Source organism: Scardinius erythrophthalmus, assembly GCF_964197995.2.
Source record: "Scardinius erythrophthalmus genome assembly, chromosome: 3".
Lineage (NCBI taxonomy): Eukaryota > Metazoa > Chordata > Actinopteri > Cypriniformes > Leuciscidae > Scardinius > Scardinius erythrophthalmus.
In genome coordinates this window covers 44,995,652-45,067,740 of record NC_138223.1, presented here as the reverse complement: position 1 = coordinate 45,067,740, position 72,089 = coordinate 44,995,652, and the positions used below count along the sequence as shown (strand labels likewise).

The window sequence follows — 72,089 nt, the reverse complement described above, 5'->3', positions numbered from 1 at the left end:
TGTGTTTAGAAAACCCTATTTTGCAAACCGGAAGAACTACTGTGACGCTGATTTGTTCTGTTTTCCAGCTCGGAAAATATCCGAAATAAACCAAAATCTTTACTTTTGCATATCACACAACACCTAAATACAGTGTAAGTACTAGTTCGGCTGTACTAGATATTTAATATATTCAGTGCATACATCTTTTTACAACCCTATTCACAGCCTAACGTTTGCAAACAGAAAAAACTACAAATATGGTACTAATTAATATGAAGTGGCATGGCGCGGCTAGAGGGAATTGTAGTTTAAAAATATATGTCTCAATATATTGAAATTGAGATTTGTAAATAATGATGCAAGAATACACTGATGGGTTAAAGGGGATGGGAATCACATTTGTGTAATACAATTTTAAATACCTTACTGTTAAATAGGTGAAAATCAAGTTTGACCATTTTTGATAGCAAAACCTCTTGGTGACTCTACCCATATGAGTATAGTCATATAGCTGAAGTCAACAGCTATTTATAACAGTTGGTTTCATGTCTGTAGCCCTTTCTGTTCCTGAATGACAAGCTTTCAAACATGCACCAAGGTCAAGGTTCAGAGGTCAATATTTCAAAGCAGGAGCCATTTACAACCTTCAGACTGACATATGTTACTCTCCAGGTCGAGCCCTTTCCAACCATATATTTGGTTTAGTCCTACAACAAAGTTTAAATTTTAACTTTACATGGACACAGCCTTGGCTCAGGCATAGTTTCAGTGAGGACTTTGAGGCCCCGACCTCAACTTTTATATATTTTTTTAGAAATTTAGTATTATAACAATACTGCACATATGTATGTACCGCAGCCAAGCAAAAAACAGACTATTTGGGTGTTTTAGCTAGAGTCATGAACTTATGAGCATCAGCATTAATCTAAAAGATGCAATAGGCCCTATGCACAGCTGCACTACTTCCTGAACTTCAGCCAGCTCCTTTGTTTCCTGTCTGCCATTATTGGACAAACTGATTAATCCAGGTGTGTCTGACCAACAACAATAATCAGACACACCTGGATTAATCAGTTTGTCCAATAATGGCAGACAGGAAACAAAGGAGCTGGCTGAAGTTCAGGAAGTAGTGCAGCTGTGCATAGGGCCTATTAGGTGTCCAAATAGTACTTTCAAATGATGTCAGTGGTGAATGACGTTTTCAGATCATTTACTTAAGTAAAAGTACTAATAATTTATTATCATGATATTATTATTCCTCATGTGTTAATGTAAAAGCAGGATTTTACTGTTGTAGTTGGTTGTGGGTGAACAGTTTAGTCTCTGACTGCATGAGATGATTATTTCATTATGGATGAATTTGCTGATTTTTTTTATTTTTATTAATCGAGAGCCCATAGCCCAAAAGTAACACTTTCACACTGCTTGTTTTGTCAGTCTAAACCTAAAAATGTTTAAACATATCTATTAAAATAATCTAGATGAAAATCTTCACATTTCTGAAGCTGGAACCATGAAATGTTTTTACATGACATGAATTAAAAAAATGATCTGTCAATTAAAGTTCTGTCGATCAACTAATGCACTAACTGTTCTTGTACAAACTGTTGAGTACCTAATTTATACTCTTCATATTGTTTGTGCAAAACCTTTGTAACTAAAGCTGTCAGATAAATGTAGTGAAGTAAAAAGTACAGTATTTCCCTTTGAGATGTAGTGGAGTAGAAGTGCCATACAAGTACAAGAGAACAACAGCTTTATCATGCAGTGTAGCTGTGAAAAAAGTCTGTATCAAGTCACTGCTAATGCAAACTGAACATTTCCTGCTGCAGCATATTAAGTTCACACAACAGACAATTCCATCAAATGGGTTTATTAGAGTGGCACAAAATCACAAAATGAGAGCAAGAAAAATTAAGTTATTCAAAATGCTTTACATATAAAGGAGTTTAAATATTCACACTATTGCATTTCAAAGTGCTTTGCATATAGAATAAAAACAAAAAAAAAGAAAGAAGGCCAGGAGTCTGCCTGATTCACTAAATTTGGGGCACCCCTATCTGAGATGGTAGAGATGGAGCAGGTTTGCGGCGCCACTGGACCTTCAATCCAGGGACGTATTCTGCTGGGGTGGTGCTACAACCGCTTTGCTTGCTCTGTGGTAACCAGTGGTGCATATGTATGCATCACAAGTTACAAAGACATTTCTTTATACAGTTTTACAGGATGTAAGTGAAAATTCTTTGGATTTGTCTGTCTGTCTGTATGTACATTTAGATGATGTCATATGGAAAACATAAAAGAATAACATTTATGGTTTCAATGCTATTTGACTGTATTCAGTATGCTATAACTACAAAAAAACTACAAAATAATATGGGTAGTATATGCATATTGCATACAAATATAAATCCACTTATATTATGGAAATACCAAAGTACATTCGAATTATACTTGTTAAAATTACACAGACTGTCATTGAATCTTCATTAGATTTTTCCATGCAAAGATGATGACAATTAATTATTTAAAGCAGCAATAAGCAGTTTTGGTCTGAAATCAGCAAGCTCAAATGTTAGAAGAGATAAATAACTCAATGTTTTTCTATTTTTTTAAATAAAAATACATACAGAATCTACAAAAACTTTCCTGTAGATACTTTGGTACAGCTATTTAAAACAAAGGCAAGGCAAGATTTTTTGTACAAATCTCCAGTTCCTCTGTGTTGTTTGGCAGTGGTCTTTAGGTGTCTTCTTCCTCAGACTCGGGGCTGGTGAAGCCATTGTCATCCCACTCCTCAATGTCCTCCTGTAGGGAAAGGAAATCACATTCCATAGTGGTTATACTGCTGTATGCATTAACAGCCTGTTTGTGTTGACTTCTAAGTGAGTGACCCCTCCGATTGAGGACACTGTTGAGCCCATGTGTAGCATCCTCTGTCAGGTCACCGAAATCTGTAGAGGAATTGTGGGAAAAAATAGAAAGAGAAAGATGACACATCAAACAAAACATGACATTTGTAACTATTTTTGCATTTTACAATGCTGAATTTGCAACTTCAACATTACCTTTTAGTCATTATATTTACTGTATTTACAACTTTTACATTGTGCACACTGGTACCAAATAGCTGGTCAGCTCAGTGCCTGATCACAACTCAATGTATATAGTAGAGTTCGATCGATCGATCTATCTATATATATTATAAATAAATAAACACATGATACTAAAATCTAAAGATCTTGTACATACTACTGGTTTTGATGCACTCCAAAGTCTGTCCTCTGAGTGACTCCACTTCTTGCACTTGCTTCAGAAGGTACTTGATGTGCTGAGACATCTCCTTTACCAGGATGCTCTGCTCCTCCTCCAAGCGTTTCAGCAGCATTACCTGGTCGAAGACAGATCTCTTCAACCTGAAGGTGTTGCCTTTGGTTGGGGAAAGTAATGGAATAGTGGACAAGGAATGTTTATTATTATATTATACAAGCATAACAGAATTATGTTTTCTGAGAAATCTTTTTAGCGACAGCATTGGTTCTGTAGAATATAAACAATTTCAAAATATGAATAAAAGTCACAATAATATAATTTGAATTATATAATTCTCCATTCAAATTGAGAGCTTGTGAAATTGTGATGGTCAAGCATTTTATTTGTGATTACTACAGCAGAATAACATGGTGTTGATCTCACCATTCAATGTTTATGCTCCGTGATTAATATTTCCATATTTTGGTATTCATGATATTTTTTATTTCAATATATCATCCCATTCCTGTGTTGTTGCATGACAAGTAACAAAAAGGACAATGGTAAATATGGAAATATGGAATATAGCAATTCATATATATCATACCATCTCCATGTCTCTCCCATGGTAGGATATATCCCTCTGTCAGACTGCAAGCCAACTCCTCGTCAATCGGATCTCCTTCCACTACGGTGTTGTATTGCAAGACCTTTTCACGAAGCTTCTTCTTCAACTCTGTCATTTTCTTTCTCTTTCTTTGTCTTGCCTGGTTGCTATCTGCAAATCGAAATGAAAAGAAAACTGTCATAATCCCAGATTATTATTGTTTTTTTAAAGTGTTATTGGTTTAAATAACTTGATTTGACAACAAACCATGCTGACGATACAGATCTTGCTTCTTGCGCAAAAGGGTTACAGTGATGTTCTCAATGTCAGCCCTTAGCTCTTCAGTACAACCTGGAGTGTAGACTCTCTCTAAATAGGTGATACAAAACAATTGACAAGAGACACAATTAGTGACATTTTCAAAATATAGCCACCTTTTATTATTTGTATAAAGGTACAGTCCTTAACAGATGTGTGTGTGTGGGTGTGTATATACACAAATACATAGTGTACTTTACATGTTTTACCTGTGACCGCCCATTGTCTAACATCACACACCCACTCCTGATCAAGGTTGTGCTGCTCCTTGATGTTGCTAAGGCTGGCAGCTTCCACCTTTGCCCTCTCTGTGATCTTTTAAATAGAAAAAATAACAAAATGTCCGAAAAAAGCTCTATGCACCACCACAATGCAAAATCCACCAATTTTACTTGAGCTTTCGGTACAAGACTTTCATCAGGACAGGTGTAACATTAAATAACACATTAAATATCTGTGTATACTAGCAAGCAGACCTCCCCTCAGTTACTTAAAATGAATAAAACATGATTATTATCAAAATAGTCGCATATTTTTTTCCGTAACATGATTAAACAATTCATCAACAAATAGTTTCAGATCTAGCTGTAGTTGGTGCATTGAGGGAAAGGGGCAGTGCTTAGGATCTCAATTATAATTTACCCTTACTTTGACATATCTGTGGGCTAACACTTGATGAAGGTTGTCCCTCTTTCTTCTGTTCCAACCCATGGCCTGTCGCGTTAGCATGTTCACTCTTCCTGATGAAAACAATAAGGCACCCACAAGCCAAAAAGTAAGATTTCACATTCAAAAGGCAATAAGAGAAACCCAACAGACATGCCTAAACCCTATCACTAAAAGTTAGTTGAACTGGTAATTACCTTGAAGTAATACAATGATAAATTTCGTAAGAACAGAACAGAGAAACTTTGTTTTTTTTAATTCCCTGTAAAAAGACTATTAAGTATTTATTATTATTTATTTAGGCTACCAGAGCGTGTAATGTAAGTGTAACACCAACCAGCTTTTGTCATGTATTTTGTGACAAGTGCTGCCCTGGAGAGAAAGCTGTTCACCTATAAAGAAAATAATACAATTAAATGTTGGTCTCCATTACATAAAAATATTACCTACACACCATAGATCTTAAACCTGTGGTTTAACAGAAAACATGTCTACTGTATTATCCAAGGAATTTGGGACCCCTTATGCATGCATTTGGAATTGCTAAAAACAACTGAACTGCCTGTTCTTTATTTTAACTCATACATAAAGGATGTACTTTATCCCTCACACCAGGCGTTTTACTTAGATGACAAATAAGTGCCTTTTGGTGTTATGGTTTCTATTAAGACTCTTTGTAGCCATAGTTAAAATACTGACAATAATACCATACCTGCTCCACTTCCTCTCCCACTGTGTTTCCTGCTCCATCCTGGCTTCTGCCACCCCATTTCACCTGCAACACAGAGTGAGAAGTGTTATGTAGCAGTACTTCAGAAGTTTTGATATAACATCATCCAATCAGGCATAACATGCACAAATGTAAAACTAATCCTTTGCATTGAAGATTGCATTAATGCATACAATTATCTCTAAAACATCTCATGACACAAGCTTTTTATTTGGTGGGGAAAAACAAAATCCCTGTCCAACAAATTTGAAAAAGCAGCTGAAAAGCAGTTATTGAAAGATAACACACAGCACGTTCTATTATCCGACCCATTATTTCCCTATAGCTACAGCCATACCAGACTTAAAGTTATTGCATGTACCTCGCATTTTGCTGTATGGGCTTTGGCATGCATGACGCTCAGGAATGGCCTCATTTCTGTTAATGGCAGAAGCTCTGGTAAACCCTCTGCTACTTTGTTAAGGTAGGGCCAGTACCTAAAAAGCAGGAGCAGCATCATGTGAGTGTAACAAAGATCCATTTTTAATTGAAATCTAAAATGACTAACATCACTGTAAAGCTGAGAAACAAGACATTTTAATCATGGAGTTGGATTTGCAATATGACAATGAGGATTACCTGCATGTAACATCCATATAGAAGAAGGTAACATTTGCCTTCTTTGACATCTCTCTTTGAAGAAACATCGGGTAAGCAAATATTTCTCCACGGTAATGGTTCAGTCCTCGTAAAAGAAACCCATGTCTGATAAATCAGAAGAAAATCTAGTGGTTAAGAAACAATTGACCCAGCAAGACCTGGCTTAAGCTCACATCTCTGTCAACTGAGTGCCTATAACAAAATATATGCTAAATATAATACTTGGCTACTACAAAGGATAGATAAATACCACTCTGCAAGCAAGCAAACGTGTGAAAGACTTGGATTGTCATTAAAACTCAAATATCAGACTCCAGGATCACACACACACACACACACACACACACACACACACACACACACCTGCAAACTGCAACTTGAATGCCCTCCTCATCTATCTGAGCACCAGACTTTTTGGACATCTCTCTGCCAGCGGTGAACTTGGCAATACCGCAGACAGCACTGTCATTTGTCTATAAAGTCAGTTTATAACACATTTTAAGATACATAAAAACACAAAACTAAAATATCTGTATAAACAACTATTATTAAAAAAAAAAAAATCTAATGTTCATACACTTCTCATGTTGCCTCTGACAAGATCAACAAAGGTAGCAACTTCCTCGTCCTTGGCCAGGAACAAGCCCTCATATATGGGTGGCTCCTCAGTCCTGTCCATGATAAGATAACATGCGTCAGTAATAAAAAAATCACAAGTACTACATTTACTATTTGTTAAAATGTAAGTTATGATCACTCAATGACAACCCGAAGGGCTACTATTTGTGTTAGACAAGTCTAAAATAAACTTCTGAAAAATACCTATACCTACCCTTTTGACTTGCTGAAGCGGTAATGCTTTCGGTTCCCATCAGAGCAGACAGCCAACATGTCTGGAGAACATGCTGGGCACTCAAAATGATGGACCTGGCACATATCCTCTTCTTTGTTTTCACAGAACGTAAACTCAAAAAAGCTCCGCTGAAATGTATCAGCACAGATACTACCTGTCTGCATATTAAGAAATGATTGGTTAGAATTTTTTGAAGCAATGCCCACAATTAAATATTAGGTATACAGTAATATAATTTTGTTTGTTATATGTTTCAATGATATTCAGGCAGATTTACCCTTCCAGCTTGAACAGATCTGTGCTCCAACATTTTCAGGAAGGCCTGCCTGGACATGGCTGGTGCAGTCACCTTCATATGCTCAAACGAGGTGAAGACATCAAACTTGTATAGGGTCTGGCAGCTGGTGCTAGCTGGCCAGTACCGATAAACAAGCAGGTCCTTCACCTCGGGAGTCCATTCTGCAGAGCATGATGGACAGGATTTCCGAGGCAAGCAGACATTGTATCGTCCTGTGAACAAGTCAATATACTGTAGTAAAGTCTAAAATAATTTCAGTAATCAAATTGCAACAGATTGCCTTCTATACAGAGATACAAATATATGATATATTAGCTATTTGACATGGCATTTGGGCATTGCCTGAAAATGACATGGTTATAAAAAGCTTTGCGTTGCACACAGTGGTAAAGTTCTAGTACAATAATACTTGCACAAAAAGGAGGGCTTTCAGAACAACATACCATTGATGGTGACCACAGAAATATGCTTCCCTGGAGTGATTGTGAGGTCATGAGTGCATTCACAAATTGACCTTGGAGCAGGAACAGGCAGTTGACATACTGCAAAACAGAAAGAAGTTATGAAGGGTGTATTTACAGCTTCTCCTCAGTCCCTTAGATGCATTTCCCAAAACGCTAACCTCATTTTCAAAATAGTGCTTTAAAATCCAACAATTAATCCAAACTGGCCACACCACTATTCCACCTGTAATTGTCATTAATGTTGAAACAACATGTAAATGCTTAAGCACATTTTGAAAAATATTAAGACGCAATTGAATTAGCTGGTCAAAGATATGCTGGACAGAACTGTCAAAACCAATCATACTTTTGTTATTCAGCTATTAAATTTCACACTTGCACTTTAGAGTTTTTAGAATAAGCTTAGAATGAGATTAGCATTTTAGAAAAAATGTCTAAGCCATTTAGAAACACTGTTAAATATAAACATGTGCACTATCTACAACAACATTTGGACAATTACACTATAAGTATGAGACAATTTGATATAATGCTAATTTTAACATACTTTGTTCACAAAACTGAGGCTGGCCATTTTCATTCACCACCACAGCAGTTGTAGGGGGAATGGGCTCAAGAAATCCATGGAACACAGCCTCTCTGTCATGGAAGACATTTCTCTTGTGGGCCTCCATGTCACAGGTAGCACAGAGGAACTCCATGTCCAGTGGTACACAGTCCAGGCACCTAATCACAGCTTCTACAGCACAGCATCTGTGACAGTTTTGGATGAATACTCTCTCGGCTGAGAGCTTTGCATCCAAAAGCATAGGCCTAGCAGTTTTCATTCTCACATCTGTGAGAAGCTGCCTTTGTTCCCAAGCAGAAACCATTCTGTCTGTTCCCTCCGGAACCTGGACTGCAGTTATGGTGTCCCTTAATTCTTGGAGTCTTGTTTCTAAAAAACAAAAATATACATTCACTTGTCCTTAAAAGGTCTTGATTATGATCACAAGTATATATCAGTTATACTGTGAGTCTGTAGTGGAAGCATAGACAAAACATAATGCTTAATTATGATTAAATAAATGGTGGAAATTGGAAAAACTGTAGTGTAGTGTAACTACACTACTGTACTACTGTAACACTCAGTATTCTCACCAAGACTTGCCAACTCTTGATCTTCTATCTGAAAGCCCTCCTCATGCACAGGATCCCTTCTTCTGGCTTGAGAAGCAGCTGCAGAGACAGTCATTTTGCTTAACCCTTTGATCAATTTGACATGAAACCAATTCATTTCCAAATGAAAATATTCCATAAGGACTGGAGGGAGGGGAACTATATAAATTATTAATACACAACACAAGTAAGGATTATCAGTCGCATGCTCTTTAACTATCTTCTATATTAGTAAGAACATTTTTCACAAACATTGCAACACCATTTTGTCAAAGTGGTATCTGACTCTCATTTTATAATACGTGTAACCACCAAAACACTATTTAATGAATTATCTTTATTCTTAGATACAGTAATCATGTTTTAGTAAAGAACAAACCTGATTCAGGGCAGTGTGTTTCCCGACGTTTCTCACGCCTGCCTGTGACCAGTGGATTAGTGAGGGATCTCTTCCTCCTTTTCCTCATTTTTTTTTTAGGAAAGGCAGTTTCCATGGCCATGGCAGCCTATATTGCAGAGCACTTATATCAGCAGCACTTATAATTGAGCATTATTCAGTAGTTGCATAAAAGGGTCTTACTAACCATTTACATCACATCTATAAAAGCAATAGCAATTAGTATTTTCAGACTTAGGCACTATTTGCTTATCATGACAAGCCTTACCCTGGCCTCATGGAGATAAGCATCACTAATTAATGCTGCCATGTGGATCCTGGCATCATTGGGATCATCAAAGATCCTCATGTCAGAATTGAGGGACATCACAAACAAATACAAACAATATAAAAAAAATACACAAAATGAAGAAAGAGAGAAAGAGAGAGATCGAAAGAGACAAGTGAGAACGAGAGAGAGTGGCTCTTAAAAGTGCCGTTGGTTTGATTTGTGTGCGTGTGTGTATATGTGTGTGTTGGTGGAGTCAAAGTGTTGCAATATAGCTGTAAAACAAGAAAAAAGCAAAAGATTGTTAGAATAGCATTTGTAGTAAATGATCATTTCTTAATTGTTAGGACAGAGTAATTGTACTTATTAATTGACTATGTATCAATCACAAACACTACGTACAATACAAATCAATCCTTACTGTGCAAATATCAGATTTGTACCACATTCACTTGACACAAGCAAGTACCAACACAAATCTATTTTTATTTAGGCCTACAAATAATGGAAAAGGTGGTCTTCTACTGTCCTGTTGCATAAAACGCTTCTCATAATATCTACTGCTCTCTCTTCTCAATGTCACACATAACTAAAGTAACAATTATGATTCAGTGTCTTCTAAAATGGCAAAGTCTTACAAAAGTATGGCACGAAAGTGTTACAGGATAATTATGTTAATTACAAGTTAATTATGCATTAATTATATCAGGTATGAACGGTCATTGACATTGAGTCGCACTGAGCAGTCAAATCCTCTGGAAAGACTCCCGGTCCACTTTTTTATTCTAGTCCATCCCCGATTGCGGTAATTCTCCTTAGTTACACTTCTGACATTTACTATGCACTTTGAATAAAACTTTAACCACTGCAACAACACGTTGTTAATTGTTGTCCTCACAACACATGGACAAATACATGAGTTTAAACTGATTTTTGTTGTGGAAGTGCCACATTCCTACTGTGCCGGGGACGGGACAGCTGTCATTTAGCTGGCTAGCTAACGTAACGTAACTACTTCGGCGGGTAGCCGTGTAAATGATAATGCAACACTAACAAATTCAACCTAAAATCCATGGATGATTAAATCCAGCTACAACTAAAGAAATAACAGCAAAGGTTTTACGTGCTTTTTAACAAACAAACACCCCGAGGGGTTGAGATACTTACTGTAGTCATGTGGCGGGAGAAATGAGTGGTAAAAGCGCGGTGATTATGGGTAAGAAGCGTGCGTAACGTGACGTATCGTTGCCGTGGTAACGACTGAAAGTCTTCTGATTCATAATAATAATAATTAATAATATTCGCTGCTATGACAGACAATACATTTGAAAAGAATAAAATATCGTAAATGGTTTAATAAAGTAAAGGGAACAATCTATTTAACACATCCTCGGCCCATTCTTTAAAACTACTCCATCTATAAATGGATAGTTATATCACAAACAATTTACTGTTATTTAGACAACAAAAATCGGAAGTAATACACTACAATAAATTATAAAAGGAGGACGTTTCGTAAACTAGAAAACAACATTTACCGCCGCCCACTGTGAGTCTGTGACGTTGTTGAACCAGGGAATCCGTGTGTCCACCACGACAAATGAACCTCATTGACTTTGTATGGGTGTTGTTTTCGTGGTGCCGACACGTAATTGTAACACATTACGTGCCACCACCACGCAAATCGGGGTTAAGGGGTCGTGTTCATTTCACGTAATTCTGTGAGATCAGGTTGAAAATTACATTCATGTGCAATGGGGAGAGTAGGCCTACAATATTTTCCTATGAACCACAGCGTGTTTAACACACAAACGATAAGTTCAGTTAAATTAAGTGAAAACAGTTTTGTTTTGATAGCTGTTGGCTTTATTCCTTACTCGTCGAAGTTTAGTTTAAATTGATCTGCCATGTTTTTTTTTGTTTGTTTTTTTGCATCTTTTATCCACACTAGTTCACTTTCTGTTAATTTATTGAAGTGTAGACAAAGCTTCCATGCAGGATCTGGGTGCTTGCTGTGTGAAAAATCGATCGATAAATGGATATAGTGCATTTAATAGTGCATATAAATGGAAGTGCATTTAAACTCGCTTGCGCGTGCACGCGATGGGAAGTGCGATTTGTCCGGGGAGTCGGATTTCGGTCCAACACGGTAAATGGCAGTGAGCCCAGCCCACCCATCCGGGAAGTGTCAGCTCTTATTTTGAAAAGGGCTTATTGAGGGGGCGTGACATCACATTGAAGCAATACCCCTGATTGGCTGACTACACGTGTGGATCGTAGTCACACACTCAGCGGAAAGATAGTGCCAAAAAGATCTGTAGACGTGTATGGCGAGCGGATAATGACTTTTCTAAGTCTACCCTGAAGAAGGCGAAGGAGCAGTCTACCCTTCCGTCGCCGTCAGTCCGTGTCTATTTTTGAATGGGATTGATAGAGACGTCAGACGACAGACCGGCGGCGACGTCACGGCGGCGTCACAGTTGTAACGTATACCTTACGGCGACGTGGCGACGGCGTACGTGAGAAATGTATAAAAAATCATAACGTCTGAACCAGGCACGTCGCCTAATAAGACGCCTGATACACACGTCGTCCCTCAGTACGTACGTCGCCTAATAAGACGCCTGATACACACGTCGTCCCTCAGTACGTCGCCTAATAAGACGCCTGATACACACGTCGTCCCTCAGTACGTCGCCTAATAAGACGCCTGATACACACGTCGTCCCAATCTAATGTTATTTTTCCGATGTTGATAACGAAAAGTGAATAGCATGAGTAAGATTGGATTTGCAATAGGCTATATCGGGAGACATGATTTTTGTTTTGTTTTGTAAGCTTTTCTTTAAAGTGAATTTTTGTTTAATATTAAAGCCTCTTTATTTTAAATTTGTCATCACCCAATTGCTTGGATTTAATAAAAAAAGAAGCGAATAGCCTATTCCATAAACAGGCTCTAACTTGTTGGTCTTTCTACAGCAGTGTTTCAATAAATGGTCTATCTTAGACAGAAAAGTTAACAACAAAGTAATAAAAATCTTTTATTTGCAAAATCTATCCCTGCCTCCAGATACAAATGGTCCCCCTTGTATGAAAATATTAATTGGAATAGAGCATGGAGTAACCCACATACATTTTTAATTACAAACAAATTAAAAGAAATATAATTTATTACCCCTGTAACAAGATTATCTCTAAATTTATAGCCTACCGTAGACGAAAAATGCAGCTTTTGCTTTATGGAAACGGAAACGTTAGACCATTTATTCTATAATTGCTCACATACAGAGCCGGATTAACGCAAAGGCAAACTAGGCACGTGCCTAGGGCCCGATTGGCGGGATGGGGCCCAGACAGAGGGACAAAAAAAAAAAAAAAAAAAAAAAAAATTAAATGTCCTATCTACAATTTATTTCAAAATGTAGCCTATTAATCAACTAAAAATAGTGACGATGTTTATCTTAACTATAGACTGTTACATTACGTCACATTAACGCCAGCCCATGACTGTAGAGGCGCCAGCCAGTTTAGTCCGAGGGGACGTCAGAGGCGATCAGAGGCGGTCAACGAACGCATCCATCAGGTGCTGAGTGCGAAGCAAAAGCAGAAATAGGCACGCAAAGAAGCACAGCTCGTAATGCAGGTCATCGATTTTGGTGTGATTGCAATGTATTTTAAATATAAACTTGTGGGCTACTGTAGATCAGCGTCATTTCTGGAAAAACCATTCACCGCTTTATGAGTTTAAAAGAGCGCGCGAGCGTCATTAACGTGCCCAGACGCGACGCTTTGAATTTGCGCGTACAATCAATGAATAACATCGCGTCCAGAGCTGACTAGTAAAAAAGCTACAAAAGTAAAAGACAAGACGTTTGTATTCAAAGTTAAAAAACCAACACACTGCAACATTTTTAAATGTTTCAAATAAAGGATCTCATATCTATGGGTCTATCTTCTATATTCTGATGCTGATGATTAGATAATACCCTGACATCATAGCCTATAGGAATATTAGTTTAGATTTTTTTTCCTGCTCAGTAGCGATCGTGTCTTTCTCTTCCACTTGATTTGTGTATAGCATATTTAAGGTAGCAATGCAATACATAATAACATATTACTGATATTAATAATATGACAATATCTGCAGTCAATATTGATTAAATGGGAGGGAAAAATCCTGCCCATAACGCAGAAAAATGATAAAAGCACGTTCATGATGTTCATCTACTGAAGTGGTATTCTGGAACTGTGAATAAACTGAATAAAACAGCAAAATAACAACAATAACAATAACATCTTCATTAAACAAAAAAAGAGATTAGCTTAGATAAAGTTTGATAGGCTACCAGTAAAAAGTCTGGACCCATTACTATTTTTAATGTTTTTGAAAGAAGTTTATTATTATGCTACAAGCCTGCATTTATTTGATCAAAAATACAGAAAAAAAAACAGGAATATTCAGCAAGGATGTGTTAAATTTATAAAAGTGATATTGAAGACTTTTTTAAAACAACTTTTTAATAATCAAAGAATCATGAAAAAAGTATCACATGTTATAAAATAAATATTAAGCACCATTTCTAACATTTGATAATAAATCAGAATATTATAAAGTTTTCTGAAGGATCACGTGACACTAAATTCAGCTTTGCATCACAGAAATATATTTTAAAGTATAGCCTAGTAAAATAGAAAACCATTATTTTAAATTGTAATAATATTTCACTATATTATTTTTCTGTATTTTTGATCAAATAAATCCAGGCTTGATGAGCATAAGAGACTTCTTTCAAAAACATTACAAATAGTAATTTGTCCAAACTTATGTACTGTGTAAGTAAAAATATACTAAATTTAAAATTAAATGTTGTATAAATAAAAAGGTTAGGAATCATATTTGTTTCAAGTGTGTTTTATTGGGGGTGGGGGGCCTCCAACATGAATTTTGCCTAGGGCCTCCAAATGTCTAGATCCGGCCCTGCTCACATATCTCTTCTCTGTGAAATGATATAGCCTACAATGTTTCATTAATGGCAACATAAGAATAGGACAGAGGCCGCACTATGCATAGACGTTTTTTATTCGTTGCACAAACGCGTTTCGGCGTGTGCCTTCTTCACTGAAGAAGGCACACGCCGAAACGCGTTTGTGCAACGAATAAAAAACGTCTATGCATAGTGCGGCCTCTGTCCTATTCTTATGTAGGCTATTATATTTTTAGGCCAGCACTCTAAAAAGTGTATTATCAAAAATTGAGTGAAGCCTGCTCCTATCCTCATTAATCATTAATGGCAACAACAATGTTTCAACAACTTGGCTCAAACATAGCCTACATTTATCTAATTTTGATATCTTCTTTTACTTTTCTGACTCAAATTTCTCTGTACAATATATAGTCGACTTAATCATTTTGCTTGGAAAATTCTTTATTCTTAAATCGAAGTTTATGAAAAACTACGGTGACGCATTGCTGCCACAGGCTACATATAATTTTTTCCACTCAATTATGTCGTAATAACGAGATCTTATGTCGTTTTGACGACATATTTTTCTCGTAATAACGAGATCTTATTTCATTAAAACGACACATTTTGTAGTCATGAAATATGCCTTTATCCACATAAAATTGATAGCCAATCATAACCTTATTAATAGCAGATGAGCCCAGAATGCGAACATTGTGTTTAATTCAGACTGTAAAAAATAGGTTTAATTGCATATTAGGCTAAGCATAAAGAAACAGCTTAATGTGGCTTAATAGGCTACTTCAGTGATAAAGATCAAATGCTGTACACACCTTATTAATAAACCATATCCTACAGAAAAGCAGATGAGCCCAGAATATGAACGCAATGCATTTAATTATACGTTAAGCGTTTTCCGATAGAAACCCTTTATTATAAGGAAAATAAAGGTGGCTCTTAACGTCTCTTTCTATGGGAGGATGGCATTGCGGTGCACAGCAAATCCTTTAAATGGTATTCAATGCAAAACAAAAATGAAAAATAAAAGTAGCCAATAAAATAAACAAATTATTGTGGCATTAATTAGCCCACAAACAATATTTATTTTAAAGACTAAACGAATTTGTTTAAAGAAAAAAAAAACAGCATTGGGCGTTTATCTGTAGAGTGTTTCAGCCGCCCTTTTCAAACTGGCGCAATAAAATGCAACAGAATTTGATTTGTTAAACATGAAGGACTTATCAGTCTGGCATGGCCGCTCGCTCTAACGTTAACCTAGATAAATGTTCGCTATTATGCGGAATAGCCATATACACCCAGGATTGAATATAAACGTGCGATTAGTCCTAATTGCTTAAATAAATTACTACTAGTCTAGAAAAATCCTTTAGTCTATGGCAACTCTAATCAATAGCCTACATTTAATATTTGACATTATTTAATTAGTAATTTTATCCAGCTCTTTACATTAAATTAGTTGAGTTAGCATAATTAGTTCATGAACAAATAAAATAATAAAATAAAGTTTAAATAATAGCCTACCGGTAACATTTCTATATAGCATTGCTTATTCCACCACACAAAGGACTGTTTATAAGGTGACTGTCCGTTATACATGTGAAGATTGTATATGGCTGTATCTTGAAGATTTTTGTATTGTAGGCCTATCTTCTGTTATAAAGATGAAGATTGACATTTCGTTAATTAAACAAAATAAGAACACAATGTTGTAAAAAATAAACAACTTAGGCTATGTTCTGTTAGATGTGTTTTGACTACTTTTTGTTTAATTATCTCTAGGTAATGAAGATATAGCCTATTAACAAAAATAAATCTTAGGCTATATATAATTAATATATTATATAAAAAAACGTATAGGCCTATATAAATATATTTTTAAAAAGGGCCTCATTGATTCATTTTGCCTGATTGGGGGCTGTTACTATTTGCATAAGCTTTTTGAACGTAGAAGTGTGAAAAAGGATAGGCTGACAATTTTATGTGGATTATAAAGGCAAAAAAAAAGATGTCGTGACATCTCGTTATTACGAGAAAAATATGTCGTTTTAACGACATAAGATCACGTTATTACGAGAAAAGATGACGTTAAAACGACATAAGATCTCGTCATTAGGCTACAACATAATTGAGGGGAAACAATAATATGTATGTGGCAGCAGCTATGCGTCACCGTAGTACTGCTCTTGATGTAAAGTGTAACAATTATCGCCAGTTATCCTCTTGCGCCCTCTGTTGGCATTTGTACATAATATACATATGTTCATTGTTTATATATTTCTTCATGTATTTTAATAGTGTTGTTAAATAAAATAAAATAATTAATTACTTTTAATACCCTACTTTATTTGAACCAATTATATTGCCTCATTTGTAATTATGTATTTAAGTCATACTAAAGGCTATTGTTCACTTCAGATCTATCTTTATGACCAAAAAATATATAGCCTAAATAAATAGTCGACACTGACAGCCCTAGTCTTGAACATTTGACCATGAACCTACATTGTTTTGCATTTTGTGACTAAACGACTATTTCCCTGTCTTATATTTTTTCATTGTTGATTTCTTGAAAATAATAGGCTATTAAAATACTTTCTTGTCACCTTCTCCTGTAAACAATATCGTGAATAGTTTAATTTTGTGTATTTGCCTATTATGGTCAACTGTGTAAATTAAAATTATTACCACCTTCAAAAGTAAAAACTCAGACTGACACATTCCAGAATATTATGTTTATAGATTACAATTAATGAATTTATCTGTTCAACTTTAAAGTTGTTGTTAATAATTGTGCAAAAAGTTGTGACTTTGATGGTGTATAATTTGCATAGCCCTCATATCCAGTAGAAAGTGAGTGAATTATAAAAAAAAAAAAAAACTATGTTCGTAAACCATTCAGAGATGACATTAATGACATACACAACTTTGTATACAATACAAAATTTGTATCAATGATATTTTCAATGTCATCAGAATACAAGAAAAGAATGATTGATTAGAAAGATAACAAAGGAAAGATAAGAAAAGCTAGGGGGGAAATAGATATTATTTTATTGTGATGCGACGTTGGAGTCATGCTGTGGTGAGACGTTGGTGTTACGCGTCTGTGATGCGACGTGCTGTGGTGAGACGTTGGAGTCACGCGTCAGTGGTGCGACGTGCTGTGATGCGACGTTGGAGTCACGCGTTGGTTTCACCCGTCTGTGGTGCGGCGTACCCCTTCTGTCACGTAAAAGTACACGACTGTAGACTTCGGTAAGTTATCCGTGGCATTATCCACTCGCCATAGACGTGTGCAGAGGGATCTGTGAATGCCCTGTGATCTGCAAACGCGTGTATGGGATCTGTGAATGCCCTGTGATCTGCAAACACAGATCCAACACTTGCATGCTGAGCTTTGCACAGAATGTGTAAGAATGTCTTTTTACAGTGGTTTGAAAATACAAGTTAGACTGTGTTTGTTTGCAAATTGTGAGGAGGGCATTTGTAGATTTTTTAATGGAAAAAAACAGCGAAACAGTTGTGCCAAAATTCTGAAAACAAATGCAACACAATCTACAAACAAATAATGACCCTCATGCGCAGACAAATCACTTTGCATTCATTCAAATTCTGGTAGTCAAGTACAAGTCACTGATTTCTATTTGTGAATCATAAAGAGTTTGTTTGCGGATTTTAAATCTATTTGTAGATTGCATTTTATATTTGTATGTCATAAAGAGTCTGTTTGTGGATTTTTTATCTATCTGTAGATATTGTTTTACATTTGCGGATCATGACGAGTTTGTTTGCAGATTTGGAATCTATTTACAGATTGTGTTTTACATTTGCAGATTATGAGGAGTTTGTTTGCAGATTTTAAATTTATTTGTAGATTGTGTTTTGTGTTTACAAATTGTAATATGCATTTTTGACTCATAGTCTCTTCATTTTCAATGATTATGGCATTATTTTGTCACAACAGCGAAACAATAGTGTCAGAATTCTGAAAACAAATGTGACACAATCTACAAACAGAACATGATCTTCACCTGCAAACAAGTCACTTTAAATTCATTTAAATTCTGGTTTTCAAGTACAAGTCACTGATTTCTATTTGTGAATCAGGATATGTTTATTTGTGGATTTTTAATCTTTTTGTAGATCATGCTTTATATTTGTGGATCACAAAGAGTTTGTTTGAGGACTTTGTATCTATTTGTAAATCTTGTTTTACATTTGCAGATCATGAGGACTTTGTTTGCGGATTTTTTATCTATTTGTAGATTGTGTTTTGTGTTTACAAGTTGTAATATCTATTTGTGACTTTTAGTCTGTCCATTTTCAATGTTTTTGGCATCAATTTACCCCCATAGTTTGGGGTTAGAATTGTTGCATTTTTCCAAATAAAAAGATTAAGATCCACAAATAAATGTTAAGAGTTTCACAAAAAATTATAAAATTCACAAATAAATAAAATGAGATTTGCAAATAAAAAAATATTTATAAATGTTTTATTTTATTATTATTTTACAAACATAACTCTGCCTGGCATTTATTTGTGAACTACTTTCTGTGCATTTGTAAATCGCTGCACACATTTGTGAATAGCTTCTTGTGCATTTGAAAATCCCCTCACGCATCTGTGGATTTTGAAACACTTCTATCCTCAACGTGCAAACAAATCCACAAATAACTGGACTCCACCCACCGTTTACTCAAGCCAATCAGATAACGGCCACATTGAGCTTTAAAACAGACGTCACATAGGGAAAAACGTGTTAACAATGTTCAGCGATTTACAAATGCACAGAAAGCAGTGCACAAATAAATGTCAGGCAGTAGGGCTGTGTTGAAAAAATCGATTCACCGATTCTGAATCGATTTTCATATTAATTTCTAAAGATCGATCCGTAACTCAGAGGATCGATTTTCCCCGTGAACTTTAACTTTCCGCGTCATTGAATTCACGCATGCGCGCGAGGTGGAAGGACATTAAAACAAAGTCAGTAACGTTAAGCAAGCGGTTGCTTTGAAAACTCCAGAAACGCTCAAAGCTCCAATCTGGCCACAGTCTATGGATCTGGCACCATTTCGGGTTCAGAATCAGAAGCAATGCAGAGAACGAGCTTGACAAAAGCAAAGGTTTTCTAAAGGTTGGCGGTTGGCGGTTACAGCCGCGGACTCCGCGGATAAACCGTGGATCGGGCGGATGACGTGACGAAAAATTATATTTTAATTAAATTCGGATGGGTGGCGGGCGGTTAACCAATCATATAAAAAATATATGCATACATTAAGCGGATGGCGGGCGGGTGCTGTTTTGAAAATTGGTCATAAACGTTGGTGCGGACGGATGAGTTTTGTGATGCGGTTGAAATAATAGCCCATCCGCACATCTCGTTGTCTGTTTACTGTGAAGCCAGTAACCAACAATCTGTTTACATTTGCACTGGCTTAGAACAAATGTGTTCTAAATGTTGATCATTAAAATAAAAAATAAAGGTGCATTTGCATCTGAACTGTAGGAGCTTTTTGTAAAATTCTTAATGTCATTTTTAATAATACATCAGGTTCGCGTCTAAATAATCGGTCTACTGCTGCTGATATACCTCTGCGTCCTCGGTCGTCTACACCAGTGCAAGTTTGTGAAAGCAGTTGTATCAACACTCTGGAAGGGGGATTGTTCTTTACAACCACTAATATTCCATTAATTTGCTGTTGAATGTCTATAATAATAGTATCAATATGTTGCATAACTAGTACAGTCATGTAATTCAATATGGAAAAAATTGCTTTTTTCAAAAACCATTATCTAAATCTCGAAGTTCAGATCGGATCGAATCGAATCGAATAATGATAATCGATTCAAGATCTTGAGAATCGGAATCGAATCGATTCTTGAAATTTGAATCGAAACCCAGCCCTATCAGGCAGAGGTTTTTTTTGTAAAATAAAAATAAAAATGATTTGCAAATCTCATTTTATTTATTTGTGAATTTATAATTGTGTGTGAAACTCTTTATATATTTATTCACACTGCACTTTTCTGCTTTTTTAAAAAAAAATTTTTTTGCACTTTTGGTTAGACTCAAACTGCATTTCGTTGTCTTTGTACTTGTACTCTGCACAATGACAATAAAGTTGAATCTAGTCTAATCTAATGCTGTTACAGACACTTTTGTCTTGTACAATGTACAACTATTACTACTTGTCTACCAACATAGCCGTTGTCTACCGCTGGTTGATGAGTTGTTTCTCTTTTTGGTCTATGTGTCTCTGGGTCTGAAGGAGAAGGATCTAGCGGACCGCTTCAACGTTCATCAGTCAACTGTTAGTAGAACAATTAGAACCTGGGCTAATTTTGTGTACACAGTTTTGGGTGCTGTGGGCATTTGGATGTCCCCTGATGCAGTCCGTGCCATGATGCCTAGCGTGTTCGAAAGGTACTCAGACACACAGGTGATAGTAGACTGCACTGAACTAAAATGTCAAACCCCTTCCTCACTGCTTTTGCAGAGTGAGATGTACTCCCAGTACAAATCTCACACCACAGTAAAGGGAATGATTGGTGTGTCCCCACACAGTGCTGTCACCTTTGTGTCAGCACTGTACTCGGGTTCTATTAGTGATAAAGAACTGTTTAAGCAGTCTGGAATCATCCCTTTACTAGATAAAAACATGGCTGTAATGGTTGACAAAGGCTTTACAGTTGATGATTTAGTACCGGATAAAGTACACAGACCATCTTTTCTGCAAAGAACTCTCAGCTGTCTCGTGAAGAGATTTTAGCTACTCAGGACATTGCACGGCTGAGAATACATGTGGAGAGAGTGATTAGGCGCATTAAAGAGAATAAATTGTTTGATTCCATCATCCCTCTGACTATAGCTGGTAGTATCAACCAGCTTTTTACAGTAGCCTGCCTTATGTCGAATTACCAGAACAAGCCACTGGTCAAGGCTTGGGCCAAATAGGTGAGTTGTGCTGTGATTCCCCAGGGCCAGGATTGAAAACCACGAGGTGCCTATTGTAAACCAAACCATTGTACCTATTGTAAATACATTTGTACATGAAGCACGATTGACAAATGTTTGCAGAAAATGTTTTTATTCTGTCAAATAAATGTTGTGTCAAGTACCTAACGTCTGTTAAAAGCCAGTTACTTGGGCATATAAATATTGAAATAATAACTGTCTGCCTTCTTTTTAATTACTTTTGTGACCTCTGGGTCAACAACTATACGCTGGACTAGCATGTCTTCTTGGGCACAAATGACAAAGTCACACCATGCCATTCCTGTCAGCATAAGTTGCCCCTGCACCTGCCAGTAGTACATGTGGCTTTCTTTTAACAGCAGTGTTCCTTCTTGCATGTTAAGACACTTGCAGTCAACGTAGCTGGTAACGTTGGGGCACTTGATCTCAACTAGGCCAAAAGGTGGCTGCGCAAGAGGGTCAAATACTAGGCCATCTGGTGAGGTGCCAAGCCATGGGGCGTCAGGGTGAACAATTAGGCCACAGGGCATGTGGAGAGACTCAGGAAGAGATTGCAACTTTTAGACGCACCTGGACGTTTCTGAATGGTTAGTGGACACATTTATGTAGTTGTTGTGGAGTTAAATTGACTTATATGTTTCTGGGGGATTTCCTTTGAAAATAAAATGCATCCACTGCTCTCTAGTCTCATCTGAGGCTGGGACCCTAAATAGTGTTCAGTGCTCGTCTGTGCAACAACGACAGAACAGTTCGCAGGCTTTACTGGAACTTTTGCCATTGCGTTAGAACTGGTTACACTGTTGTCGCTTGCGTAAACCAAATGGTGGCGCCGTGGGTGTAAACGTGCAGATTAAGGGGCTGTAATATTATAATAAGATCCAGAAGGGGAGTGAAATCTGATCGGCTTATTTTTGACATGCTTGCAGAGAAAGGCTTACCAAAACAAAGTTATTTTAAGTATTTAAAGTTACTGGGTTGTCACTTTTCACATTTTCGGGGTTGGTAGATGCACCGGGGACCCGATTATAGCACTTAAACATGGAAAAAGATTTTCATGATATGTCACCTTTAAAGGGGTGGTAATGGCCCTTTTTACAAGATGTAAAATAAGTCTCTGATGTCCGCCGAGTAAAGGTCTGCTACCCGAGCCCGACGCGTCCCAAAAAACTCACGGGTTTCGGGTCGGGTTAATGTTTAGTAAATAGTCTCGGGTTCGGGTCGTGTTTGGGTTTGTAAAAGAAAAACTTTATAAGCTATACATACAGTTTGTGTGCCTGCTTGCTGTGTTGTGACCGTAGAGCACACAAGAGAGAAAGTATGTGCGCATTATGAGAAAGTATATGCACACACACACACATATATATATAAATTTAAACATGAGTAAGTGACATGACACGTGCATATATTTTGTTTCCAAGTGCATTATTTCCTTTTAACATAATTTGATAAATTTATTATTTATTAATTCTTTATTTCAGACCCATGGGTCCATAGAAATAACTTACAACATCCATAGACAAAAACAACATACATAATTTAAAATACATACAAGCTTTCTCTCCAATGCTTCCAGAAACAGGAAAAATACCTTGTTTCACTCAACACAATATTATTTAAGTCTCTTATGATACTATTTTTAGAATCATTCATCCGACATATGAAACTGTACATATGCTTCCTTAAGACAGCATTCAACATGGGTATATTATTAGCCACAAACATTTGACTTGCACTTGACCACCTTGGGACCTTAAGTAAAATTCTAAGAGCATCATTATATGCTACCTGTAACTTTCTCATCTTTGCTTTAGAATATTTACACCACAGGTGGGCTGTATAGAAAGAAGTACAGTATGCTCTGAATAGAGTTATTTTCACATCGTCTGAACACATAGAAAACTTACGAGCCAGCATATTGGCTTGCCCATACAATTTACAGCACTGGCGCTGCACATCATCATCATCGTTTAAATCATCTTTAATGATGTGGCCTAGGTACTTTACTTTAGTTACTACATTTAAAACTTTATCATCTAGATATAAAGAAGGAAAGTTAATCTTTTGGTCCTCTTGGGTTTTAACAATCATGATTACACTCTTTTTAATATTAAATTTTATGTCATGCTGCTTACCATAATTTGAGCAAATTCGAAGCAATTGTTGTAGGCCTACACTATACGGAGACATAATGACAACATCATCCGCATACATCAAATGATTAAAAATACTATCACCTATCAGACATCCAGTCTTACAGTCATTTAGCTCCACAGAAAGACCATCCATGTAGAGATTAAAAAGAAGGGGTGACAATAGCCCACCCTGCCGAACCCCATTTGTCATATAGAACGGTTCCGAAACGGAATTACCCCATTGTACTTTTAAGGTTTGATGTATATACCAAAAGAGTAAAATTCTTATAATATAAGGGGGAACTCCTCTTTCTCGTAGTTTTAAAAAAAGCTTAGAATGATTTATTCGATCAAACGCCTTGGAAGCGTCTAAAAAACACATAAAAACAGTGGAATTATGAGTATTATACATACTAACTACTTCTTTTAATGAATATATGCATAGATCAGTGCCAAGCTTACTTTTAAAACCAAATTGGTTATCCGTAGTTATTAAATATTCTTTAATCCTATCCATGAGAATTTGCTCAATTATTTTAGAAAGCACACTTGCCAATGCAATTGGCCTGTAGTTTTCTGTCACAGTTATTTTATTTAATTCATGACATATAACTTTAAACCCTATTTAGTTAGAATTTACTTTTAATACATTTATATTATTTTCTGTTTGGTTATCTTAAACCCCCAAAATGTTAGGTTGTGCAATTGTCCGCACAAATGAACAGACTAAGAAACAATTTAAAATCGTGTCTTAAGAATAAAAAATGTAAAACTAAATGTATGCTATGGCATCATTTCAGGTTTAAAACTGTAGTCTCCACTATGGTTTGCAGTGCTGCATAAGGATGATCCAGTCGCTCAGAGAAAGCAGTATGAGTGTATAGTTCATTTTACCCACTGACATGGAGAGGAGAAATTATGCTTAAGAACCCTCTATTGACCCACACTGTTAACCCTTGCTGTAAAAAAAGGCGTAATTCTGGCAATATCATACCATTTTCCATTAAAACAGTAATATACCGTAGAAAACAAAACTAGCCTACAGGAATATACTGTGAATTAACAGTGCTCAAAATCGACACTCAGAGGCTGTTTTCCCAATCACACCCTATACACTCATTCACTATTCCCTACATTAGTTCACTAATATAGTCCCCTTGACAGAGTGAATGAAAAGAAGTGAGTGAATTGAGACACTGATGAACACCTGATAAGCAGAATCACTGAAGGACAGAGAAACAAGAACAGAAAAAAGAGAAACACAAGAACTACAACTGACTTCCAGCAACACTGAGTGTGAAAACAGTTTACAAACCAGTTTACGATTATTTCTTTCATACATGTACAAAAGTTCTTGTTGAGAATAAACAGAGATTTAGTTAATAATAAAGTTTGTTGTCACCATGATGGAGATCAGTATTTGCTTTAGTTGGTCTCTTGTCCCTTGACTTTTTACCATTCATCTCTCTCTGGCTGCTGTAACAGTGAGTTTATAAAACACATTTGTTATGGCAAGAAAAAGTCAAGAGGAAGATGATCAGGTGTTTTTGGACTTTGGGATGATGTCACAGTCATCTAGGATTATCTGATTTTCAGATTTTTTCTGTATATATTCATTGAATTTATGGGTATTTCATATTTAGCATAAATCTGTGTATCTACAAAATGATATCAAAATTTATGTAATCATGTCTTCTGAAAAATAACAATCATATAGTGCATTCAATTTTATTTTACTCCTGCTTGACTCAGACACACACAGATATCAACAATCAGCACATGAATCTCAACAATGGTGAAAAGTTTCATGTCGCAATGCATGCTGGGTTCCAGGATAATATAAAACTCCCAGCATGCACTGCTGCATGAATAAAAAAAAAAAATAAAATATTGCCACCATTGTTGAGATTAATGTGCTAAATTGTGATATCTCTGTGTTTCTAAAACATAGTGTAGCTTTTTTTTTAGGTTTATGCATGATGTGTTAAAAAAAATGAGTCATAGTAATTTATTGCTGTTGTTTCACAGTGGTGCTAATGCAACACTTTTGATCGAGGATAAAACTCTGAATGAATAAGAATTAATTCCTTAGTGAATGAACCGGCAATATGATGAATTTGTCACCATAAGCATTACAACCACAATCATTCATAAACTGTGTGCGCACAAGTGTGACTTGCAAAAACACAGTAGCAAAAGAAAAATGAATGTTTTAGCATCAGCATCCCTACTAAAGCAAGCACTGATCTCTATAATGGTAACTTCAAACAAACATTTTCAATTAAACATCTCAATAACAACTTCTGTAGATGTATGACAGAAATAAAGTCATACTGGTTAATAATAAGTGTAATAATGTGTAATGGCTGGAAGTCAGTTGTAGTTCTTGTGTTTCTCTATTTTCTGTTCTAACAGCAGGTGTTCATCACTAATGCTCAACAATCACTTACATATTCCCTTAATTATCTCACTGCAACACTGTCTCAATGTTACTTTTACTCTTTGTAGTGTGGATTTCCCTGTGGGGTTGAAAGGGTTAACAGTGTAAGATAAAAAAAGACACACCCACTGAATGTATTTTAACAGTAATAAACTGTAAGTTATAAAACTGTTTTATAACAGTGTTGCCAGTAGTTTACTGTAAAATCTAGTTTTTTGGGTCACCATTGTGCAGAAGAGTAGAGCCTGTGCTTCAGTCCAGGAGAAGATCTACAAACATTGATGATTTGCTGCATGTTGCTTTATTTAACAGGCGGTGACTGTGTAGTTGCTGGTCCAGTGGAAATCTCTTTATGTTCAATAGTTTTTTAGTGGTCTCAAATGAAAGAAGTTCACAGTAATACTTTGCTCACATTATTAATGCATCATAAATTTTAGTTAATACATTTAAATGACAGCTGGTCAATTTAAGGCAGTCAGTTTCTGCAAGTGTAATTAGTTAACTTGAATTAGAATTTAGTGCATTTTTACAGAAACAAACTAGATTACAGTAAAGAACTGTACAATTAACAGTATTTTACTGGCAACAGTGTTGCCAGTATTTTACTGTAAAAAAACCCGGTAAGGTCTAACAGTGCAGACTGTGACAGGTGTCATTCTGGATCAGCCACTCTAATCCATGTTCTGGACTTTCTCTGCTCTGTCTCCCTTTCGGAGGCTATTTTTGTCTCACTGTCAGCCATTTGCTCTGTATATCCCATATGTCCAATTACTGTATTGGGATTGTAGAATTGTATTTTATTGCACTCATAAAGCATTTTTCTTTTTTCAGTGATTTTTAAAAATATTATGTATTTAGCTTATTTTGGGAAAGTTAATTTGTTGTTGTTTTTGTTATAGCCTATATCTTAAAATGTATAAATAAAAAAAATACATAAAGGCGCCATGTTCCCTCGTCCTCCTGACAGACGATCAACTTACCTCAATATTAACACTCGAAGTAACGTTCAAACTGACCCTTCCGTGGTCAAACTCAAGAAACGTAAACTTGAACATGATGTTAAATCAGTTCTGAAGCTTTACTTTTTTTTAAGGAGTTCCCCGTCATTTTAATCGGAAAAACTCAAACTGCAAATCATCTGAGTTGTGGAGGAGTGAAGCTGCGCGCGCTCTCAGTCAGCCGCTGTCACGCGCTCAGACGGTTTCAGCTCCGTGGTTGAGTTTAACAAAACAGCAGTTTACCAACAAAGTTTAAACATTTTGGTTATTATTATTTAAGAGAATTTGGGTTATGAGCACATGACTAAAATTATGAAATACAATTAATTATTAATAAATCGAAGAACAAATCGCTCTTTCTTCATAGACGAGAATGGATTTAGCTTTTACACTTTTTATTTAGGTATGGTAGGTTCATTTTTTACATATTTTTAGTAATTTGCTAAAGACTCAGTCACACAAGAAGTACCTGATATTAACTGACAAATTGTACACTTTTTATTATCACAGGAAATGGCAAATACATTCTGTAAAGAGAGCTTTGCAGGACAGGTGGAGCCTCCTTTGCACCGCTATCAGGTTGTAACTTGTGTTTGCTTGTTTGGCTTTGGTTTACAAGGGATGCAAATGCATTAGATTTAACTCATTTGGAGCAGATGTAAAATGTCAAAATGTAATCATGATTAAAAGAAACACAAATACTAAAGCAAGAAAAGTTATTATTATTATTATATAAAAGTTATTATTAGCAAGAAAAGTTATCTGGTTTAGATATGTTTTCAGATGCTGTTTTCCAAAAAAAAAAAAAAATGTAAGTCTGCATTATCTGACGCTGCTGTAAATCACAGACAAATCCTTGTCTCGGCTTGCAGGAGATCTGCAAAAATGACAAATACATATTTAACTGAGAATGAGAACAACACAGAGCGTAAAACATGCTGAAGCCAAAAATATATTTTTAAAGGTGCTGTGCAAGGTTTGGCTTTTAATAGTTGTATCTATTTTATTAATGTGCTATTTTCTGTAAAGACATTGTGAAAAGTAGGCTACTTTGCGAATAAAGCTGACTAATAAAGCAGAATAATTCAGTTTTTCCTCACTTGGCTTCAGCAGCAGGATGGTGAACTGTAATGATGGCATACTGAATCTCATCCTCCTCAGGTTTCTTTGTGTCTTTATCTCTGCAATCTTGAATAGAAGCATTTTTACCAGCACCAGATTCAGAGGTCTTTTCTGTAGACGGCTGCAATATAATCATGTGGCATACATTTAAACTTACAGCAACCTGTAAACATTCATCCCTCCACATTTAATGATAATATAAGTGAATCACAAGTGTATGATAATTAACATGCAACTCTACAGAACGTCATGTTACCATTCATGCATTTATGTGCATTAATACCTTGGTATTTAATACATGTTGATTGGCTAGTAAAAAACAAACAATATTCAAAGTATATCAATGTAAAGTTTTAGTGACATCAATGATCTATTGTCCATGTTGTACAAAGTTTACACCATAAAAAGGGACAAAAAATGTCAGCAGAAAAGTCTGTGATGCATGATCAATGAAATATGAAGTGATTTAACATCAGCTAGAATCTCACCTTTTTTTGCTCAAGGTCTTTAGGGTCATTATTTCTTCTCTTAACCCTGTTGTTAAATATATAAGGATGCATGCATATATGACAGTTAAAACCGTAACAGACTGCTTTTGCTGCAAAAAAAATGGCTTGCCAAAAAATATTCACATTTGTTGATAAACTATAAAGGCATATGCTTAAATAAATATTTCTCACTAACCTTATGAACACAATGATGAGAAACAAGAGCCCAAACCCAGCTGCAATTGCAAAAGTGGCACAAATAGCAATGACATGCCAACCCAATCCTTGAACACCTAAGAGGAAAGACAATGTCAAGATCATTTATTTTGACTAAAGTCTATGACATGTAATGATAAATTAGGGGGTGAATAAAGTTCACCCTTAATACATTTAAACATGATGAGCACAGAAGTGTCTTGAATACCTTTAACAGTGAGTGAAACAGACGCTGATCTCTGAGATCCATGTTTATTCTGAGCCTCACAGTAGAAGCGTCCACTGAAACTGGAGTTAAAGCTGGAGATTCTGAAACTCTGTCCAGATCCAACAGCTGAGGGTTCATTCTCCTTAAACCAGCTGAAGTTCAGAGCAGGAGGGTTTGAGTCACTGCTGCAGTTCAGAGTCACTGAATCTCCCTCCACTATTACACCAGACGGACTGACCGACACTGACGTATTTTGGGGGGGATCTAGAGGTAAAATAACATGGTCACTTTATTCATGCCATTTTGTGGAGACCGACTACTTGATATATAATGAATGTATGTATTTGTGATAAGAACTCCATCCATGATATTTGTAATCAGTTGTCTGATATAAATTAATATCTACTCACACACGACACTGATGCTGACAGCAGGAGAAGGCAGATGTTCATGTCCTCTGACGGCACAGCTGTATCTGCCAGAATCACTGCGGACTGACTGAAACTGAACGATGTCGCCGGTGAAGTTTAAAGCCTGTCCATTTTTGTACCAGATGAATCTGTCTGTCAGATTGCAGGTGGTTCTGCATGTCAGATTGAGCGTTTCTTTCTCCAGCACCAGCTGTGGAGCCTGAACCTGAAGGCCTGGAGGAAACACAACTTTCTCACCATGTTCTGAAACTAACAACTTTTTGTTAAATAAATAATGGAAATGAAGGATAGAAGTGGATTACCAGAAACATTAAGTTGAATTCCTGGTTTACCAAACCATTTGTCTAAATTAGTTATGAATCTGAAAAAATACTTTTTCTCATCTTTTTCAGTGACGTTGTGCAGTCTGAGGACGGCAGATTTGTTTTGTCTGTCTTCAATGTATTCAACCCTGTCTTTATACTCTGGATATTCTTTTAAACTTTTGATCACATCTGGGTTATTGATCCAAAATGTATCCTTCAGTGTATGCCCCTGAGGGTATGTATATGTGCAAGACATGTTTACTGAGGATCTTTTGAGAGCACATATTGATTTAGTTTCATAAATCACATTCCAGACTTCTCCAAAAACTCCTGAAACACAAAATACAGAAAATCAGTAAACTACTGCAACACACACACACACAGACACACAAACATGTGTTTTTGCACAAGTTAAAAAATATCAATGAGTTTTTGTAAAGTGAGTGAGTGTTTTAAAATGTCCTGCAGACGACTATGAAGGGTGTTGCAGAAAAGCAGACATGATCATTACGACACAGAAAGGTTAAAACTGAAAAGAGCAACATCAGCATGAAGGCCAAAATATGAACTCCAACTAAGACTCCACTATAATCAAAGGAGGAAAGAAAATAATCATTAAATTTGTAAATGTCAACTGTTCTGCTAACTCCCACCATTACACTAACTTTAGCCACACCCCTTTTCTTAAGCCCCGCCTTCTAAAGACATGTAAGCCAATCTGATGTCAGCAGGCATTACAACACACAGTGATTGACAGGCTGAGAGCATTTCCGATTGCTGAAAACGTCAAGCTCCCCAAGTGAGCTGCTGGAATAAGGATATTTTATGTGTGTTGTTACACAAAAATATATAATAATAAAGTGTTGTAATCAGGGACTCACCAGAATTCATGAGTAGAAAGATGAGAAGAGCAAGAGCCATTCTGACCTTCACCACCACACCAAACTTCACAGATGATAACTTAACATAGTTATTAGGTACAGTATAACAATCACTATGTTAGTATAGTTATGCACATTAGTATAATAATAGCAGGAAACTCAACTCATTTATTTATTGAAATGAATCTGTTGTCCAACAAACAGAGGCTTATGCGTCTATTAAATAGTTTTATTATATCAGAGATCCGATGACCTCTTCATGAATAACAGTGATCATATTTAATCCTGTACTGTGACTCTGTTGCGTTTAGCAATAAAGCTTTTAAAAAAGTGTGCTATTGTCTACAAAGGACAAATCTGTAATCATCATAACAGTTCTGCTGAATGAAAGCTTTTCAACTTCTTATGAAGATCAACCACATTATATTCATTACAACATTAAGCGTCTACATATTTACAGATTTTAAACTGAATTTTAAAACTCTTTATTAATATGTAAAAACTCTCATACCTTGTCACTGTAGTTTTCATCACTAGTACACAAAGAGCAAATGTTGAGTTTGGAGACTGAACATGTTAGACGAGTTACGCTGAATAACTCTGAATATGGTTATAATAACTTCCAGTTTCTATGCAAATGTGTTTTCCATGTAACTTACAGAGACAAACACTTCTCCATATTCACAAAATGACCTTCTGCCTTTACTGTAAATGTCACTTCAACACCATTTTATTTGTAAGGCACTTTTCACATCACACATTGTTTTAAAAGAAGCTTTACATGTTTGTCTTCAGACATCCAACATCCAAACGGGAGATCTGGGCCGTTTTATATGAGTTTCGGGCTTTTTAAGATACAAACGTAATTCTGTTTAACCATTAAGCTCATATTCTACTGCCTCTTCCTGTCGGTCTGAAAGAAAGAAAGAAAGAAAGAAAGAAAGAAAGAAAGAAAGAAAGAAAGAAAGAAAGAAAGAAAGAAAGAAAGAAAGAAAGAAAGAAAGAAAGAAAGAAAGAAAGAAAGAAAGAAAGAAAAAGAAAGAATTAATGCATTAATAAATAATTTACTTCAAATTTCTGCTTGGTATAATATGTGATATAAAATATTACACAGTAAACTAAAACAGTCAATTCAGTTCTGCTTAAATGTGAAAACCTTTAGAGAAGCTTGTTCTCATGTGAATTACCATATAATCAACAGTCATTTGATATTTTCACACTGACACTGAAGAGCATTTAATGACTTCTGGCTGAAGATGAGGAGGGTTTAGTCTTTTATGAAGGAGGAACACTTACCTTTACATTCTCATACACAGGTTCACTCAGCTCAACATCACAAGCTTCACGTCTGTCACGACGAGGGCTGGAACGGTTCATCTTTGCCATTTAAAAACAGAATAGAGAGAAAATAAATAACTACTGTCTAAATACAACACAAGGCATGACTTTTAGAGTTACCAGCTCAACTAATGTTGAACCAAATCCTTTTTTCTCACCTGAGGCTCTATTGTGATGTTTCTCTTGTTCATCAACTTGCTTCTCCTTAAAAACAATGAATAAGTTACATAAAAGTTGATAGAGTTAATACGTTCTTGTAGAAATGTTGTTTAGTTGGTGTTTTGATGCCATGCCAGAATCCTTGGCTATTTTCATGGCGAGTAACAGGTTTTAAAAAAAAACATTATAAAAGAGCAATTTAAAACCCTATTTGAGGTTAGACACCAAACAAAGGCATTTATATGCCACAAATTTGCCTGATTTTGCCTATATGCCTGATTTTGAGGGGTATTTGACTCAAGTCTGTATATTTTATCTGCACTGTATTTTGTATTTCTGCTGGTGCCAGACTTGTGGAGCATCATTGTTGCATTTATGAAGTTGATTTTCCTTTGGATGTTGGAAAATCAATAAATAGGTTATAAATGCAGTTAATTATTTGCAATCAAATACCACACACACACACACACACACACACACACACACACACACACACACACACACACACACACACTCTCTCTTACCAGATCAGCAACAGCATGATGATGATCACTGCAGCTCCACAAATCACTCCAATGGAGATATATATATATATATATATAATATCATCAGATGTCCTACAACTGAGACAAAATATGAAACATCCAAAAATATTCATTTTGGGGGGAATCTAGAGGTAAAACAATAGGCTATTTTTTCATATGTCATCTTTGTGTGTTGGGTCAAAAACTGATTAATTTGTATACTGCACGATTCACTTTCCCTAAGTTGGACTTGAAGAAAACAAAAATGTCATAAATGTTTTTATTAATCTGGTATTGCAACAACTAATGACTGGATTGCAGCCACAAAACAACACAGTTTAGATGTAGATTTTAAATGTTATTGTAAGCCATTTTAGCTTACCAGGACCTTGAGAAAGCTATACATCCATTTTCATGAAAAAGAATTGGACTCTGCAAAAACATCTATACTATAATAAAATATTTGCAGTATGTGTTTAGTTAGAGTACATGGTTAATGAATGTATAATTGTCTGTCAGATGCAGTCAGATCGTGTTCCTCCAGCAGGGGGTTTACGAGACCAAGCTAAACAGCCAAACTGCTCTCTGATTGGCTGGTTTTCAGGTTAAAGACATGCAGGCCACTCCCCTAACACTTTACTGCTGTTGTTCACAGACCTAGACCTACTCACACACGACACTGATGCTGACAGCAGGAGAAGGCAGATGTTCATGTCCTCTGACGGCACAGCTGTATCTGCCAGAATCACTGCGGACTGACTGAAACTGAAGGATGTCGCTGGTGAAGTTTAAAGCCTGTCCATTTTTGTACCAGATGAATCTGTCTGTCAGATCGCAGGTGGTTCTACATGTCAGATTGAGCGTTTCTTTCTCCAGCACCAGCTGTGGAGCCTGAACCTGAAGGCCTGGAGGAAACACATCTGTCTAACCATGTCCTGAAACTAATAACTTTATAATAAATAAATAATGGAAATGAAGGATGGAATTGGATTACCAGAAACATTAAGTTGAATTCCTGGTTTACCAATCCATTTTTGTCCTTCAGTTGCATTTATTAATCTGAAACAATACTCGATCTCATCGTTTTCAGTGACGTTGTGCAGTCTGAGGACGGCAGTTTTGTTTTGTCTGTCTTCAATGTATTCAACCCTGTCTTTATACTCTGGATATTCTTTTAAACTTTTGATCACATTTGATATCCAAAATGTATCTGTGAGTTTATACTGCTGAGGGTATATATATGTGCATGACATGTTTACTGAGGATCCTTTGAGAGCATATATTGATTTAGCTTCATAAATCACACTCCAGTCTTCTCCAAAAACTCCTGAAACACAAAATACAAAGAAGATAGATGGTCAGGTATGAGTTATGTGTAAATGCAGCTAAATAATGTCTATCACTTGTTGCTGGAGAGATGACACACAGTGAGAGAAGTGTGAAAAGTCCTGCAGAAGGGTGTTGCAGAAAAGCATAAATGATCACGCTGACACAGAACTGTGAAAAGCGAACACATCCACAGGCGCTTTAAGCGATTTCAGCCATTTTGTCAGCGTAACCACACGCCCGCTCTCCCCAAAGCCCGTCTTCTACGTGTCAACCAACTCAATGTCAGCTAAAATGACTGACAGACTGAGTGTGTTTCTGATTGGTGGACCATTAAAAAGATAAATAATGCACTGTTTAAAAAACACACAAAAAATCTTACAGCTCTATAACAACTGTGACTCACCAGAAGTCAAGAGCAGAAAGATTGGAGAGAGAAGAAGAGTCATTCTGGCGCTCACGACCACAGGAACCATCACAGCTCTATAGACAAACATATAAATACACACATACACTTCATGCACTCCATACCTATAATAAAGCTTCTGAAAACAGTTTGTTTCCGTCTTTGGTTAGTACAAAAATAACAATTCTTAAGTGCTGCTCATAAACAGTTTTAGTGACTCATCGACACCCAAAGGACTGATAAGATCAGGGTGGCATGGAGGTGTTGCTCTGATGAACTGTGGTCACATTGCTCATGCATGCTAAGAATTAGTCTCAAGCGAGATTAAACCTTTTCTCTGGACAACAATTTCTCTTCTTATAGCAACATCAGATTGTTGTGTCTTTAGTGTTCCCACAGCATGTCTACACTCGAGACTGTCTACACTGGACGGGATGAAGCGACCATTGCTAAAACCATTTGTCCCTCATGTCTGGAGTAGCACGTACTTGTCAGAAATAAAATGGGGCGTCAGTTTACTGTTGGAGATTGGTCGTGTCACGATGCTTCATGCCTCATCCAGTGTAGACAGTATGGCTGATTATTATGGGCCCACATCTTGTACACTTGGATTCCACACGGCCCAGATGTGGGCCGGATCTGGGCCGACACAATGTTGCTGTCTGTGTTCTACTGGCTTTTGTTGCTTCACATCTGGTGTAACAGTAAGTCAACAGGACTCAAACACTTACAATGAATGAGGGCTTTACAGCTTCTTACATTGCCCATCTGGCATTCCACCAAATCATATACATCATAATACTATATACATGTTTGCATACTTCACATTAATCAATTTAGTGTCTCCTGAACTTATTTACCAAGCTTAAAATGCAGCATCCTGTGAAATAAGGGTCCACTAAGGTCCTGTGTGGTTTAACCTGCTCCGAACAACACACAAACATTTTGTCCCAAAAGCTATTAATTTCTTCTCTTTCATACTCCTACATTTTACAAACTCATCAAGTAATATGTAAAAACTCTCATACCTTGTTCGCAGCAGCTTTCTTCACTAGTACTCAAAGTGCAAATGGAGAGTTTGAAGACTGAACAGACGTATTAAGCAGGGGTTGTATATGATAGCATTTGCTGACTCTATGCAAGCAAGGGTCAACTTTCATGAGATAAAAAAAAAACCCTGTTCACACACACAACAGGCTTTTTACACTTGAACAAGTTCATGGGTCATTCTAAACCCAGCGTAAACTGAATCCTGAGTTATCTAGTTTAACGTTTAAAGCAACACCAGAGCACTTTTCCTCTTCGGTCCCCCTACAGGTTGGAAGCAGAATTGTCCATTACCGCTGTCTTAAATAATTTAGCCTACCGTCGCTCGCACGCTATTTGTTTATCCAACACCGGCTTTGGAAATAACGATTTCCACATGATGTATTGTGACATCAGAAACGAAGAAAAACAAAATAATGACATTGCTTGCTATTCTTTTTTAACAACAAAGCCAAGTGACCGTCAGTCTTGCATCTTGTAGCCTCCTTCAGCTCTCGCCAACGAGTGTAAGCCGGTCCAATGTTCACTCTAGTTCGAGCTCTTTCTCTTTCATGCTCACGTTTTCTTTTCTTCGCCTCCTCCGACATCAAACCCTTCCTTTCATTTGCAGACTCCGTCATGATGACAATTCAAAAGCTACCTGGCTGCTAGGTATCTTCCATTTATATGTACCTGCCGAGTACGCTATTGTAACGCTTGCCGTAAAGCAAGTCAAATTTGTAGTTTCTTATGTCTCATTCGAACTACAGATCCGCGACCTGATCTGGCAAACTTGCATAGTGCGGTTATAGCCGGTAGAGGGTCGCAAAGCAAATGCAGAAGTGCCGTTTACCCTGTTACGAGTTAATGAACCACTGAAACGATTTTGGAAACATTATTTTAAGGTAAAAAAAGAATCTTTGGTGTTGCTTTAACACTGCTCATACTGTACCCGGAGTTAACAATTAAGAATAACATTTTTATTTGCATATTTGTGGTGTCAATGTCTTTGAATGCATATTGTGCATCTTCATCTTACATATGCTGCATTTCGGGATGACAAAACGTGACGTTCTTGGAGCTGTTCACATCGTCGGACAGGGAATTATGTGTTTCTATGGCAACATTACGAGCTCTATAAAGACGTGAACGCTTTTTAGGGGTTCAAGTGCTTACCACCTAAACCCTATTGTACTTGTTAGGATTTTCAAAGATCAGCATCCTGCCCTAAAAGTGATCGGGCAGATCAAACTGTAAGTCGTAGAGACATGAAACTTCGAGGGATGGTAGTAAGCACCCCATCTACAACGTCACTAAAGCTCACCCTAATCGGCCTGATGGTGGCGCTACAGTGATCAAAAGTATGAAATCGCTCATAACTCCTAAACCGTTAGTCGCAGACTCAATTGTCTTAAATCATCGGAAACATTGGCTCAATACGAACAAGCGTCTCATGTTCATGTCTCGAATTCGATCGTCATCATTTTTGGGTGTTTTGGATTTCCTTTTGCTTACAACTACAAGGATTTAGGCACGGCTGGAACCAAACCAGTACAGAAAGATTTTCTGGAGTCTGATTGTCCACAATTATTAAAAAAAGTAGATATTTTGATTCACATCCTTGATGGGACGACAAAACATGCGAAGTGGGTACGGCCACTTTTACTAAAATGGCTGTCACTCTTGAACGGAATGAGATAATTTTACCAAACTCGGTACACCTGCGTATTGGCTCAGTCTGTGGTCGTGTGAAAAAAGAAGCAGCGACTGCCCACTTGGTGGTGCTATAAAATTATTATTTTTAAACATGAAAACGTCTATAACTATGCAACAGCCAGTCCGATTGACTTGAAAACTGGCATGTGGTGTCTTGGTCCAAGGTGCCGTGATTGTCTCTGAGGACGTTTGCGTATCACGAAAAACATGGCCGCCATCAGCCAATGACGTTTGAGCACCATTCGGACAAGGTTATCAGAGCCCGACTGGAAGGAAACTCTCAGGGCCTGTTTGACTCGCGGTGACGGCAGTTCCAGTTCCTGAGCTTTCAGTATGTTCTGTTGAGGCCAATCAGGCCATTAATGAACTCTCGGTCTCATCGACTGCCTTTGAAAACCCTGTCTGTCCTGCCACAAATACGAAGGTCATCTTTGAGAGTCCTGTCTGTCCTGTCATGGCCACAGGGGCCACCCTTGAACTCCGTGCCAGTCCTGTTATGGCTATGAAAGCCTGCCCTATCACAGCCATAGAGGCCGTCTCAGAACTTTATGCCTGTCATGTTGCGAACACGGAGGCCGTCTATGAGCACTGTTCCAAATCTCAAACCTTTTATCCTGTTACAGTTTACCACTCTTAATGTAAATGAACATGCTCTGTTATAACAGCTGTGGTCTGTATGTCATGAAGTTCTGACACACCATTCTCTGAGACGGTTCTCTGTGTCCCACACCCATTCCCATTCTACAACTGATGATGAGCATTTGCTTATGATGGGATCATCCAAATGGTGAAGAAACAATATAACTGTTGACTTTCTTCTTCTCTATGATAATTAAGCCACTTTAGGGATGAACTCTAAAATATACTTTGGAGTGGGATCTGAGTGGGGGGAAACTATAATATCTTACACCCTCCATCCCTCCCCTGTTCCTCCTGCCTCCTGGACTGTTTTGGTGCGTCTGGAAGCCGCTCTTTTGAGGGGAGACTATGTCACGATCCCGGTTCTGTGTCTTTTGTTTTGTATGGACTTTTATGTTGAAGTGTATTCTCTGTTCTCATTGTGTCTGTCATTCCCTTCCTGAGTTTGGTTTCAGTTTCTCCTGGTTTATGTGTAAGTTTCTATAGTCACCATCATTAGTTCCAGCTGTTGTTAATTGTCTACTCCTTGCTCTCTGTGTTTAAGCTCTTTGTTTTCAGTCATACACTGTAAAAACTAAAGGAGCCTCAAATATCCTGTCGGATACTCAAGGAACTTCAAAATGTAATTTAGGTGCCTCAAAGCTCTTTCTCCTATAGTAGGGTTACTGGAGGAGCACTGACAATCTTTGAGGTTCTTGCTGGAACTTATGGGATCCTTTAAGCACTTTGTATTTAGTTCAGAGGTTCTGGAGTCACCTTTTCATTACCATGAGACCTCGAAGTGCTTTGGGGGATAATAGAGGAACTTGAATGCGATAGAAGGGTTATTGGAAGATCTTTTAACATTTAAGTGGTTCCTGGAAGATCTCTTATGTTAAAGCCAGCATCTGGAGGAACCCAATGGTTCTGTGAGGCCAGAATAAGATTATTATTATCCTATTATTATTATTATAGGCTATACTTAAGTTTTATTCAGTAGGTTATAGCCTACATACCCAGGTGAAAAAGACGTACTATTAAATGTATTAAAAATGTACTTGAGTGTGTTTTTAGTAGACCTACAATACAAATATACTTTAATGCATTTAGGCTACATTTAACAGTAGCCTACGTCTTTCAGCTTACATTTATTTAGTAGGCCTATAGGCCTATTTTATTAAATAATTTAAACCTTAAACAACAACACAAAATAATAATAATATTAATAATATGAAGAAGAAGAACCAGGAGGAAAGGGGTTTTATTCTGTTTTATTTTATTCGAAACTGCTGCTATTCCTCTGCTGTCGTTGCTTCAGTGATGCTCGCGCTGCTCGCGCGCAACAAAGCTCAGCTGATCGACGTCATCGGGTTTGAACTTTGAAAGTAACGGCTCTCCTCATCAAAGCTTCCGCCGTTTGTTCGGCTCTCCATTACAAGGTTTGTAAACTCGCCAAATATATATAAATACAGAGTATACTCACTATATATTCAAACACACATATGTAAACTAAATTTATTATACATTACTACGTTTGTACAGTGTTTACCACTCGTATATTGCACAGTATCTGGTATGAAGGTTTTAGCCGCGATGTTAACGTTAACTACGTTGATCTAACCTTAATGAACAGATGGAAATTATTGACTTATTGTCTTAGATTGATTTAGTCATTCAGTTCAACATATTCCTTACAATTGTGTCGTCAAATTGCTGATATAGCCTAATTTAGCTGATTCCTGCTGTCATCACTGGCATTTGTTATGAATAACAAAAGCAGGTTTATATTTGGTCTGTTTTTGTTTAGCCTTACTTTAACTTACTACAGGTGTCCTCATTCTCTCAAATACCATTTTAAAGCCATTTATGGTCAATACATATTTTGCTTTGTTCTTTTGTTTCCCCAGAACAACCAGTACATTTCTAAAATAATCTGAACATTTCAGTGGCAACATTGAATTACAGTAAGTTACCTGCACCACATGCAGTACTTTATTACTATGAACTTTCTCTGTGTGAAATTGTTTGACTGTGTACTTTTGTTTTTTAATCAGTTTTTCTCTGAAAATCTTCCCTCATGCTCTCAAATCTCATTCATGTTACCCAGAAAAATAATATCACATGTTTGGTTCACAAATAATGCTATGCATTTTTCCTTATATCTTTATCATTTGCATTTGAATATAGCCTAAGACATTTTAACTCTGAATTATAACTTCAAGTTTGTTCTTTTTCTAAAAAAAAAAAAGACAAAACTATTATATGGCTCCAGAAGACTTACAACACAACCCATAACACATGAGTTGTGAACTCATTGATTATTTTTAGGATCTTTTCTGGGACATTTTTGGAGCTTAACCATTTTTATATAAATCGTTGCATTGAAATGGACTAGACAAGTGTACATAAGAATGGTTTCATAAATGATTTACAAATTTTTTTCTGCTTGTGTTTAATGCAGTGAAAGTGAATGGTGACTGGGGTTGCATTATGCCTGAGATCTGCTTTTGGGTTCCACAGACAGAAAGTCAAACAGGTTTGGAACGTCACAAGGCTGAGGAAATTATTTAAATTTCACAACTATCACTTTAATAACCTTACTAACAGTACATTTTGTACTTTGCAGGGATCTCGGTAAGCTGAAATACAAGTTTGATCAAGAATAAAAATCCTCCTGTAGACCTGAAAATCACTGAAGTGTCTGGACCATCCACCAGAAAAGAGGAAAAACAAACGGAAAACGATGCTGTACCTTTTCACTTTTCTAACTCTTTACCTCACACCAACTTGGTCCCATAGTGACATTTTTGACCACAAACGAAATTGCTGATCGTGTGGATTCTTATTGAAATGACTGAATTCACCAGTGAACATTCACAGAACAACAGATCATTTTACTGCACCTTTAATACTGTTTCCAGGTCGAAGCCTCTACTTCCTCTATCTTTCTTCATGAGAATACTCAACAACCATTTATGAACACTGTTGATTCAAGTCACACATTTAAGCTTTTCAAAAGCCATAGTGTACATTACAGTCTCCAGTCAAACGGCATCCCAGACTTCAACATTTTATGATTCAAAACAGCTGAATAACTAACCATCTGAGATTTCGGTATAGAGATAAAGGTTAGGATTATAATTTTCAGGAATATTACAGCACAATGAGTGCATATTAGCACTGTTTGTTTTTGGCATCTGATAAAGCTTTTGGACTTGGAAACAGTGATGTCAGACTTATCATCGGACTGAAACACAAATGTTTTAAAGTTAAGTGAAGATGGACATTTTTAATTAGTCAAATGTACTGTATATTTTTTTTACATTGTTTTATTTCATGGAATATATGTGTTTCCATGCATTTTGTTGAGATGTCTTTTCTTGTTTATCTATTGTATGGTTGATTATTCATGTTGCTTATGTATTATATTTTTTGTGTATTCATTGATATTAATTGTTAGCTTTTTTTCCCATGTACATGGAAGTGTATGTATAAAAATGAATATCAAATATGTAATAAACAATTCTTATTTTGTATTTGGTTCAATTTGTTTATTATAATAGAAGTCAAAGGTAACCATAGTAACAACATGAAATTAAATATTTAAAAAAAAAATGAAATTTGGTTCCTGGAGGCACCCAAAGTGGTTCCACACAGTGCCTAATATAAGAGTTCCTCAGGAAACTTGTGTGGTTCCTCAGAGAACCACCCCTTTTTAAAGGGTGCCTAGAGGATCTACAGACGGTTCCGCCGGTGTGGCAAAGTGAAGAACCCCAAAAGGTTCCTCCAGGCACCTTTTATTTTTACAGTGTACTTTGCTAGTCGTTGTTTTGCGTTGTATCATGTTCTTGTTTGTATTTTGGATTAGTTGTCCTTGGTGTTCCTGTTTTTTCATGTGGAGTCTTTTCATTAAAGTGTGTGTGCAAGTGGTTTTTATCTCTGCCTTGTCCCTCTAACACACGGTTTGGAAGATGGTTTTACAGTGTCTTCCCTCATTATTTACATTTTTATAATTTTGAAAAAAAAAATGTGACTGTGTTGCTTTAAATTTAACAACCACATTGTAAAAGAATATTACAGTATTTTAACCAGTAATGAAAAACATTATGAAAAATACAATACCCGGCACATTACAGTAATGAGAGTTGGGTGTAAAATGTGCAAAATATTCATGACAATGAAACTAAAGACTTTCTGACAATGTTCAGATTTAATGTATTTAGCAATAAAACCACACAGTATGACAAGAGAAGAGGAAACATCTGTTCTGCATTGACTGCATAAAGCGAGAGCTTAAAAGCCTTTGACTATTACAGATATCAGTGTATACATGAGTGTGTGTAGAGTGTGTGTGTGTGTGTGTGTGTGTGTGTGTGTGTGTGTGTGTGTGTGTGTGTGTGTGTGTGTGTGTGTGTGTGTGTGTGTGTGTGTGTGTGTGTGTGTGTGTTTATAATTGTGATACTGACAGTCAGTTAAGATCATCATAAAAGAGCTCATTATAAACTGAAATCCATTCATGTCTAAACAGTAAAACAGTCCCATAAATGTGTAAAGGTGAAATCAAGAGGACAGTGAGATGGGAACATGACCTGAGCTGGACTCAAATCCAGGTCTCCCATCAGCATCAATAGGAAGCGGCTCCGATCACATGTTCTTTACTTGACTGAGCTGTAGATCACATCCTCAGATCTGGGGACAAATTAAACAAAAATAATGTGGCATTTCAAGAGGTGACAATCCATCATCTCAACAACACAAAACAAGAGCTCTGATTAAGAACTGAATGTGTTTTATTTGAGTTTAAAGGAGTCGTTTCTCACCTGTTGGCTTCAGACGGATGATGCATCTCAATGCAGTCGTACTCTTCAGTCTTCATGTCTTTGTTCTTGAAGTGATGGACACTGGCATACTGAACCTCTTTAACATCTGCAGAGTCTGTTTCTGTTCGTTTCTTTGCTTTAATGTTGGCATACAGATCATCCCTCTGATTGGCTGATACTAGTGAATACAGTGGATCGTCATTGCTTGAAGCCGTTTCTGCTGATCTGTCAATGTGATCCCCCTGCAGTTTCATCAAATAAAATATCACACAGATATAACAACAGATCGATCATTCAGAAATGCAGTGACTGTGAGTTACATGCATGATATTTTCCAGATTGTCTTCATGTCAAATATTTGGTAGTACATGATTTTGTAAGTCTTGTATTTTCTAGTAAATATAATTGTAACAACTAGGGCTGTATTCTCCCAGTCGATTAGTCGATTATTCAGTCGATACGTTCTGGGTCGACCAAAATTCTGATTTGATTTTTTTGCCGCGTTCATTTCATTAGTTTTGTCGCGTTCATTTACCGGTAATCAGTTTTGCCGCGTTCATTTCATCAGGTGGAAAGCACTAATTGCTAATGGGGGTGTTTTCAGAGCACCCCTGTTTCGCAGGTAACAGTCTGTCTTCAGAACACCCCCCTTGTTTTCACTTCTTTTGGATTAACCCAACTCACCAGAGAAGACGGACAGATTGAAGAAAGTAGGCTACTAGAAGGTTTGCTGAATATTACTTGATCTGGTTTGTTTAATAAATATATTTTTTTTTTTTATTAAAGTGGACGTGCCTTTTGTGTTTAAGAGTAAAAGCTTTAAAGTTAATAGTCTATTCGTGTCTCAGCCGCGAAAGCTGAGCTCCTATGTTCAGCCCATAGACTGTAAAAATTGTGATACTTTTGTGAAATTGTGCGAGCTGCACAGAGCGGCTGAAATTATAGTGTCTGTCTGTCATGATATCACTAGTTGACAACATAGTACTATTTTCGGAAATCATATGCTATGATATTGCGCAGGTGCACGTGATGCAACGCTGTCAGAGCCGACAGCCGACAGACTCGTGTGTCAGACTCATTTCAGTGCAAATTAATTACGTCAAAAACGATTTAATACTGCAAATAACCTACTATTTTTTATGTTTATTTAAAATTAATTTAAGCGGACAACAAGGCTACCAAGTACTGCGCACAGTGCGCAGCTAATTCATTTAACGTTTTTTTTTTTCTAACGTCATTTTTAGTCGATTTTAGTCGATTTTTAGTCGAAAACTTCAGGACTTCAGTCAACCAAGATTTTCTTTGGTTGAGTACAGCCCTAGTAACAACTACGAGAATGAACCAAACACAATTGAAGCTTTTAGGTGATTTTGTTCATACATAATCCCACAAAGAGTCTTCACATTCCAGACTCAAATCACCAAACCCAGAGCCATAAATCACCCAGGCTCCAGAGAGTCTGCAACCAAAGACTTTTATTGGTTAACTTTAAGGAAGAACGTTGTCAACGTTTGATAGTTTTGCAAGACGGATCGGTTCAGAGATGGTACTGCTCAGGGCCCTAACAAGAGGTCACATGACCCCTGCGACTAACAGACCCTGTCTTTCTTAAAGTCCCTGTAAAGGCAATTCAAAAAAAAAAGTTCTAAACACATTATAAATGTTAGAAATGTATTGCTAAATCATATTACAAAGACTGTGCACTGTGAAGTATTGAATTGTGGAGTTAGACCGTTAAACAGTTTTTCACCGTTGCTGTGTTCCGGATTTTTTGGGCGGGGCTAAAACGGGGGCTCGATGACGCACTGAGGCCCCCTGAGCTATTGGACACGCCCCTACTTGATGACGCACTGGAGCCCCATTCACATCAGTTTGCAACTCAATCGCGAGTTACTGTCAGTACTATTATTTACTACATCCTACAGTTTGCTAGCTAGCTATGCCTTCGTCATGGAAATGCGTATTACCTGGATGCGATCACGTACAAAACAGATCAGTGTCCTTATTTAAATTTCTGAAAAACTATCATATCAACAAGAGGTGGATTAATTTTGTGAAGAGCCACCTTGATGGAGAGCTGAGGATCACCGCCAAAAACCCGCCTCTGTAGTGATTATTTTACATGGGATAGTTTTATAAACTTTCGTTGGAGACAACTGGGATTCATTCACTGATAATCCGCTGTTACTGGTGGTGAATGTGGCCGAACCGACTGTCTCCCGCCTCAGCCTTCATCCTCCCGTCGCGCCGACAACTGGTGCCATCGTCGGCAGTGCGTGCCCACCAATGAGTGTAAGTTGCCTTGTGTGCTTATGTTATAATTATAGTAGGTAGTCCAGGCTCGAACATGTATGGCTTTGTAAAACAAATTAAGCTGCTAGGAGCATCCTTTCCGGCTGTAGCGGTGACAGTTGAGTGTTGTTGTGAGTCGACGGCAGCGAGCTTTCCCGCGAGTGGGCGTGGTTTCAGCGCAGCCAGCGGACACGCCCCCAGCGTTTGAGAGCAGAGACTACTGCTCATTTTTTCAAGATTTTGATCGCTTATTTTATGTACTTTCCGGCTTTTTTTATCATTAAAATTTGACTGGGTGGCTAATAACACATTTTTCTGTGGTGTGACAAACTCAGAACACATACTTAATTTTGACTTTACAGGGACTTTAAGGACCAAGGTCCCACAGAGATGAACAAAACAGACGTCAGCAGGAACTATACATGACCTCAGATTGGAATTTCTTAAACCCCATAAACTTTACACACCAACACACTTTACATATCAAAATAAATAAAATCATCTCAGAACAAGTTTTGATGAACATCATGCAACTACATAATCCTATGTTGTTTCTACCACTTATTTGCATGTTTAATAAGATTATATCCCAAGTAAATCCTTAAATGGTTATAACTTAGATGTGTGAATGAAAGTGTGTACTGTTTCATAACAATGCTATCTTACGAACACAACTAGCAAGAAGGCTGGAATTAAATCTGTGTAAAATGCTTCGTATTCTTATAATAGTAATGATGTCTAAACTGTGGCCTCTGTACTCTCTGCTAGAGCTTGGAAAGTAAGGAGATCCCAGATAACGCATGATTTACGATGAGACAAATAAAGCCAGTGTCTAATTGGTCCGATCTCTTCAGGAGGTGGGACAAACCTTTGAGTTTAAAATCTTAGACCCGAAACAAAGCTCTCTCTCTCTGTTCTCGCTCTCAAGAAGGCTCTCTCTCAAGACTGGTAACCATGTAACAGACGAGCAGACCAACCCAAATTAAGATCAGATGGGTTAGATTCATTTCCAGTCATCTAACTACTACTCTCGTCTCAATTTTCTTTCTTTTCTGAGTTTTCCTTTCTTTTCCGATTAAAAGTTTCGGTCCACGATTCACGGCTGCAACGCACGCTTTCAACTTCAAAGACTTTTCATTCATCCGCCAGCACACCACGTGACTGGCCGCCCCATCTATTCAAGCAGAGGAAACCAACCAACGGACCTGGGAAACCCCTTTCACATCGAAGGGAATCCCCAAAAGCAAAAGACAAGCAAGTAACCCCCAGACTCTAAAGCTGAACTGGTGTATTTCGATATAGATTTAATAACCTACGAAACGATAGAAAGGTTAAATTAACGTTTGATGGTTCGTTCAGGTCATGTCTTAAAAGTGCATATAGAATCTTGAGATTTCATCATCTCACTCTTTCCTCACTCTCTTCCTTTCTGCAACTCGTATGAATGTGTGTGTGCGTGTGTTTGTGTTAGATATTAGTTTATGTGTTAGCATATAATCAATAAAGTCTTGTTTGTATTTGAAAAGAGAAGTTACTTGTGTTATGTGCTTACAAATTTATTGTCTTAAACTTCGATCTAAGTTACCTATGCTTTTACCCTTGATTATTTCTTAATTTATTGTTAGCTGGGGATTATTCTTTCTTGGCCAGGAAGATATTATATTTCCTAGAGTTAATAATTGTTTATGCTTTCTGTTCATTGGATGAACTGATCAAATGATCATACAATTGATTCTGCTACAGTAAATTCTGAAAATAATTAAAATATTAATTATTGATCATAATCCATTATGAGTAATAATTAATTATATTTATACGGGCGTATAAACGCTACATAATATCCATGTTATTGTAGATTCAGGTATGTATTCTGCCCTGCAAAGGCAAAAGACCTAAACTTTCTAGAGTGTGAAACTGAGAAAAATGACTTTAAAGTTTCTGTTATGTCCAGACAAAAGTATTATAGGTAGGACTCCCAAAATTTGACAACTAGTTGCTAAATAGAATTTAAAAAATAGCTAAATAAAGTTGCTATACAGTTACTGTATTCTGCCTTTGTATCATATGCCAAAAATAAGGAGTCGTGCAAAGGCAAAATGCAGTAACTGACATATAATCAATATTTGCTTGCTGTCCCCCATACTTACATCCATAAGAACAACTAACCAAGGTCTAGTCATCATGGTATGTGTTTTAAATTATATAGAAGACCTTTGGTTGTTCCTATTTAGTGCTATAATGATCAGGATAGTGCGGCAACACTAACAAAGTTAAACAGTATGACAGATAAGTTACTTTGCAGTACAGTATGTACAGTATGAATAAATACAAGAAATATTTTCACAATAAAGATAATTTCATTATAATTGAATACAAATGTTTTGAAAATAAATTAAAGAGGAGCAGTAGCCTAATTTATCAATTTGCAACAAGAATATTTCATATTCATTAGGCGTGTTTAGGCCTTTATTTTGAAATAGCAATAAAGATGAAAAATCATGAAATATTGGTAGAAAGCTCGGTTTGTTTTCATACCAAGAGTTAAAAAAAACACCAATTCAATTTTATTTAAAAAAAAGTCTGAATTTTTTTTATATATAAACAAAAATATTATGGATTCTCGATTTGTGATGCGTCTGCCAGCTATAACGCACATATATGCTCTTTTTATGCATTTATTAGAGGTTGAATTCAAATCAAATACTGCCAAACCACCCATACTACTTCTGAATAGGATGTCTACTTCATAAATTGTATGAAAATAACGGAAATACTTGGTTCAGATCACTCAAAACATATACGAAAATGGAGGCGCCCTTATATGGTCAGTAAGGAAGCTGGCTGTCCATCTAGTGAAAAAGCTTGTTACTGCGCCCAAATAAAATCTTAGATATATATAAATCTTAATATTTTTTGAGATATCAACCTAAAATTTGGAACACAACTTGTCCATAGGTCTATTACAAAGCATTCTTGAATTACAACCATTTAAGTTTGGATAGTGATTTTCATGTCTATGTGAAAAAAGGGAGGGGAGGGGAGGGGAGGGGAAGGGTGGGGGGTGGTGACAATTAAAGGGTTAATTCTGAGATAATATAGACAGAGTTAACCGAAAAAAAGTTGGAATTACTTTTACCATTTAGGTTAGCCTACTTTGTACGGACGTTTGCGATAACTAGATTAGTGCTATATGGATTTGTGTAAGATCTGACACGAACACCTGCAAGAAGGAAATATGGCTCAAACATGTATGGATTGTTGTGGATACAGCAGATGACGTGCATTACTATGGATTATTGATTATGGATCTTCCATGGATTATATCGGATTGCATGGAAAGGTAGGATGCCTGTGTATTTAATAATTGGTTTTCGGCGTCTGATGTGAGGCGAGTGTCAGCGTCAACGTTAGCGCTAACTTACGTGACACAGATTAAATTTAGCTAGCTCCGGGCTGTCACTGACATTGACAGATCTGAACCATCGCCCTGAACGAAAATAACAACATTTATGACAACCTATTAGCTTGCATACCAAGTATGGCTTGTTCACCTTGCTTTGTTTCTGATTGCATACTTGGAGCAGTTTGTCTGGCCAGCAAAGTGGTGGTATGTTCTTCTCGCAAGCTAGCTGAATCAAGCAGAATGCATTTGAAAATGTATCATGTTTATAATAAAATTTTTGGTATGTTCTTACCTTGCTCTTGATGTTATTGATGTCAATAATACAAATAAGCACTCGGCAGTCCACACTTTATTTCAAAGATGTGTCGTGTGTATGTTATGTGGTTTGGTGACAATTAAAGAGCGGCAAACTTTGACAGTATGACAAAGCCAGAGTGCAGTAACATCACAGCGGCACCGTAACATCTCTCTTGATGCCAGGCTAAACAAAGTCAGAACACCTTAACTCAACTTCAGCGTGCTGGAACAAAGGCAAAGAGCCGTAACAACTGTCACTGTGGTTGCTGTGGTTTCTCGTATGGTTTTGGAAGTTACGGTTGTCATAGCCCTTCATTTTCTCGTTAAAACAATGAAATTGACTCACGATATTTAGTCACATGATAAAGGAGGTCTCAAATACCACAAAAATGACACTAACTCATTTTTGACCAAACATGATGTTACGGCGTTTTGCCTTTGTAGGGCAGTATTATTATCAAACTTGCCTGATTTTGTCTGATAACTTCAGCTCCACCGTCTCTCCTCTTCTTCCTGGAGAAAACATGTTTGTTAGAAAGTACTGAAAAGTAATTTATTTTAAGAAACATTTATTTTTTGTTAGTGGTTTAAGCTCAACAAATGTTGCATTTATGTTATTTTTTGTTTTTGTTTTAAATTAATGCAGGAGCTGCTCAGCATTCACTCACTTTATGAACATGATGGTGATGATGATGAAGAAGATCAATCCTCCACATCCCGCCACGATCCCAGAAACTGTGAGCAGAGCATCTCTCTGAACCCCTGAAACAAGACGATCATGAAGATCATTTCACACGTGAGACAGATGAAACTGAAAGAGTGTCTGATTATAGAAAATACCTTTAACAGTGAGTGAAACAGACGCTGATCTCTGAGATCCATGTTTATTCTGAGCCTCACAGTAGAAGCGTCCACTGAAACTGGAGTTGAAGCTGGAGATGCTGAAACTCTGTCCAGATCCAACAGCTGAGGGTTCATTCTCCTTAAACCAGCTGAAGTTCAGAGCAGGAGGGTTTGAGTCACTGCTGCAGTTCAGAGTCACTGAATCTCCCTCCACTATTACACCAGACCGACTGACCGACACTGAGACGCTCTTTGGAGAATCTGAAAAGACAAAAAGTGTCAAATGACATTCAGTAATTGAGCAAATAATCATCCAGAACTGATCTAAAATCAAGGCAGACTTACACATGACATTCACAGTCACAGCAGAGGAGTTCAGAGATCCATGTTTATTTCGAGCAGAGCAATAATAGTTTCCACTGGCCTCAGATTTAATATTAGTGATGCTGTATGTGTCGCCAGATTGCAGAATCGTTCCTCCTTTAATCCAGCTGATTTCTGCAGGAGGGTTTGAGTCACTTCTGCAGTTCAGAGTCACTGAATCTCCCTCCACTATTACACCAGACCGACTGACCGACACTGAGACATTTCTTGGTCGGTCTGAAAGAGACAAAAAAATAAAAATATATTGGATAACTTACTAAAACCAGATGATTTACTGACTCACATTTATTAACTCACACATGACATTCAGCTTCACAGCTTCAGAGTCTTTCTCTCCATGTTTATTTCTGGATCTGCACTTGTATTCTCCCCTGTGATCAGAGCTGATGTTAGAGATGCTGAAGATTCTTCCAGATCCTACAGTCGTTCCTCCTTTAAACCAGCTGAAGTTCAGAGCAGGAGGGTTTGAGTCACTGCTGCAGTTCAGAGTCACTGAATCTCCCTCCACTATTACACCAGACCGACTGACCGACACTGAGACGCTCTGTGGAGGATCTACATGAAATATATATAAAATATGAAAATAATTACTTTATTCATGCCATGACATTCCATTATCTTTATTATATTACTGAAGTTTATCTTTAAGTAGAAATCAAAATGAAAAAGGTGCAAATCTACATCTGAACTGGTGCAAAATTAATAAAACAATATTATATTTACAGATTTATCAACTAAAGATTCATAAAAAAAAGTAACTAAACAGATTCATGTTTTAATGGACAATGGTACGGTAATTTCAGAAATCAGCCGTTTTTTTACAGCAAGGTTTTACAGTGCATCTACACCACTTCAATCCCACTAATCCACCAATTAACTCATAAAGTCTTTCTAGAAAACAAAAAATTAGCATAATCTTGGGACCTTATGTGAATTATATAACAAATTAGATTATGGAATAAAAGCTCCTGGTGTGACAGGTGCATTAGAGCTACAATTAGCATCAAGCTTCATAACACAATTAAAAATATTAATATTACACTTGAACTCAAAACTCACTTTAAACAACTATTGAGTTTTTGTATTAACTTCCAATCGCGAGCTAATGTGGATTTGAATAATAATGATGTTGAAATATGTTATTTTAGCCTTTTATATGCATGTATCGTAATCGTGTGTTTATTAGCTTCTTGTTTCACGTGTAGAAATGTTTCTTTGGGTTTGTTCTTCCCGGAGCAGAACGAGGAAGTGTACAGGACAGTGTCATGCAGAAGAGCAGAGAATATGATCATGTAAGATGATTGACAGCTGTACAGCGAATGAGAGAGCGCTGAGATCATAACTGACACACAGCAGAAAGAGGAGAGACAGAGCTCGCTCTAAACGCTCTTTCAGATCTTCAGATCACATAATTCAGAGGGAAATCAATAGAAATGGTATTCTGTATGACGAAATATTTTGCAAACGTGAGAATAAATCAATATTTCTCCCAATATTCGCACTTTTGGACTAAGAGCCGTAACAGATGCTGTTCAGTGAAGCTGTGAACACAATAAACCAGAGCAGACGTGACTGAATATGAGTGTGTGTTTTTATTCTGTTCAAAATATCAAAAATTACAGATCGATTACTTTGCACTCCTGACGTAAATTAAATCAAGAAATGAATGTCATTACAACCTAGTTTTATCATAAACAGTGGTCAAATATCGAAGCTGGCGTCTTTAATCTTTCTAATGATACTCAGTTTGTCCAGGTCAAGTAAGAGTGTTTTAACGTGAGGTGAATGTTGAACAACTATAATCTGGGGCCGTCGGAGATCTTTGTACGTAAAGGGGTTAATAAGAATAAATCATGTCTATTAAAAAAGAAAAATGTCATGGAGTCTGTATGATTGGTCCTGAAATTACCAAACAAATCTGAACTAAATTCTGAATAATCTGTTGAATATTTCACTAATATTAATGAATCAGTTTGTACTCACATTCAACATTAAGATGAACAGCAGAAGAGATCAGATGTTCATGTCCTCTAACGCCACAACTGTAGTTTCCTGCATCAGAACGTCTGACTGACCGCAGATGAAGCCGATTCACTGTTCGCTCAGTTACTCTCTGTGTGTTTCTGTACCAGATGAATGTTGTTTGTTCAGGCAGAGAGCAGCTGCTTTTACATGTCAGAGTGACTGAATCTCCCTCTTTCACACTCTGCTGTGTCTCCACCTGCAGGTCTGACACAACAACAACAACAACAACAACAACAACAACAACAACAGATTCACTGTCATCACAACATCTGCATCATGCCGATGATACTAAAATAATAACGTTAAAACACTAAAATGAAGCAGGTCAGACAGCAGTTACATAATATATTGCTGGATATTTCTGTGGCACAGATGATAGTGATTCACTTCTGATATATAAACAGCTGCTGTTGTCATGGAGACCTGAGTTTGAGTCCAACCTCCATCCATCATTCCCTCCCGTTTAATCTAATAATCATTAATAGAAAAGGTTTTGTGTTTTATTTCTGAGAGTTCACTAGTTTTACCTGTGACATCAAGCCAAGATCCAGGAACCACTGTCCATCTTTTACTCTGATAACCTGTAAAACTGCAGTAGTAGATGTGTTTATCAGCTTCTGTTACAGCCGTCAAAGTGATGCTGTAAGTGTTTATATTTTCACTCAAACACTGAACTCTTCCTCTCTTCTCTGGATCTGAACACAGATTCAGTGATTCTCTATCAGTTACAACAGGTTTAGTCCAGAAACCTTCTACGAGTTTATTACTCTGAGGATATGTTAAAGTACAGGATATTTTCACTGTTGATCCCTTTAATGCACAAACATATGAAGGGCTGTAATTCACTCCCCAATCCTGCAGACCATCAACCCCTGAAACACAGAAATGAGGAAAATAATTAAAGAGACTTCCAGCAACAAACACAGACATTTCGTTTTCTTCTGCACTTTTCATAACACACTATCATAGATTTCAGTTGGTGTTTATTAGGGATGTGCCCGAAGCCGAATACTATGTTCAGAAAGGAAATTACGCATTCTACGGAGTTCCTAAAGGGACATGATGATGGAGAAATATACGAGATGGGAGGAAAAAAAATGTTTCAATGCTTTTGCATTCTCTTGTAATTATATTGGTTAATTATATTGTGTATAATTTGCGGGCATCATGGAGCCACTATCAATATGCTAAATATCGAAATGTTTTTTGAATGAACACTTGTTGCTTTCACATTCACGATCACGAGTAACGTTACTCTGTTTATAGGGAGTGTCAGCAGTCCAGGCCCGGAGTCACAGGGGGCAAAAGGGGGAAATGCCCCCTCAGATCTGATCTGATACTCTTCACCCCCGAAAGAAGATCGGTTTGAACCCTTTGAAGCGATCGACAACTTCAGTGTGATCAGAACTTCTCTGCTGTCACGCTTTGGCTGGCGCTGAGCCAGAGATGCTTTTCTTATCACAACTATTCAGTGATTTCAGCCACATAAAGTTCATTTTAAGTTTCAGACATTAATATAGAGCAGGGGTCACCAAACTCAGTCCTGGAGGGCCGCTGTCCTGCAGAGTTCAGCTCCAACACACCCGCTTGAAAGTTTCTATATGGCTGTGAGACCCTGATTAGCTGGGTCAGGTGTGTTTAATTGGGGTTGGAGCGAATCTCTGCAGGACAGCGGCCCTCCAGGACGAGTTTGGTGACGCCTGACATAGACATTAAATAGGCTATTAGCCAAAAATACATTTTGTTAAATATACACTGATGTTAATGGAAAGCGATAATAATAATTCTTTCTTCAATTAAAATTTGACGACATGTTTTATATCAGATACACATTGTGTAGTTAACTATAAAGTCTACTCTGTTCTTTTCCCAGTTCAGCGGCCCCTTACTTTTATGTATTTCCAGAGAAATTGGTGAATTTATGTGACATTAATCCGACAGCTCTGATTCTCTGAACTGTGGTGGCAGCCCCCATCACACATTATAGATCAGCTGACATGATTTAAACAACAAAACACATTCAAATAATTGACAATAGGCACCGATTTATGTTTCTGCTGGTTGGTGCCCACACTCATAACCGAGCGAACACGTAATATCTGAGCAGAGTAGAGCCATGAGAACACTATATTTGAGCGCGCGAGTTTGTGGAGAATCACACGTTTATGTATTACATTGATGCGCACTCGACATGTGTCATTAAAAATGCCATAGAAACTCCCTCAAGTGAACTATAAAACTGAAAAGAAAGTCACGACTGAAAGCTGCAGTCGTTTTTTATTGGTTAAAGAGAATGGAGAATATCTCGTGGTTTTTCTGTGTGTGTTCGGCACTTATTAGTTAATGATAGGCTATAGTTAATGAATAAATAAAGTTTGTGAGTATTTTGAATAAAAAACGAAAAACAGAATAAAAGTGATACATCTGTGTCACTTTATTGTGCCTGTGTGACACATCATAGAAATAAGGTGATATATATAAATTATATCCCCCCCGCCCCCCATTTATAATTTCAATAAAATATTACTGAAAGATCATTGCTCTTAAAAGAAAAAGTCATGTGAACTCAATAACTGAGAACTCAAACTGAATGAGCTCTATATTTCTAGTTCCCAGCATGCTTTGCTTCAGACTCTGATAGGAGAGTAAATGTTAAAATGAAGTGTTATTTTATGAGTTTTGCACATGATTAATATAGCGGGAGATCTGTTAGTGTGTAATGTTGTTGTGTTGGGATTTAAAGGGTTTCTGCTATGTCTTGAGTTTTGGGGGTTAACAAGAGTCTGTGATCAGGATGAAAATGGGCCAGAGAAGGTTCAGACTTCTTTACGCTGCTTTGATGAAAAGGCAGTCTCTGCACTTGTTGATGCAGTTCTAGTTTCTCTGCTATACTCAGCGCTCGAAGTGGGCCGGTACACACTTCTCTATTTTAAGCTGTAGCGTACCCTCACTTTTATTGCGTATACCGGCACTTCTCACATGTTGCCGGTACCAGGGACGTCACTTGGCCCTTTTTCTACTTGTAGGCTACACGAATTTGTGATGGCCTCAGTCCCCTTTTAAACCTCATGTGAAAACGACGGCAGGATTCGGCTCCTCCCCGTCTCTCTCGATGCGTGTCCACTGGCGCGAGCGGCGTTCTTGGTTAACATAAATTTCTCTCGACTGGCGCGAGTTCTTAACATAAATTTGCATAACCTGGTTGCCTTAAACTTTGAGTTCATTTAAACAAATAATGTGAGTTGATACAAAGAAAGAGATAACTTTATTCAACAGAAATCAATATTACTTTATCTAGGGGTTAAACGGATCGTTGTTGATCCGTGATAAGGACAGACCGGCCCCCACGGTTCGGCACGCATATGATTTGTGGATTCATTTCAAGTTTATCATTTGCAAGTGTTTTTTCTTGTTGGTTTCCACATTCAATAGATTTTAAACCATTCAAGCGCTAGAAGAGGCAAAAGAGAATTTAATTTGCTATTCGCACACTGTTATCTGTGCGCACAGTCACACACACCCGAAACCCACGCGCGCACACACACACACACAGGCGTTTCAGATAGTGCACAAACTCCGAACTGATTCCTCTTTCACGTTCATACAAAATGATGTCAAAATACCGGTCTCAGCAAGTATTCTCGTAAACAGTCAGTTATGCCTCAAGAGAATAAGAACAAGAGAAGGATGTATCATTATTGGACCCGTGTATTCGGTCTTAAAGTCGGCATGAAACGGAAGTTGAGACTGTCATTTTTTTTCCTTGTTATGACGTATATCCGAGTGAAACGGCTTCTGAAATTAGAAAAAAAATGCAGGGCGGGGCTTGATTTCGTCCTTCGGGAATTGATTGGATCGTTGGAGGTTGGGCGTTGCAAACAAAATGGAGGCAGATTTGAATGCCAGTTTACATTCAGTTGTGGAGGATTTCTCTCCACCGGACTCCCCACCGTTACCCTCCCATGAAGGATTTTTTATTTTATTTTAATATTCCCGCGAACCAAGATGAGTCAAGTCAAGGTATCATCCTTATTCGACATTCTCTGTTATCAGTCAAGTTCACCCTCGTGAGCATCTCGATAGCCGCACCCTCATCGACTCTGGCCGCACCCTTTCGCCATGGCACGTGGCCGAAAGAGAAGAGAGCGTTTCGAGGGGGGAGGGAAGGGTAATGTATTTGATTAAAGATTATAAGGGTACATGAATTTTAAAAAAAATAATGAAGTGCACAGATAAATCATTTATAATAAACACTACAATATTACATATAAAAAGAAGATTTGTCAAATTTGATTTCATGCCGACTTTAAAGTGACAGCAGTCTATAAGTACCTTATATGTCATCAATGTTAATCAAACTACAAAACACAGCTTTAACAAAGATTAATTACATTTATACAGTGAACTTAAATTTATTTTACATTTAATTATTACATTTCTTTAACTGAATAATGCAATTTTACCTTACATTTACTTACTGTATTTATTTATTATTAATACAGTTTGACCTTAGATTGTTAGGCTATATTTTATTTATATTTTATATTTTAAATGATCCGATCCGTGACTCAAAAACCGCAATATGATCCGAACCGTGAGTTTTGTGATACGTTGAACCACTAATGTTATCTGAACAACGTTTGTGAATTGAAGCTGCATTGACAAAAGATTTGTGAAAAATTGTGATAAAGCATTAAAATATATATTTTACAGTGCAGTGGCAAACACAATTAATGCACTTAAAGGAGAACTCCGGTCAATTTTAACATTGAGTTCATTTTTTGTAAATTTGGAGTGCTGTCAATACAGAGAACAACGACAAAAATCGGTGTTGCCTACACCAAGTTATCCTCTTTTTAAAATTTGCACCCTGTTGACTTCAATGGGGCAAGTTTTAAACCTGCTTTTAGCCTCATTACAAGTGCACAGGTCATGTGAGTGATTCCTTCGGAGTGAACGCGGGTCAATCTGACTGCAGTAGATGTGAAAGATATGAATAAAAATGATGTTATTTCAGCCAGCGCACATACCTGTATTTTCTAACTGTTTTCGGTCGAAGTCCATAGTAATCGATTGTCGAGTTCACACGCATACGTTTAGTACCTAAATCACGCGCGTGAACTCGACAATTGATTACTATGGCCTTCGACCGAAAACAGGATGTAAATACAGGGATGTGCGCTGGCTGAAATAACATCATTTTTATTAATATCTTTCACATCTACTCAGTGTTGCCAGATGTACGATAATTATCGTATTTGTACGATAATTTTGACCTCTGTACGATGTACGATCAATAAGGGAAAAAATCCTGTAATGTACGATAATTTCAGAACTGTGTGACACTTCAAATGATGGTCGTTGTAATGGGGCTTCTCATTGATCTAGCTGTGGATTCTACGTCTACCGGGGGAAGAACGTGTAGAGAGAGGGAGCGAGAGACCTTGCGTGTGTGTGCTAGTGTGTCTCACAAAGTGCATGTAAGGACCCAACCAATCAATTGTAAGTGCGGGCGGGCTTTTATCTACTTTAAACTGCTTATCAGAGAAACATCATGTAGTTATTTCGGTGTACTAAATAATGACCCTGCAGCTACAGTAATTGTGACATTTATAGCCTGAGAGTAAAGGGTTTAGTGGTTTTTCATGTCACTTTGAATTATAGAAGTGGCAAATCAATAGATAATGAATCAGTTTGTACTCACATCCTACTGTGAGATAACCAGCAGAAGAGATCAGATGTTCATGTCCTTTAACGGCACACCTGTAGTCTCCGGCATCAGAATATCTGACTGACCACAGATGAAGCTGATTCACTTTCACAATTCCTTTAGTGAATATCTGTGTGTTATATTTGTACCAGATGAATGTTGTTTGTTCAGGCAGAGAGCAGCTGCTTTTACATGTCAGAGTGACTGAATCTCCCTGTTTCACACTCTGCTGTGTCTCCACCTGCAGGTCTGACACAACAACAACAACAACAACAACATCAACATCAACAACAACTCACCTAAAAATAAAAATTGAGTCATTTTTTATCATTATTTATTTGGTTCTAAAGCTGCATGACTTTCTTTTTCAGAACACAAAAAGAGAAAATAATAAATAAATAAAAACGACCTGTTCGCAGTTTCACAGATACAACTGGTCCTAATGAACAGGGAATCTAGCATTAAATCAACACATTTATTTTAATCTTATTTTAATCTCTTCTGGCAGCAACATAATGTAAAAATAATGTACATCCAGCCGGTTGTTGTTTTAAAATAAACCCCAACAGGGTGACCAGGATTTGTGAACCGGTCAGAGTTTATTCTGCGATAACAACCAGCTTGATGTACATTATCTGATTATTACACTAATACTTGAAGAAAAAGAAAGAAAAGAAAGAAAAAGTTCCTATAATCAGCTTTGGGCCGAGACCAACAAACAAGTTCAAACATTTAGGTGGACATTTAAAGATAATGTACAGTATCATATCAGTCATATCACATTTTACACAGCTTTTCACCACATTAATAATGACGGAGACATGAAATATTGATTTGAGAAGAAACCGTTTAAAATCATACCTGATTATTATCTTATAACTCATTACAATAACCAAAGCAATCATTCTAGCAACAAGACAATCACATCAACAATATTACCGTAAGTCTACTATTACAGTGTTGCTATTGACGACGGACATTATCATTGTCAGTTTTCAGAAGTCTGGTTTTGACACGAGCCTCTGTCTTGAATAAAATAAACACATTGTCTATACCTTCGAGATAAAGTCGGATATGCCAATCCTTTTATTGTCCATTGGCATTGCAAACAATGAATAAAACAAAAAGAAAAAGAAAAATAATCCAAGAGGAAGAAAGAGTAGTACAACGCTTGAATAATAAAGGAATCAACATGACACACAACTTTATAAAGTCGTCCCACACGGGGCTTGATCCCACTATCTCTGGGTCAGATGCCTGTCACTCATCTCATTGTGCCACTGGGAAGTTGTGCTTTCGCCAAGATGCAGAAGGTCCATAGTTCAAGTGAGAAGCAACTCAATATGAAACATTTTTATATAAATTTGCTGCATGTTGTATTCATTGAGTTCCTTCACATATAGACACCGTGTCTGTAACAGAAGCAACTTTGCCACCACTTTAGCCACAGTACCTCTTGGGGTCTGGGCATGTGCCACACAGGATTCAAACCCATGACCGGAATGGTTTGGGGCTTGTGGCACGTGGTTTAGCAGCTTGCACCACTCAGAGGCCGCTGAATTAGAGCACACAAAGGCATGTTAACCAGATTAGCATGCTAAGATAGCTTAATGCTAATGTAGCTTATGATTAGCCTGATAGCTGAAGAGACACATTAGAAAGAATGGCATCTGGTTAGCATGCTAACCAATTATTATGCTAAGCTAACTAGCATAAGGTTACAAATACAGGCAATGTCAACTTTGGAGACGAATATCTCGGGAACGATAGTGAATATTAAAAATCCGTTCAGTCATTCCTGTGCGGCTCGGTCCAAAGATCATATGATTAAAATTTGGGCAAAATTGAGCAAGGTTTGCGCTGTTGCTGCAAAAGGTGGCGCTGTTCCCAACTTTGGCATAGACCCTCAGATCATGCTTCCAATGAAGCGTAGCAAGAGGAGGAGCAGCAAAAAACTGAATACTGTACTTTTCTAAACGCCCACTACTGTCACGGTTTTAATGTAATGTCTTAATTGATTGTGATCACCGTGATGAGAGGAATCAACTAAGTTTCATTTTTCTAGATCAAAGGGTTCAAAAATAAAACTATTTCAATGTTGAATTTTTGAACTGGTGGTGGCGCTATAGAGTTGGTCTTAGAGACTCCAAAATTGGTACAATTACTATTCATTACCACCATTACAGGTGTGCCTAATTTCATCATTTTCCTATGTTCTGTTGATAGGGCTGCCATTGACTCCCATTCGGGAAACATAAGAAGAAAACTAACAGATACAATAGAGGCTTGGCCCCTAAATACTCCAAACTTAACTTTCTACTAATAAACTAAATATTTAATTCGAAAAAACAAACTGTTACGGGCACGAGCACAGTCCTGCACAGCACACTCAACACGGTCAAAAAGTTTGTCTGACCTTTGCGCCTGTAACTCATCATCACTTGGCTTAAATCCACTACAAATAGTCATACGCCCTCAAGTGTCACAAACAAACATAAAACAACTCAATATAATGACTCCAACAATTACTGAGTACACATCTTGATCTTGCATGTATGAGAGTGTTTGAGAACAGCAGTGAAGGTTTGTGCTAAATAATATATTACAGTTTGTTTTGTTACTTTGTTTCTTGATGAACTCTATTGCACACCTTCACAACACTGGAATATCAGTCAAAAGTCACATCATTTTAAGACAATTAAAGCTCGAAGAAGGTGCCGACTGTCATTATATGAACAAGAGCCATCAGGACATTTGATAAAATATCTCCTTTTGTGTTCCCACAAATAAAGAAGGTCATCTGGCAGATTCAGTAACATAAGAAAGTGTGTGATGTGTGTGTTTGTATGTTTCTGTGGTCTATTTCTGAGAGTTCAGTAGTTTTACCTGTGACATCAAGCTGAACTCCAGGAACCCCCGTCCATTTTCCACCCGCTGTATCTGTAGTAAATCTGCAGTAGTAGATGTGTTTATCAGCTTCTGTTACAGCCGTCAAAGTGATGCTGGAGGTGTCTTTATAATATTCACTGTTACACTGAATCCCTCTTCTCTTCTGTGGATCTGAACAAAAGTTAGGCGGTTCTCCAACAGTTACAACAGTTTTGGTCCAGAAAGCTGTTTTGATCTTATAACCCTGAGGATATGTTAAAGTACAGGATATTTTCACTGTTGATCCCTTTAATGCACAAACATATGAAGGGCTGTAATTCACTCCCCAATCCTGCAGACCATAAACCCCTGAAACACAGAAATGAGGAATGAAGAGGCTTTCAGGTGTTTTTGAAGGAATGTAGAAAAAATATCTTTCACTTTTGATCATTTTTATGTTAGCTGACAGTAAAACACTCATGTCTGTGTATAAGTGTGAAGAGCTCAATCATCTTTTGTTAAAATATCAGTATAGAGAGTGAAAGTGAAGACTCACCCGCAGTCATGATCACTACGATCAGAGGAAGAGACTTTATGAGAGACGACACCATAGTGACTTCTGCAATCATAAAACTGACAATTATGACATTATGAGCATCATCTATATACAACATCACAAACTCTATTGATAAAGCACATGATGATTAATAATTCACGGCTCATTGAAGGCTTGATGTGAACTGATGATGTTTCTCATGTCAGGCCTCGTGTGTCTAAAGAGCTTCACACAATATTACACATGAATCTACAACAGATATTGAGCTTCTGGAGTTTAAATCACTTCATCAAATCAACATTCACCTAAAACACTTTTACAAACATCAATCGTAGCCCTACTGAAATATTTTAACTCATAAACAATAATGTATAAAATGGTCTTACCGCTCTGAAGTGTCAATGTTTCAGTGTCGACGCCCAAATGAGGAAAACATCCGCAGTTTAAGGCGTCAAACGCTGCAGTTTTCACACTTTATAAAGAGCATCTAAATGTTGGTCTTCCTCTTCCTGGTTATGAGTGACCGTCATCTCAACTACACAAGAACAACTGGAGAAGAAAGTTAACGTCTCAGATGTCAAACACACATCAAGCTTTACATGTATCTCTGTAGAGCTCAGTATTGTCAGATCTTTGTGAGAGAATATGTGAAAGATGTTTGCTTTGAGAAAGAACAGTGTAAAGATGCTCATCATGTCTGCAGGAGCGTCTGAGCAGCATCTTTACAGCTCTTAGTTTCTCTTCCTCTTTCTGACACAAACTCTGTGTTTAACACATGAAGCAGTGGACAACACACACACACAGTCATCACCATCAGCAACTACACTGAGTTTAAGTGGGTCAATGGCAGTTTCTGACAGACGACACAAGCACTCAGAGACCAGACCGACGACAGATACAGGAGAAATAGTTTTAATGGTCTTCATAAACACTAATACATCACTGATGGATCTATTTAATAACTCCTAATAATGGAGCAGTGATGTTCACTGCAGAGCCAAATGACGTCCAGCTCCTCCTCAGTGGATCTAATGGGTGGAGGGAGAGAGTTATGGGTCGGTTAGGGTGTTGTTGGACCGTCTCGCTCCACCCATTACACCCAAATTACATCCAGAGAGAAGAGCTGGACTTCTCTCTCCACCCACGACTCTGCAGTGAACAGCCTCTCAAAATAGAGGAATTACATCCATTACTCAAATCTTTCCTGCACTTCCATTGACTTTACTGTCATCTAGTGGTCAACAAGATCCAGTGCACGTCACTTCCGTGTCCAAATATTCACACTTGCGGTTTTGGCCACTTGAGAGCATGACTGTCCTATATCTTAAAAAATGCCAAAGTGATTATAAATAAGATTATAATAACTTCTGTAGACGTCTGCCAGAAATAAAGTCAGTCTGGTTAGTAATAAGCGAAGCTGGTAATGCTGTTTGTGGAGTTGTTTAATCCTCCTCTGCTGAGATCTTCACAGATTTAATGTCTTCTTTTCTCTTCAGTGGATTGTGTCTGAAGTCAGTCAAAGTTGTTGTGTTTCTCGTTTTTTCTGTTGTTTCAGTGATTATGCTTGTTATCATCACCTAATTTATCGCTCAGAGTAATAATACATTCTCAGAGACGTCTATTTGATGTCCGTGTTTTCATCTGGAAGACGTATGTTTAGTGTTATAACGCTTTGTAAATGATGACAAAATGTTAGTTGTAAATGTGGTCATTTTGCTCTAAAAGTTCAAAATACTGGAGGTGAAAATGAATCCTAGTGACTTGAAACTCAGTTTTAACAAAGTCAAAGTCTTTGGTTTTACCTTGATTTGCATAAAACACACTAACAAGATCAGACACTGGTACTTTATACACACAATGAACATAATATTACAAATAAGTCCAGGTGTTTTCATGCAGACAACCCTGTGCTGGAGTGTGACGAAGGAAGATTTCCTCAATTCTGTTTCAAACCACAGTTTTGTCTGTCAGTTCTTTCTGTTGACTGGTTTATCTGGAACTTGGGGCAAATCCCAAACTGTTTTTTCCCCCTTGAAGGGCACTTTGGGAAGGGAACGCCATTTGTAGGGGTTTTTCAAATAAAAGTGAACAACTGGATCCCTTCACTGAAGAGCGCTTCCTCAAGGCCGTTAGTGAAGGGAACATGCAATGGTCATTACAAGGAAGTAATTTTATGTCATGTGTGGTCATGTGACCCAGGGAATACTAAATCATTTTAAAACTGTGAGTTTGAGTTAACTACACTGTTAACCCTTGCTGTAAAAAAAGGCCAAATTCTGACAATATCATACCATTTTCCATTAAAACAGTAATATACCGTAGAAAACAAAACTAGCCTACAGGAATATAATGTGAATTAACATTGCTCAAAATCGACACTCAGAGGCTGTTTTCCCAATCACACCCTATACACTCATTCACTATTCCCTACATTAGTTCACTAATATAGTCCACTTGACAGAGTGAATGAAAAGAAGTGAGTGAATTGAGACACTGATCAACACCTGATAAGCAGAATCACTGAAGGACAGAGAATCAAGAACAGAAAAAAGAGAAACACAAAAACTACAACTGACTTCCAGGAACACTGAGTGTGAAACCAGTTTACGATTATTTCTTTCATACATGTACAAAAGTTCTTGTTGAGAATTAACAGAGATTTAGTTAATAATAAAGTTTGTTGTCACCATGATGGAGATCAGTATTTGCTTTAGTTGGTCTCTTGTCCCTTGACTTACCATTCATCTCTCTCTGACTGCTGTAACAGTGAGTTTATAAAACACATTTGTTATGGCAAGAAAGTGTCAAGAGGAAGATGATCAGGTGTTTTTGGCTTTTGTGATAATGTCACAATCATTCTGAGCATGTCTGATTCTCAGATCTTTTCTGTATTTATTCTTTGAACTTATGGGTATTTCATATTTAGCATATATCTGTAAATCTACAACATAAAATCGATACTTCTGTAATAAAGTCTTCTGAAGAATATCGTAAGCATATAGTGCATTAAAAAAACTCCTGCTTGATTCAGACACACACAGACATCAACAATCAGCACATGAATCTCAACAATGGTGACAATCAAAAGTTTAATGTCGCAATGCATGCTGGGTTCCAGGATAATATAAAACTCCCAGCATGCACTGCTGCATGAATAAAAAAATATATATTGCCACCATTGTTGAGATTCATGTGCTAATTTGTGATATCTCTGTGTTTCTAAAAGACAGTGTAGCTCTGTTTCTCTGGTGCATTTTTTAACACATTATTTTAACATGATGTGTTAAAAAAATTAATTATTGTAATTTATAGTTGTGGTTTCACAGTGGTGGTAATGTAACACTTTTAATTGAGGATGAATTCCTTAGTGAATGAACAGGCAATATGATGATTTTGTCATCATAATCATTATAACCGCAATCATTCATAAACTGTGTGTGTGCACAAGTGTGACTTGCAAAAACACACCTCAAGCAGCAAAAGAAAAACTAATGTTTTAGCATCAGCATCCCAACTAAAGCAAGCACTGATCTCTATAACGGTAACTTCAAACCAAACATTTTCAATTAAACATCTCAATAACAACTTCTGTAGATGTGTGACAGAAATAAAGTCATACTGGTTAATAATAAGTGTAATAATGTGTAATGGCTGGAAGTCAGTTGCAGGTCTTGTGTTTCTCTATTTTCTGTTCTAACAGCAGGTGTTCATCACTAATGCTCAACAATCACTTACATATTCCCTTAATTATCTCACTGCAACACTGTCTCAATGTTACTTTTACTCTTTGTAGTGTGGATTTCCCTGTGGGGCTGAAAGGGTTAACAGTGTAAGATAAAAAGACACACCCACAAAATGTATTTTAACAGTAATAAACTGTAAGTTATAAAACAGGTTTATACTGGCAACACTGTTGCCAGTAGTTTACTGTGAACTCTTGTTTTTTGGGTCACCATTGTGCAGAAGAGTAGAGCCTGTGCTTCAGTCCAGGAGAAGATCTACAAACATTGATGATTTGCTGCATGTTGCTTTATTTAACAGGCGGTGACTGTGTAGTTGCTGGTCCAGTGGAAGTCTTTTTATTTACAAAAGTTTTGTTGTGGTTTCAAATGAAAGAAGTTCACAGTAATACTTTGCTCACGTTATTAATGCATTATACATTTTAGTTAATACGTTTAAATGACAGTTGGTCAATTTAAGGCAGTCGGTTTCTGCAAGTGAAATTAGTTAACTCGAGTTTTAGTGCATTTTTACAGTAAATTACTGGCAACAGTGTGGCCAGTATTTTACTGTAAAAAAACCCGGTAAGGTCTAACAGTGTAACAAACAGAGCAATTCAAGTTGTTTTGTTCTGTTCTGTCAGTTCTTTCCATTTGTAGCAAAACGTGGCACGCTTAGTAGCGACGGGAATAACGGGGAAAACAACCCAAATAAAAAGGACACACCTTTCCACTTAGTAATGGCAAGAGGTGTGAGTTTCCGAATAGAAATAGTAGGTTTTATTAAAGTTACATTGGTTGGCCAATAGTCATTTAAGGCCAGTACTCAGCACCATTGCCAGCGGTCGAGCGAGAGAGCAACAAAACAGAAATGAACAATAATAATTGCAGGGGGTTTAGGCTTTCTTGTTGAAGAACGGGCTGGTAGAAGACCCTTACGAAAAGATATTTTTCCCAATATTGAATGATCAATATATTAAATGATATAACAGTATATTTGAAAATATACAGAATTATATATTGTGTTAATATATTACAATATATTGAATAATAAATAAGTAATTGGCGCTTTTCATATATTGAAAAATATGTGACAATATATTTACTAATATATCATAATGTATGTAATTTTATATTTAGCAATACACTTCATAATATATAGATGTATATGTGATCAGATATGATACTGCATGTGTAATATAATGCAGATATATTTACTCACGCAGCATTAACACACATTTATGGAGATATATATAATCTAATATATTTCTTATATTTATTTACATTACAAATGTTCCATATTATCAAGCTATTTAACAACAGCACACCTGCATGAACTAAAGTATTTAGCCAAGAGACTATCACTGTGCAGAAATATTACTTTTAAATTATTGTAATAATAGTCACATATATTCAGCCAATCATCAACATCACCACAGGCTCTATTCTTCAGCACAATGGTCACGCCTAAAACTCACACATACACAGCAAAATCCCTAGTGTTAAATCAACACTGCTCAGAGCACATATGTGGTCCCACTCTACAGAGTGTTAAAGTTAATTAAGTGATTAATTATGTGATGATTGAGCATTAGTGATGAACACCTGCTGTTAACAAGCAGAATCACTGAAGAACAGAGAAACACAAGAACTACAACTGACTTCAGCCACAGCCTCAGATGAAATCAACTGAAGAGAAAAAACATTAAATCTGTGAAGATCTCAGCAGAGGAGGATTAAACAACTCCACAAACAGCATTACCAGCTTCACTTATTACTAACCAGACTGACTTTATTTCTGTCAGACGTCTACAGAAGTTCTTATTGAGAATTAACAGAGGTTTAGATGTTGATGTTTTAAAATCACCATAAAAATCACCATTATGGGGATCAGTGTTGTCTTTAGTTGGGAAATTTGACTCTTGGCTTTTTTTGGGAGTTTATGGTCTTTGTAACAGTGTTTACCAAAACACATAATTTGTTACAAAGAAAGCCAGACACAAAGATGGTCAGGTGATAGGCATAGAATTTTCAACATCATAAAGTATAAACATTCACAAATTTTACCATTGACCAAAAGTGTTTTTTGTTATAAATAGATTATTTTCAACAACAATAATATCTTTCTACAGATTAGACTTCAAGTTGATTTTTTTTTTTTTTTTTCCTATTGAGAAAGTAATCTTTGGACACACACACAGACATCAAGAATCCATGTATGAATCTCAACAATGGTGACATGCTTTATGCCGCAATGCTTTCTGGGTGGCACCACAGTACAAAACTCATGGCTCCCAGCTTGCAATGCAGAATGAAGCATGTCACCATTATTGAGATTCATATGCTGATTCTTGATATCTGTTTGTTGCTAAAAAAAGAAAATAAAGGTGATTTTCAAAAAATGTCTGCACTGTATATAAAGGTCAAAATTCAGAATGTTTTCTCTGTCAATAAAGGTGAAAGTTATTTATTGATGACAACTTTTAGTCAGGGATATGATTAGAGAATCATTCTACTTTATGATAATGCAAACTAAACACCTGAAAGCCTTTGAGTTTGGCTTCCTTTGTAACAAATGATGTGCTTTGGTAAACACTGTTACAAAGAACAAAATTGCACTCGAATTGCCAAGTCAAACTGACCAACTAAAGGAAGTACTGATCACCATAATGGTGACCAAACATTTTACAACATCAACATCTCAACCTCGGTTCACAGACAGATATAAAGTCAGTCTGGTTAGTAATAAGTGAAGCTGGTAATGCTGTTTGTGGAGTTGTTTAATCCTCCTCTGCTGAGATCTTCACAGATTTAATGTATTTTTATCTTCATCTGATTTAATTTAAGGCTGTGTCTGAAGTCAGTTGTAGTTCTTGTGTTTCTCTTTTCTTCAGTGATTCTGCTTGTTAACAACAGCAGGTGTTCATCACTAATGCTCAATCATCACTCAGTTGATCACTTAATTGTCTCATTAACGTTAACACTGCCTCAGTGTTACTTTAACACCATGTAGAGTGGGACCATATGTGCTCTGAGCAGTGTTGATTTAACACTGGGGATTTTGCTGTGTACCAGAAAACATTTAAAATTTTAAAAACAACAGAACATTAAACACTTACAGATCTCCACCTATATTAATATTGAGCAAAACACATTAAATAACACTTAATTTTAACATTTACTCTCCTTTAACTGTCAGAAGCAAAGCATGCTGGGAACTAGAAATCTGTTGTAACACATTCTGTGAATGTGTGTGTATACATACATACATACATACAAACATACATTCACATTTATATGGGAACATGTATGTGCAATGCAATACATGTACACAATAAAGGATAACACTTTGTGAATATTATTATATTATATTATTAATATATATATTATATTTTCGGCAATCAGAATCACACCCACCAGATTCAATGCAAATAATGACACAGCAATAATGACAACCCTTGGTGAAGTAAAACCTGTGCCGCAGAGAAACAGCCGCTTCAGGAAGCACTCAGCGCCTACAAACAGAGGAACAAGAAGAAACAGAAAATCAAGAAAAGCACAAAAACAATATATTCAAACTAAACAAAATGAATATTTCAACTGTACACCTTAAAGACAAAACAAGGACTTATACTGTCACAGAAGTATCTCAGTGTTTCATACTGACAAAGGGGACAATTTCTATGGAAGGCATTTTCTGCCAAATTTAAATAAATAAATTAAATGATTAAAATTCAAATTAAAACCAGATTAACAATTTCATAACAGAAAACAGTACGCAAATGTGACAAAATTGAGAATGAAATTAAATGATTTCATTTTCACAGCATTATCCCTGTCAAATTGAAAAATAAAATGCAATTGGTGATTTCACATTTCATTTCCACTACAGTCTCGAGGCAAGACTGCCAATATTAAAATGAAAAGCCAAACGTGAAAAAGAACCTACAAATACAGTTTTTACAATGCTCTTTGGTAACGCTCACACAATAATAGTGACACAATTCCAATACAAATGTAAATTTTCGTTTTCATTTTAATTCCTCTTTTATTTCACAGTTTTCATTTTCGTTTTCATTTTCAAAGACAACCTGCATGCAAATTAAAAAACTGTATTTGTAGTTTCTTTTTCACGTTTGGCTTTTTGTCACATTTTTTGCGTACTGTTTTCTGTAATGAAATTGTTAATCTGGTTTTAATTTTAATTTTAATCATTTAATTTATTTATTTAAATTTGGCAGAAAATGCCTTCCATAAATTTAAACTATATTCCAGCAAGCGGTAAGTAGTGATTTACTATAGAAGTAGCGATCAACTTCACATCATTTCTCTTAGTAGGATGAAAATAATCTTACTTAAACTGTGATTAATATACAGAAAGCGATCAAAGAACAATCCCTTCCCTTTCCAATCGCCCAAGCTGTCAATCACACAGCGTGAGTTTATCTGGACACTTGCCAAAACTCGTTATGAAATCAATGACGCTGTTACACTGCACAACGAATCTCTTACTGTATTTATATACCTCATGTTTGCATTGGTGAAATCATTAGTGAGTGCAGAAACTGCGTTGCAATGATACAACCTGGTCTCACAGGATTCCGTGAAATGTCCACGGGCCCTTAACTCAAAATCCGTGGAGCCATCACGGAATCGCCCCAAATTCCGTGATGCGGCCACGGATATAACTCCAACGCAAGTCAATGACACTGACCTTCCGTGGTCCACACACGGATACCCGTTTCAATGACGGAATACAGAACTCACTCAACGGACGTGCTTTCTCATTTGGAAACGCCACATTTGAAGTATTTGTTTCTTTTCCGACATCAAATACCATAATGACGTTAACCTGTCTGTTATTGTAGCTATTGCATTGTCCTGTCATCATAAAATTTCAGTTAGCCTAACCAAAGTCCCGTGATGGCACCACGGACCGCAACAACCTGCCCGCCCCTCACTCATGGACGTTGTAATCTTTCTGGCTTGTTTAGGAACTTATAAGCTTTAGGTCAACTGTGTTGCAATGGCATGTAATTAACTTGACATTTTGTCTCGTCCTGTCATCATAAAATCCAGTTTGATGGCGTTTTACACCTATTGCTCGCTTGGCTAGTCAGAACTAAAATCTGTGATAGGAGCACGGAGTGAGTCTGCGGTGAGACCACGGATAACTCCAACGCAAGTCAATGACACTCATCTTCCGTGGTCCACACACGGATATTCGTTTCAATGACAAAGAACAGATCTCACTCAATGGACGTGCTTTCTCATTTGGAAACACAATATTTTAAGTATTTATTTATTTTACAACACCTAATACCATAAAGACGTTAACCTCTCTGTTATTGTAGCTATTGCACTGTCCTGCCATCATAAAAATTCAGTTTGATTCTGTTAGCCAAACTCAAGTCCCGTGATGGCACCACGGACCTCAACAACCTGACCTGATCACTGATGTTGTAATGTTGCTCACTTGTTTAGACACTTAAAAGCTTTATGTCGACTGTGTTGCAATGGCATGTAATTTAGTTGACATTTTGTCTTGTCTTGTCATCATAAAATCCAGTTTGATGGCGTTTTACACACCTATTGCTTGCTTGGCTATAGTCAGAACTAAAATCTGTGATTGGAGCACGGATTGAGTCTGTGGTGAGACCACGGATAACTCCAACGCAAGTCACAACCCAGTCTCAAGTCAGTTCGTGATATGGTCACGTAATTTAATCTATTGATTCGTGCCACGTTTATTTCGCTATTTTCGTACAATACCAGCACGTTTTTTAAACTAATGTATTGTCAATGGGAAGCGTCTTTCGTGATCACAGCACTTTCTGCCTGACGGCTGCAGCAGAGAAGTTGTTTAATCATTCACGAGATCTTATATCTTATCATGGTTTATGTATTTTTTTTATGTTATTATTTCGGTCTTATTGCCAGGGAAGCTGGATTGCTTTGCTGTTTATTGATATTTTTAAAATTATATTTTATCAGGAAATCGCGCTGAAGAAGTCTCGTTCCGAATACATCGCGATATTTGGCATTAGGTCACGTGTGTCAGATGTTGGTAAGTAGTAAATACCTAAATACCATACGTTGTCTTAATAATGTGTATATACTGTCTTTTCTGTTTGTCGATATTAATCTGCCATTATATCTGCCATCTCCACGGAGACTTTGCGTTTCATTGCTTTCTAATTCAAAATAGGGTGATTAAACACTGCCTGTCACGTGACGTGCTATAGGCCTAGATATTCATATCAGATTAAAAATAGTACAATTAGTTCCAAAGCTGTATTTGTAGTAGAAGCACAGTAAAAACAACACTTACCATGCTTTTACCACAGTAACATTAGTTTTACTGTGATAAGTGTAGTAAAAAGACAGTAATCACAAAACTTACCATGCTTTTACCACACTATTGGTAGATTTAATGTGCGACTTATTGTAAATGCACAGCAACCAGAACACTTACCATGCTTTACCACAGTAACCCTAGTTTTACTGTGATAGGTGTTGTAAGTAACCACAAAACTTAACACGCTTTAAACCTCAGCAACCTTAGTTTTACTGTGATTGGTGTAGCAAAGGACAGTAATCACAAAACTGACCATGCTTTTACCTCAGTATTGATAGTTTTAAAGTGATATTTGTTGTAAATGCATATTAACCACAACACTTGCCATGCTTTTAATGCTTTATAATGTAACATCCAATATTTGTAAGGTAAATCAGTACTTTTTCCTTTAAATCAGGGGTCTCAAACTGCCGGCCCGCGGGCCATTTACGGCCCCCCCTCCCCCTCCCTCCGGCCCACAACTGATGTAAAAAATATAACATAATCCGGCCCGCAAAACAATTAAAAATATATATATTTTTTGGTTCATGCCAATTTAAAATACCACTTCATATTAAATTGAAACAAGAACACGATTCAATAAAAAAAATAAAAAAAAATAAAAAAAAAACGTGAATGCGTAATTTAAAAAAAAAAAAACCCGCGCAAACCCGGCATATTTGATAAGAGAGCTGATTTTGGTCCTAGGAGTTTATTTGTTTGGCTGCTATAGAAACTGAAAATATGTCTCTTTCTAAACCGAAAAGGAAAGTGGATGATGAACACAGACAGTTTCAAGAAAGATGGACATTGCAGTATTTTTTTGTGGAGTTTAATGGAAATGCTACCTGTCTGATATGCAAAGAAAAAGTCGCAGTCCTAAAGGAGTATAATCTCAAGCGTCATT

General features: G+C 36.9%; 2 protein-coding genes across 2 annotated transcripts in view; one reads left to right on the top strand and one right to left on the bottom strand.

The window, feature by feature from the left end:
- Positions 1-42,116: 42,116 nt before the first annotated feature.
- LOC308687917 (B-cell receptor CD22-like) lies at positions 42,117-61,181 on the bottom strand (the record flags this gene model as incomplete). Its single annotated transcript, XM_081360738.1, has 14 exons — positions 42,117-42,617; positions 42,749-42,990; positions 49,208-49,253; positions 49,409-49,502; positions 49,581-49,844; positions 49,929-50,183; positions 50,265-50,522; positions 51,951-52,196; positions 52,520-52,687; positions 52,781-52,864; positions 57,697-57,951; positions 59,156-59,257; positions 60,589-60,939; positions 61,127-61,181. The coding sequence occupies 14 exons, from the start codon at positions 61,179-61,181 to the stop codon at positions 42,584-42,586; spliced, it is 2,454 nt and encodes an 817-aa protein (XP_081216864.1). The 3' UTR covers positions 42,117-42,583.
- Positions 61,182-71,926: 10,745 nt separating this feature from the next.
- The window catches only part of LOC308687916 (general transcription factor II-I repeat domain-containing protein 2-like), a gene marked incomplete at both ends in the record, with an annotated part of 1,827 nt that continues 1,664 nt past the window's right edge, over positions 71,927-72,089 (top strand). The window contains one exon of the mRNA XM_081360737.1: positions 71,927-72,089. This exon is cut by the window's right edge and continues 1,664 nt beyond it. Within this exon, the coding sequence (XP_081216863.1) occupies positions 71,927-72,089 (163 nt within the window).